This window comes from Leptosomus discolor, chromosome 5 (genome assembly GCF_034619465.1).
Source record: "Leptosomus discolor isolate bLepDis1 chromosome 5, bLepDis1.hap2, whole genome shotgun sequence".
In the NCBI taxonomy this organism is placed as follows: domain Eukaryota; kingdom Metazoa; phylum Chordata; class Aves; order Leptosomiformes; family Leptosomidae; genus Leptosomus; species Leptosomus discolor.
The window spans coordinates 41,061,391-41,133,479 of NC_141395.1; the positions used below are offsets into that span (position 1 = coordinate 41,061,391).

Consider the following 72,089-nt stretch of genomic DNA (forward strand, 5'->3'; position numbering starts at 1 on the left):
ACACAACCAATCGCCAACTGTTAAAAATTTCCTGTGAGGCCTAAATGACATGTCCATTCTCCAACCCTTTTCAACACTCGCTCTCAAAAATAATTCAGGAAAGTCTATTATATGGTCTTATACCTGTTTTTTGCTGGAAAGAGCACTTCAACACTGGATCACAGGTAACTTTGTACTTTATGTACACATTTGGATTTGTTTGGCTGCCTTTCATCCTTTAAATCTAATCAGAAGTTACTTGGCTAATTCCACAGTGCAGTGTGCACGCCACCTTTATGCTACATAAAAAAAAAAAAAAAGGACTCGTCACTTCAGAAACACAGCAAAATCTTGCAGACCCATTAGCCTAAGATGCAGAAGCTGATAAATGCATGAACTGCTCATGTTTTTTGTTTGTTTTCTCCTTTTCATAGATGATAGAGCTTTCTTTCCCCATCTCTAGCCAGTTTCTAATCACCGCTAAGAAGCAGCCTTGACACCTTGTGAAGGAATAATAAAATGTTGGGACAGGAAAGCATGCAACAGTAATATTTAATGATTAAAGTAATTTCTCTGAACTTCAGATTATTAGGAACCTGCCAAAATTCTTCCAAGGGAGTTAAGAATTGCATGGGATGACAACTGTGTCTAGATAATCATGACAAAAAAGGCCTCTAAAGATTTTCCAAATTAATAAGTTCCTCCACCACCAAGCCTTCTCCTGAGAGCCCCAGGGCCCAGTTTTCCTGGTTTTGATTGATTTGACTTAATCACAGAGCTTCTTAGTCCCTAGCAAGCACCCCAAATTAATGGGGCTGCTGCATTGTGCTCGACCTTCTTTGGATTCCATGCATGGGACTCAGTGATGGTGCCACCCAGCCAGATGTTTCCAATGCCTTATGAAAAGAAATTAATCTTTTCTTTTATTGGACACCCTAGCAAGAGAGCCCACATGAAATGTAAACTCTGTATGCAGAGATACATATTTTCTTTCACTGTTTATAAACACATAGACCCCAGTTCTTCCCCCACTGGGGTTATATGAGCCCAGAATTTATCAACATTGGAGAACATACCCCTGATTTACACTGAAGTGAGCAAGCAAATTGTTTGCATGAGAAAAAAAATAGACCAGGAAAGCAATATGCGCTTTGCATATAGATTTGAATACACATAGAACACAATATTTAGACTACTTGCAATAAACAAACTTGCCTCAATACCCATAAAAGCAAATCTCAGATCCAGAGGGAAAATAAGGGAAAAATACCATTGCCTTCCCCAGCAGGAAAGAAGGGTGCTCAGACACGAAAAACACCCTCAGCAAAACCTTGATTTGGCATCTGCTTTGACATCCCTGAGCCAGGCCCCAATTTTTCATTGCTAAAAGAACAGGGCCAGGGTGTCACAAACCATACGCCCACAGACCTACAGAGGTTTTGCTGGCTTCTCACCACTTGGTTTTCCTCATCTCTAGCTCAAGCTCCCTTCTCCTGGCTGCTTCTTTTGCCTTGCTCTGCTCCATGCCGTGTTTGTGGCCCCACAGGTCTGCAGGCTGGTCCCAAGAGTCACTGAAAGCAGCTTGCTAGGCTGGGTCAATCTTCTCCCACCCAACTGCTGGCCCAGCCTTCAGAACCTGCAAGATCACCCTGTGATTCTAATGGAAGCAGGCATGTGGTTTCTGTTCATGGCCTAAAAAGCACAAAATCAAAGTACATTAATTTGATAGTTGGCATGTATATGGATGAGGTAACAAGGATGGTTAGCATCAAGGGTCCTTACAAGACATTAGAGAAGCCACTAATGCTTGCCATCAAAAAATTTGTGATACTTGTAAGGCTGAGCTCTGAAAATGATGCATTTTCTGACCCCAGTACTGCATGTTGAAATAACACAAACGTACTGGTAATGCAATAAAGCATTCTATATATACATATGTTTACACACACTCGTATTTATAGATACACACACACATACATATGAGGGGATAGATAAATATCTGTAGTTCACAAATGAGCAGTTTTAGGAAACAGCAGGGCACGAGAGAGGATTTTGTTTAGAGTACAGTTTCCCCCTTCCTCCCTCCAAGAGGAGATCTCTAACATCTGTCACCCGTTGTCTTCCAGCCAAGCCAAAGGGGTCGCAAGTGCAAAACAGACATCGCACAGAAAAGTCACACTTTGGCAGAGTATTCACTTGATTTCAGATGGATGAGGAGCACTAGCTATGCTCATCCTCTGCAGCTTCTGCCTGCTGGTGTTGCAAAGGTCTGGCAGGCTTCTGCTCCTCTGCCACGTTAATTTAAAGAGTCAGGGATAGCTCTCACAGCCAAAACTGACCCAAGGTAAATTTGATCACCAACACTGGATCTCTCTCCCTCCATCCTCACCATTTCATGACTGTAACTGAATATGGGTGGAGATGCCTCACTCCTTTTACCCATACTCTCACAGAGGGAATCTGGGTTCATCAAGCTTAATAAAGTTCAACATGTTTAGATAAGCAGAGGAGGGCAGAAAAAGCGTAGATAAATATACGTACACAAATAAAAGCCCAGAATGGGGAGGAAGGAAAAGCTGTATTACAGTGAAGGAGCCCTGTTAGCGCAAGATAAGGGTTCACACGTTGCCAGGAGCAAGGGAAGACTGAAACATGCAGCTCCCAAGCATTAGTGCAACTGCATGCCAGGACGGCATCCCTCCAGGAGCAAGCACAAAAAAACCCAACTGCTTTAATAGCAGAACTAGACCAAATTGGTTTCTGAAAGGGCTCTTGGGGGAAGCCCCAGAGCCCAGGGACTCACCTCGAGCTTCAGCTCAGGCGCAAAGAAGTCCCAAAATCAAGCACCAAGTTGGAGCAGTCACCACAACTGTGCTCGAGGGACCTCTCCCAGTGCAACAAGAAGGCAAGGCTCCCCCACATCACTTGTGCCACGGTCCCTGGTTCATTCATTTATTATTTGCAAGACAGCATTTGAAAAGCACCCAATGAGCAGCACTCAGCAGAGCCTTTTGATGCTTGCAGGAACTTAATGCTGGAAGAGTTTGGGTGGCTCCTTATGAACTGACTGCTCCAGACTGCTCATAGCTGGCGGATGCAGGGCTGAAGCAGTTCAGCATGGAGGGTTATAGGCAATAGCACCACCAAACCCAGCTACACCTTTGCCCCTGCAAACAGTACTGCCACCACATCCCTCACTGGACACGTGCACAAGTACTGGTGATTCACCGAGGGGCAGTGACAGTCTGCAATATCTCAACATCTGGTGGCTTCTGGTGTTGCATGACAGGATAAGTGGATGGCCATCAGCCAGAGGGAGAGGGCCACCACCAGAAGCAGAGATTACGTTAGCAAAGGCAGGTACATGTTGCACCCCAAGAAGGGGAGAGCTATCACAACTTGACTTCAAGCCCAACCACTTCTTCGGGAGATTAGAACCTCATGGCAGCCAGGAAAAGGTTGATATCAAACATCTTCCCCTGCTCTGGAATATTCCTTTAGGAAGGTGGTGCCAAGCCACATGGAAGCACACCCTTCCTTCTCATCAAGCTGTGCAGGACAGCCTCCAGCATGGCTGCTCAGAAATCCCTGCTGGGGCTGAGTGGCAATCCAAGCTGTGAATCATACATGCTTAACGAATTCCTGTCATAAATGTCTAGCAGCTTAACTTATACTGGGCTTCTGCAGAATGAGAAATATACGCCATTTTCCTAGGAATAAAATAAAACAAGGCCTCTTTCTTCCTTCCATTATCCCTTTGAGGGGAGTTTGAACTTTCTCTTTCAGTTCCAGGCTGTCTGGAGACATATGATGGGACAAAGATGTGGGGATAAAAAACAAACAAAAAACCCTAAACACTATATTTATGATACTTCTTTGCAACTGACTCTTGATCCTAGCCCAAGACTCATCTTCATTGTAGCCCAAGAGAACCATCACAATGAAGTCACATTGCGTGGCCTATTAAGAGCGCAGACCAGAAGATGAGCTGAATAAACATGGTAGCTGCTATCACAACCATTTCGTCTATAAGGCTGGTTGTTCTCCAGTGTCTTTGGATAGCTTTTCACAAGAGCCCAGAAAGGACAGATAAATTATCCAACAATACATTGGGGTGTGCCATGAGTCGTTGGCACCAAATGTATGCACCAGGGACAAGGTGGATGCTGCAGTCAGAGTTATTTTGCAGCATGCTTGCTCCCATAAGCTACTCAGACTAAAGTGAAGGATCAGGACTGTAGCTTGCTGCAGTGAGCTGTGCTTGGGGGCACTGCCAAGCACCCCCAGAGAGGTGGCGAGAGCAAGCTTGCTGTGAAAGCAAGTTAGAAAGCTTCAGCGGGAGAAGTTTTCCAACTTAAAAAGCATAAAATCAAAATCCTTCCCTGGACAATATCCCTTTTGTTTAAGTGGGAAAGTAGTCCTGAAAAAGCAAAGTTTTTCTGTGGAAAACTTGAATAGCCAAGCCCTGGGAGACTGTTGAACTCACTTTCTATAGCCATCAGGAGGAAGGTGAAGCTGAAATACTCCATCCAGGAAAGGCCCTCGGGAATACAAAACCTATTTGTCTGTTGCCGATTTTCCTCCTCTTTCTTTACTGGGAGGAGGGAACCCTCTTGATGCAATTATCCGCATGGGGAGCGGCATCCTTCATCTACTCGGCTCCACCTGCCACCAGTTTCCATACCCACACTGAAAAGCCTTTCCTTGCTGACACATGAACTGCACCTATCCAGCCCCATCTGTGTGTCACACAAAGACCCCCTTCCTCCAGGTCCAGCCACCCAATGGAGACTGCAAGCCTGGCAAGGCAATCTTTCCCCATTTAATTAGCATAACCTTCCTCATTCAAACCTTCTGACCATGCTGCAGCAACAGCGGAGAGGGAAAGAGACACAGAACAACATGATTACCTCCCTTGTGCTCAAGAAAAGCCCTTGGGGACATCCACAGCTGCAGAGCATTGTGATATGCAGCCATCAGAGACATGCCCACGTATTGAGAACCAGATGCAAGATTTGGGGATATTTTTCCATGGGAGGAAACAAACAGCACCACCCAAATACGTGGTAGTTAAAATAAAGAAAATCTCTTTTCAGACCAGCTCAAGGTGGAGCCGGAGATGTTCCTCTCCCAGTTAAAACACAGGATGTGGGGGAAGAACCTGTTTTTTGTATGAAGCTGAGCACCACTCAGGATGATGTTGACACAAAATTATTTTCTGCACATCTCAAACACCTATAGGCTAAACATGCCTCCAGGGCAGATGGAACTCTGGAACTCTCTCCTCCTAATCCCCAAAAACCAGAGACAGAAGAGCAGGCACTGTGGGAGGGAGGGAGCAAAGCAACAGAAAGGACCAGGGACCACCATGAACCCAGAAGGATTTGCCCCACCAAAGCTCCTGCACAGCAAACTGACTAGGACTCAGCCCAAGCATCATTTGCTCAGTGACACCCACTGTAAATTTGAGGCAGCTGAAGGACACATGCCATGGGTCCTGCCCTGGGTCCACTCCCTTTTGAAGCCAGAAGGACTTCTGCCAGCGACACAAACAGCAGTAGGCTCCAAAGATGGGTTTCTCATCCAGACACTCAGAGCTGTTTTAACTCACAAACCCAGCAGAAAAGTCATTCAGTGTTTTTGTTGGATTGCTTTTTTGCCAGGTTAGTGAGTTAAATCAGGGTCTGACAAGCACTGAAGCCAGAACTAGATAAAAAGAGGGAGTGTAGGACTAAAGCACAGATGATAAAAAAGGGAAACACCCACTTTTTTTTTTTTTTAAGGCAGTGAATTTTTAGATTGCCTCCAGCTGCCTCCCAAACCCTGGGAGCCAGGATGGCAAGTAACAGCCAGCTGCTACCAAAACCACCAGCCAGTAAATACAAGGATTAAAAAATAAAAGAAGGAAAACAAAATACGACCTGCCCAAGGATCATGTTCTGAGTTGGGCAGTCTAAAAGCTTGATAAAGCCAGCTAAAAGAGATAGCCCATACAGATACATTCACAAAAAAAAAAAAATAAACAGGCTGTCTGGAACCATTGCATTTGGTCTCAAGATCCAAATTCCGGCCCAAACCTCTACCTGTGGGAGGAAGAAAGCAGCCAGCTGAAAGCAGAAGGTGTAAGGCTCTTTGCATTTTTCAGGTTGACCCTCAGAAACAGAACATAGGAAACCCTAAAATGCCCCTCTCAAAACATCCCCAGGCACCTACTCACATTGTAGGTGAGAGCTCGTATCTGATGATCATGACGGAGATGGTCTTGCGCAGGCTCCTGGACCGCTTGTATCTGATGATCATGATGGAGATGGTCTTGCGCAGGCTCCCGGACCAAGGAAGGAACAATGAATCCAACAGCTACTCCTCTTCCAGGCTCTGGCACTCACATGCATGACAGCTAAGCATAAAATAAGGCTTCCCAAGGCAGGTGTAGGCAAGACAGTTTCTCATAGTGCTTCCCATGAACAAAATTTGCTAAGATGTATTCAAAGCATTTGGGGTGGGTGGAAAAGGAGAGAGGTAAAATAAAAATGATTGAGAAACGGTAAAATAACCTCCAAAATAAAGTAGAAAAAGCAGAAGAAAAATGTTCTCAGAGCAGTTGAAGTAGGTTGTGTCTCCTCCCTGGCTCCCTCTGGTTTCACCAAGTGCACCCCCTTATCACACACAGGGGCTGGTGAAGGACAGGCCCACAGCTGCTTTTCCTGATGACTTCGTGATTTTGTAAATTCTCCTCTTCCCTTCTCCAGACCAAGCAAATCCAACATTTCTAGTCTCTGGCTACCTGCCCTCCATCATTTTACCTACCTCCAGCATGCTCCTTCTCAGATGCAGCAGCAAGAAATACCCTCTGTGCTCAAGACCCAGGAGCACCAAAGTTTTATTTATTGGCAAAAGGCACTTTGTCTTGTTCTCATCACTCTCCTCTGGGAGACTATAGGACTGAAAGCACCTGGTCGCAACACCTGGGGCCCCATTGCATTTGCTACTACTGAGCATCTCCTGGACCACCACCTCCTCACCTAGGTCTTAGACACCACCAGGACCCAATCCAGAAAGGCATCTTTTCTTGTGGCTTTTAGGACTGTACAGGTTCCTTTGATTTCTAAAAGATCCCCGGTTTGTAACACAGCAATATCCCTGCTCTCTATGGCAAGCTCAGGCTTACCTTACATAGATACACAGAGCCTTCCTATGAGCAGGGGATCAGGCAGATCAAGGGCTGGGCAATAAATAGGGTAACCTCCAGTGTGTCGGGGTTTTCTGCCTGCCTCCTGAGCCATGGATGTTTGCCTTCCATGGCTAATTAGCGCAGCATCCTCTCTAATGAAGGTTACTGCTGTGTTTCCCTTCTCTACACTAATTAACCTAAGCAGGAAAAAGCAAGGCGTAGCCTAGCTGAGACAGCATAAACAGACTGGAAAGGCAAGAAGCAAGCTCAGCTGATGTCCTCAGTAGCCCCACACTAACACAAACAGCCCTAAAAGCCCCCTTCCTGGACTTGCTGCTGGCTCACCTCCTGCCCTATATCCTCTCCTGAGCCAGCTCCACCCCATCGTTAGGACAAAGTCCCACCTTGCTCAGCCTCATCACTCCCCTTGAAGGGGCAGCCCCATAATGAGCACTTAGGGCTGCCTCAGCTTGCCTTCCCTGCTCCCCCAGCCCCATTCAGCTAGTCTGCAGTCCAGGCAAAAGCGCAGGCAAAGTCCCTTGCCTTGGGGCAGCTCTATCAGCCACATGTGTTTTGGGTTAGGGTTCAGGTATGTTTCCAGAAAGCAATGCTCAAACAGTCTCCTGAGCAGTACCACAATCTGAGATTAGTTGCAACAAGAAGTCCCCCATTTGTACTGCTGTTAGCAAGATTCACTGCTTAATTTAATTGCATGGCCCCTTGAAAGCTCAGAGGCAGAGAATGACTGTAACTCCCAGCCTTTCCTCAGGAGTCTTGAAGTGCCACATAAGCAAGAACATCATTGCTGCTGTTTCAGCAACTGGGGAAACTGAGGCATGGGAGGTGATGTGATGGTTCCTGCTCATCCTGCTGGCCCATGGCAGAGAATACATCCCTCCTAAGTTATGGTCCAATTTGAGATCCTCAAGACCAGACGGGAGGTCATTTTCTGCAGGTATCTGTAGTGAACAGCCCATGGGGGAGACCTGCTCCAAGCGGACCGCCCCTGATCAAGCTGCGAGTATTCCTCTGCACCAGACCTTCCTGCGGGGAGGACTGGTAGGATTTTACAATCCCTGGAAAGCTCAGAGAGGTTCAAAACTTCTCTTTCAGATTTAAGGAAAAGGAGATATACTTCAGTTAAGATTAAGGGGGCGGGGCGAGGGGGAAGTATTTAGCTCTTTTATCAACATTTGACACAGAATCAACATACAAACATTTGACAGCTAGGGGAACCGTGTGTTCAGCTAGCACTGGGACATACTTTCAGAAGGTGAAACCCTCTCCTTTAGACCCCCACTGGACCTTTATTCAATCCATCTTTGTCTTTGAGAGGAAGATGCTGAGCTTTACATGCATGGTTTGTCATATGGTCCAGGCTTGAAGATACCACTGCAGCCACCTCATACTTCTTCACCCTAGAAATAATCTCCCTGTTGCATCCTTAGGGATTAAAGTTTTAATTCCCTAGTAGGTGCCTCTTGCCTGGCTCCTGGTTGGTGCAGTTCAGTTTGCACCATATAGCACACTCACTTCCCTCCAGCGGGTCCCGAGGTCCATTTGCAGACATGAACCTCTGAATTGCATTCCCCAGGGTGCAAGCTGAGCCCAGGGAGTTAATAGATGGGATTTTCCATGGGGATCCTTGTGAAAGGGACTGGAGCGCTCCTGTGTGAGCCAGGCAGCAGCAGGCACGGCTGCTTTCTGGTGTGCCAGCATCACTCTATGCGGAGACGTTTAACGCAGGAGATCCACATTTCATCCGGGAGAATAAGGTGAAAAGCTAAACATCTCCCCCCTTGGTAGAGAGATACATAGCTCTCGAATTCTTGTTTATAAAACCACAATCAGTGCAAGTGCAAATTAGGTAAAATCAGTCGAGAGTAGGAAATTGCTGTCAGAATTTCCCTTCTTTTTTTTTTAATTAAAAAAAAAAAAAAAAAGCAATTTAAAACCACTCTGGCTGCTGAGCTTTCACAAAAGCTTTCCAAGACTGCATTTCTACTTTGCATGTCACCATGGAAGACACCCGAGATGTAGTGAATTCCCCTAAGTTAATTTGAATTATGCCACAAAGCAGATGTGTTCTTTGGTGCACAGTGAACCTTTTCCTTCAATTTCGGAACGACTGCTGCCATATCCGATCAGCTCTTATTATCCCACCGCATCATCTGACATGATATAACGAGTCATGACACCCTCGTATATCATCAGGAGAGACAGTAGCAACTCCACGCAAGCTGAGAAAAGCAGTTGTAGCACTGTTGAGTTGTAGAAGCAGGTTTAATGAGAAGCTGGGGCTACTGTTTTGAAGGTATTTGGGAAAGGAAAGATTCCCCTTTCTGCACCAATTAAGACCTTGCAATCAGGTGGCGTGCAGGAATGAAGGTGGAATTAATCCATGAATCGTATGGAATTTCACCCCCTGGGCTCTGTTCCCAACTTGTGGGAAAAGACACAGATTTAATCAGAAGCTTTGAAAGCAGGAAGAAATAATTAGAAACACCCAGTGTGGCCTCCTGCATTAGAGCGGGTTGTGCTTTTCTCCCAGAAATTCCTCCCTCAAGTCCAACAACCCAGGGCTAAGGAGGAATCTGCCACTGCACAACTAATACAAGCTTGAGACAAAGCTGAGAAAAAATGCACAAGATCCTTCGGACATCTATTCCAATGGTTAAAACTCTCTGATCTTTAGAAAACATTTATCTAATACCTGTCTTCTGACTTCAGCTTGCAGTCACTGTACCTGGCTGGGTCTTCTGCTCTGTTGAGGACACCTCTACAGCCAAAGCCCAGTGATGTGCAAGTGGCTGATCCAGGTGGCAGCTTTGCAAGGCCGTGAGTGCAGCGACATCCAGTGACATTTTCCAAGTGCCCACGAGGCTAGAAGCAGCACCGTTCCCTCCTACGGTGTTGTCCTCTGAGATCTTTCCACCTCCAAATGGTAGTTCAAGAACTGCCACCAATCATGTTTCTCTGCTCTCTTTCCCTAGATGCCCTTAGAGCCACATTTTGTGTTTGGTGCTTTTGCCTTGTCTGATCACTGCATTTCCAAACTTCCCCATGCCTCCAGATAACTTAATTAACTGTAACATCCATGCCAAGTATAGATAACCATGACCATGGGAAACACGTCCTATGGCATGACCTAACATTGATTTAACCAGTTTTCCCCCATTAGATCCAACAGATCCTCCACGTAAGCCCGTATCGCTCCTTTTCTGCTATTACTGTGACTCAAACTAACCGTAAGTATACAAAGGTACATTTGCACACCCACGCTTGCAGAGCAGCAAATGCATAGGGTCACGTCTGATTTTCCCTTTAGGTAAGTTGCTGTAAGAAATGCTCAGTGCTGAGCTGTAAGGTAAATTTTCCAGATGTGAGTCATTCTCTGCATCACATACAGGGAAAAAAGTCCAATTTTACAGCACTTCTGGTAAAGGAATGCAGAGAATGTGTCATAAACACTCCCCCCACCAAATAGATGGTAAATTGAGCCATGAATGTTTGAGACACTGTACTTTGGAGAACTGGTGGGAATGACTTGAAGTTTTGAGGCTCTTTCAAGTCAAACTGCTTGTTCTTTCCATTCCTCAGTCTCTTTTTATTGTATTTGAGATGACAAAGTTTTTTCTCTGCCTTACTCTCCTGGTATGCCATGGTATGCCATGCTGGTTACTCATAAGGTGGCTACCAGAATTGCTAAGCAAGAAAAAAAATGTGGCCATAGATATTTTGTCAATGGCTCCACAATGGCTTCCCTAAGAAACCACAGCCCAAACCATGCCCAGGGGCTGCACTGGAGAGCACCTTTCTGCCTGTCAGACAGAAGATGAGTGTTTTCCCACCTTAGGAAGATCTTTATCCAGAAACAGGCAAACAAACAAACCATCCAGCAACCTTTCTTCCCCTAGTGAAAATATTTTAACTACCTCAGATAAAAAGCCAAGCTTGACAAGGCATTACATGTGCTTTTCATGAATTTTTGCAGGAGGCAGTTTCTGGACTGACTTAAGGAATGCACTTAGCATGCTGTTTCCCCTATATAAAAACACTGAATTAGCATTTCTCCCTGTGATTCTCAGCGTGATATTGCTATGTGCAGAACAATAGAGGATAAGTAAAAACCCTTAAAAAAGTCTCTCATAAAATTGCACAGTGCTTGGTTTTCTTTTGTTAATCCCTTGACTTCAGTTGTTCCATCTACTGATAGGAACAAGGGTCTCTTCCACAGCGCTCTTACGAGTATCAAAAATCTCTGCTTTCCAAGATGTAAGTAGAATAGGTGGCCATCAGCCATCTGAAAACAACAATCCCGAAGACTATCTGGAGAAACTATCCCTGCCATTGTCGGGTATGAGGTTTGCAATAGGAAGGTGGGACACCCCCTTTGACCCTGCAGGCAAGAATGTCAGCTGGGAGCCAATTTTCAGGGTCCATCTGATTATTCTGTAAGAGCATTTTAATTCCTAGCCCGTTCTGTTCCTGTTTAGTACCTGGCATCTAATTTATGGGGCAATGTTTCTTTAAGACTGGCATTAAAGTGCAGAAGTAACAACCTAGGATTAAGAAGGTTAGGCATTACGTCCAGATTAGTATTATCAGATGACCTAAAGCAGGGGTTATATTAAAAAAATGTCTTAATTAAAAAACACAGGTCAGAAACAGTTTAAGCTCTAAACCTCCAGTTATACTCACTAATTAGAAGGCTTGGACACATGCCTCAGAGTGATGGATGAGCTACCTCATGGCATCACATGAAGAGACAGGACACAGCTCCCCAGGCACGGAGCTTAGGCAAGATTGCACCAGTTTTCTTCATTTCAGTTCACCCCTCTTCCTCCCCCCCACCCCCCCACCCCCCCACCCCCCCCCCGACAGAAATTAATAGACTGCATGCATTCAGGGAGCAGCAATCAGCAGGGCACTAACTCTTCTTGGTTGCCTCACTCTGAACTTCAAATTATGCCCTGAAGCCATGCCAGCTATTTTCTCAAGAAAAGCAGAGACAGCCTATAGCTTATAGTTTAACACATTATTAACTTACTGCCAAACCTCCAAAGCACCTAGCCAGGAGTCAGGAGATGTATTTTCCTTCCTTTGCCCAAGCAGAAGAGTCTCATACTGGAGGACACCCTACATGTCTGTGGGGTGTTTCCAAGGTCTTCAGCCTTGCTCTGATAGAGGTCTACATCTTGTGCACAGGAAAGGTTTGGTAGGAGACAGACCACTAGCAACCACATCTAAAGTGCATGAGTTGAGCAATCCTGAGCAAGAGGCAAGTGTTAAGTCTCTGATTTTCACCAGACAACAGGAGAAGACACAATGCTGACCATTTCCACCCCACTCGTAGACATGTATACAGATGCCCTGACTGGTTCAGATGCAGGTAGGAAGTCTGTGACTAGGACGTAGGTTTTATCCTAGTCTCCTTGGGATCACCGTGCAACACAAGACCCTCACCAGAACTGCCAAAGACAGTCTTGGGCCCTATATAACCCCACACTCCAAATCCAGCATATTTCATGGGGTGTTTTCAGATGAAACCAAACTCCTTCTCACCAACATGGTTGCAATTCCTTGTTGAAGGAGAGTGAACCCTCCCCATGAACCTCACCAGAGTGGTCCCTGCTTGAAAAGTCCACCTGGCATTTGGACAAAACTGCTTTTTCACTCAGAGAAAAATCTCATCGTTTGTACAAAACAATTGGAGAAGGCCATGGGGAAGCGTCAGAAGACAGGGTGAGGAACTAGCGAACCTGCCCTGGGAGGTGAACGACCTCCAACGTCGGAAAGGAGAGAAAGCAAGCCCTTCACCAGGCTCTGTGCTAACAGCTGCAGGTTTTCCCATTGACATTTAAAAGTTCAGATGCCAAAAACCAGATCATGCACTCCGTAAGAAGCTTGTAGAAAAGCCAAAAAAAAACCCTCTTTTTTTTTTTTTTTTTTAACTACAGTTTATTGTAACCCATTGAAAATTCAAATAACTTGCATGTTTCATTTGTTTATCTGCTGCCCTAAGTAAAGATTTTGCTATATAGCTTGTAATTCCTTTGGGAAAGCAGATTGGTAATCTGATAGAAAAAGCCACAAATAGGAGAAGGTCTTCCAATTTAGAGGGAAAAAAGCATTTTCTTGCAAAAAATGTTCATTACTCGCTTATTTCAGCATGCAAGCAAGTTTAGCGAGTGCTCAACAGGTATTTCAGGTAAAACAAGAAAGAGAATTGTCACAGCGACAATTGATTTGTTTGGTATTAGTTTTGCTGTGCTCCGTCAGTGTGCTTCTCCACTAAAGGACATTATTGCTGTCCTCCTGTTTCATTTACATCATGAAAACAGATGAGTTGTCAAGGCCCACATGTTGGGGCACCTCATCCCCTTTCATGTTGCAGGAGGAGAAAGTGAGGTGGTGTCCATCCCACTACCTTGTCAATCTACCTGGGGTGCACCTCAAGTGACAACAGCACACCTTTATTAGGTACAGCGTAAGGAGGCACCAGGCAATCAACCCTAAATTCATCCTGCCCACCATTTCCATCACTCCTACTCATGCAACACAAGGAATAACTCAGTAAACATCTGCTGCATTCAACAGCAGTAGCAGAAACAACCCAGAGCCCCCACAGTGAGATTAACAGCCAAGCACCATGAGATCTGTAGGGCAAAGAACATCTCCATTGGTAGCAATTTGTACGGCCCCTCGCACCGTGTGGCACTAATCACTGATCAGAGCCACACGGTCTCCAGTTTGACAGATACTACATTTCTTTGTAATCCCGGTTCCTTTTGTAATCTCCATGGGCTCCAGACCATGCCTGGGGAGCTCTACACGCAAGTGCTCATGCGTGACGGAGGGAGAATGGTGTTCGGTGAGAGCCACTGACAGCTGAATGCGTTTGGAGATCACTGAGTCAACGGCATCTTCCAGCCAATGCAGCCATAAGGCTCCAGCATCCCAAAAAGCTGCAGAGGAAAGAAACAAAGAGGCAACGTCTCCTTTTGGAGAGCATCATCTGGGTGTTTAGTCCTTTCCTGACACACCAGAGCACGCACAGAGAATCAAAGCAGGCTTCCCTCCATCCCAGATTTATTACTGGAGAAGATGTCTCCTAGAAAGCCTGTGGGGTTTCTGGTTCTCATCTCCTCCTCCCTGCAGCTGCTGCATCGCTCAGTGCCACAAATTATATAAGTCAGCACTAACGGCTAGGAGATGAAAGCATAAACAGGCTATTAGAGAAGTTGTCGACACTAAAAGGGAAATCCTGCCCTAACAGGCACGCTGCAACCTCCCATTCATTAGGAGGGAGATGGAAGGGGTGTACGTCAAGGCAAAAGTCAAACCTTGGGACTCAGGTTGCATTGATGGCAGGTCCAACTGATGCGTGTGCCTGCGGGCCAGAGGGGAAGATGCTTCAGCCCTATCTGCTTCCCACTGGCTGAGATTTGGTTTTAGCAGATAGGCACTATTTAATCACCTTAAATCCTATTCCCATCTCATAGATCCCAGTGATTTATGCACCAGCAGAGCTCAAGCAGAATGGTGGTGCTTTGCAGTGAGGCTGGCAACAATAAACCACCAGGAAGATGCTGAGAAATCCCAAGTGCCTTGTCTGAGATCCAGTGAGGATGGGGGAGAGGGGGAGAAAAACTAAGTGAAGAGCACAGAGTCCTTTAATTCAAAACTCTGATTTGGTACTTGTATCTTAAAACCTTCTGTTCTTGACTTGCAGGTGAGAAACACAGCTTTCTCTGTAAAAGGCGGGGGGTGGGGGGGAATTCTTTCTAAATTGCTTCCTTAAAAGCTGTGAACTGAAAAGGAAGAACCCAGATGCATTCATGTCTAAAACTCTGGGATTTTAAACACTACTCTTGAGCTAAGGGTGGCAAGACCTGGAGCTAACTCCCACGGCTTCACAGATCAGCTTCAGCACACTGGAAATTAAAAACAAAACAAAAAAAATAACCAAACAAACAAAAAACCCAACAAAAAACCAAACCAAGCAAAACTGATTTGAAATAAACCTGAACTCCAAAGGGAGTTTCCAAGAGCTTCACTAGGGCATTTGCACTCAACTTGCCACCCAAGGGAGCAGCAGGACTAACATCACCAGGTATTTACATCAGAGCACCAGCTTTTCCCCAAGCAGAAGACCTCCAATTTTTCCCCTCTCTCCTATCTTGCTTCTTTTCACATTACAATTTGCTTTCCTGGGACTGCTTCTCCATCGTAACAGCAGACAGGAGGAATGTGGCACACCAGGTTTGTTTGGATAAAGCAAGAAGAGGGGATTACTGTTAGCTGTCTAATGGAAAACTGGCATCGTCATTAGCTCTTAGATTGGTACAAGGTTCTGTAAATAAAAATCGGACACAGGAGAGGGAAGCCTTTGAATTCCCCAAATAGAGAGAATTACCGATACTCTGGGAGGAGTGATTAGGCAGGATGCCAAGCCATAGCTAACATGTTCCAAAAATAACCAAGTCAAAAGTCCATAAATGTCAGGAATTTCTAGCACAGAAACTACAGCCCATGTGTTCTCTGATAACCAGCTAGGAGCATGCCTAGCAAAGCCTTAAGTGATGGTGGGACTCGTGCCGCTAACTTTGGTGGTCCAAAAAGCTGTTTACTTGGCCTGCGTCAGAGCTAAAGCAAGACACCTTTTGCCCGATACTCTCTTGCAAATATTTTCTGGCTGGTGAAAAGCAAAACAGGAGAGAGAAGAGTTGAAAGGAGCTAAAGGCCAAGTTCAGCTTGCTGCTGTACCCCCTGACCCTAGAAGCCAGATCTTTAGCATACCAACAGGGAAACCAAACAGAGAGGGTTAAATCCTCACCCATCAAGCCCACCACAGAGGCGCATTATGCTGACAGCTGCTCTTCCCGCAGTTGAACTACTATTGATCTCGTAGTTTAAGGGTTGCTGAGATAGCCCCTCTACTACCTCACAGCAACTGCAGTGGGTGAATACTCTTTCATTCCAGAGATACCTCTCTCCCTCCAGCAGCACTGTCTGCTCTACATAGCAGCGGATTTTGTAGGGAACAAAGATAAAGAAATGCAACTGTGAAACTACTTTTAAAACCCGCCAGAAACAGACACAGAGCTACAAAGCGTTTCCTGTCCCTTAAACCCTTTCGGGGTCCTGGTGCTGCTGCCACACAGCAGGGCAGTCACCGCCAGGAGGGTGGGAGTGGTGGGAGACCACAGAGCTACAGAGGTGGAGAAACACAAGTGTATGCTACAGCTCTTCTTACAGACATGCATAAGATCAGCAAAGGTGACTACTGCAGAGGTTTTCCTCCTCCACTTGCAGACAGTCTGTTCCTGCCACCCCACATCTGGTGGTGCAATTAGGTGGCAGCATTTGGGGAAAATCCTAAGGAAAGCACATTTTCTGTCATGCAGCAGGCACAGCCTAGCCAGCCCAGTCAATACAAGGAGATCTGTGACATGCTGGCATTTGAAACACCAGGTTTGAAATTTGTACATTTGTTTCTCACCAAGCCTGACTTTCCTCAGGCCATTGCTTAGCTGCAATGAAACTCAGGATGTAAAGTGGCTCAAGGTTTTCTTGCTTGGAGATGCAGTCATCTATGTGGAAACATTCGCAAGGCTCAGTGCTGTCCTCTAAACAACCCCAGGAGAAGAGTCCAGTGGTCATCCTGAGGGTTTAGCACAATTCCTGTGTAGATTGTATTCTTCCAGCAGTACAGTTCTATTTTTCAAAGCAATAAATCATAATCTTATTAGCTTGGCCCCTTTAGCAATGCAGAATACCCCCTATCTGATTGGCAAAAGGAGGCAGGGTTTCAGAAAGCAAGCTCGTTAAAGCACGGGCAGTATTTTTTCAGCCTTCTCCTGTTTCAACAAGACATTAGTATGTACAATGTGTGCTCCGGAACTAGTTTGGTCTAATCCTCTTCTTTGTTTGCCTTTCAGCGTTGCAGTTCTTAAATTAGTATGGCATTAGTCTGCTGAGGAAAATGCAAAGCTGGCTCACTCCAAGTAAGTTATAAGAGCCACAAGCTTTGGTTACACGTGACAGCACTTCCAGAAGCAAGTCCTGTACTGAGCAGGGTCCAGGAGAAGAGCACACAGCAGCCTGGGATGGGTTTCCATCACCAGTGGCAATATACAGCCTTAGGGATAAATAAGCCCCTTCCCAGAATCATGATTATTTAACTAAGCATCTAAGAAAAGTTGAATGTTTCTCATATTTTTCACAGCTTTCAAAGTACCAACATTTCAAGTGAAGTTGTCAAAAAGCCCCATTATCAGTAATTTCAACTTTCTGTCACAAAAAAAAATAATTGTAGTTACAACTTAGTTTGACATAAGTACTTATATAAAACACTCTTAAAATTATACCTATTTCAAACCCTGGGGAAAAAAACCTCAAAACTCTAAGTTTTGAAGTCACATTTGAATTCAAAGTATTCCCCTTTTTGCATGTAGAAAATACTGTTGATTGACACAGGGTTTCAAACACTTCGCAACAAGTCTTTTATGAGGCAAAGGGCAGACAAAGAAGAAGAAAATGAAAAATCTGCTTTTAAAAATCTATTTTTAACAGATAAAAACATCACTATAAAATAGATGTACTGACACACAACCAGCCAAGTGAATTCCAAAGGATATAAGACATTGAGGCAGAGCTTCGAAGAAATAGAGGGAACTAGTGCTTATCTAGAAAATAAGGATATCTATTACCAAGCACCTGTTTATCTCTGTTTACTTCTTTCTCTTTTGGGGACAGTTACCCAACTGCAGCATTCCTCTAGATTTCCTCACTACAGGTCACTGCCATGCCGTGGGACTGCAGATCAGAGCCATCACTGAGTAATTCCCTAAGCTCAGCTTCAGAGAACTGGAACATATGAATTACCTCTCTATTTAATAAGACAATAGCTCTTCTAGGATATTCAGCCTGGAGTGAAGTTGTATTAGTCAAATCTGGAGTTAGAAGATAATATGGCATCTGGCAGATGCTGCAGAGTTTACTAGTCCATCCTCGCTTGTTCACACTGGGGAACACCAGGAGCATTCCAGAGCACCACAGAATATGCACTGTTTGAGAGTTTTATTAAACATTTTCCTCTTTAGTAAAGTTTGCAGATTTTCTGTCTCTTTGCAACCTCCAAAATCTGGCATCCTGGAAAAAAGTCAAATGTAAGGCAGGACTGCTCATTAAGGTGGACTGGTGTGACCAACAGAAATGCAAATTAGCCCTAGAAACTGCCAAAAATTGCTCACCAGGCCCTCTGGGTTCGCGTGCATGCTGTGGGAGCATGCCAATCCAGAGGGCCTGGTGGTGTCCAGTCCCTCTGTGTGGCCAACAATGAGCCGTAGGTTCGGGGAGGGTAATGCAAAGCAGGCAGAGACCCAAGCGCTGTCCTGCCTTCTAGTTGCAAAGACCTGTCGGGTGGCCCCACCGATGGAGTTAATATGCTGTCTCCTGGGGCTCCATCACTGCTTTTTCCTGCCAAAAGATGATGGCAGGGAAGAAGCAAACCTTCAGATGTCCTCGGACAAAAAGCTAGGACAGGCTCTCAGGGAATTTGCCAAGCAGTGAGATATTTTTCTCTCCAGCACCCGACTTGCTTGTTGCCAACAAAAGAAAGGCAAATTGTTGAAAGGAATTAAAAATACCTCAAACCCGACCGAGGCCATGAAACCTTCTGTCTTCAGAAAGATGTCCTGCTCCCACCTGCACCATCCCACTGTTGCTGTAAGCTGTGTGTGATCCCATTTAGCCAGGGTTCATACCAGCTGTCAGAAGCAGATATTTCAGTCTTCCTCTACCTAGTGACACCCTAGAGAAGAGCAGTCTCCATCTTTGTTTTTTCTACTTTCTTCCCCTCTTCCTTTAAGCCTTTCCCCCAGAACCATAGCAGCTTTACCAAAGGGACAGCAATACCAGAGCGGTGGAAAGGAGGCAAAGGCCCATGTGAAACTTTTCTCCTGCTTTCATCCAAGTCAGCCCAATTTCATTTGGGATGGCTCCCAAAAAGGTACACAAATTGATTTTTCAACTTCATTTGCAAGCTAAAGGACTTCCAGTTAAAGGATAGAGACAAGCACCACTGGCTCGTTGGAAAGCCAGAAGGTTGCTGCACATCTGCAATGCTCTTCACCCGCTATTGCCTTCCTAGCAGTTACTGGAGCTGACAGACAAACCCAGGCAAACAAATAAATTCTCAATTCAGGTGCAACTCAACACACAAATCGCAGTGATTCAGCTAAATGAGGGGGCACAACCAAAACCCCAGCAACCTCTGCACATCTTCAGCTACAGCAGCCCCAGAGGCACTTGCAGTCCTCTTTCAATACAGAGTATTTTCAGTAAGAACCATGACCTGCTGAAACAAAAAACTCTGGTGTAAGCACAACTGAAGGATTATCCCGGACTTTCACATCAGGCCCATTCACATCCCCTCCGCTGTGTAAACTGGTGCGAATGCTCCAGCTGCACAGAGCTGGTAGCAGTCATCCAAGCAGGAGAAGCCAGGGTTGATGTCGTTGACTGACACACTGGGCACCAGGTGGTTTTACATCCAGCTCAGATCAACTTCTGGACAAGTTTTTTGCTAGGGGAAAAAAAAATTAACAACAAAAAAAAAAAAGATTACTGAGGGTTGCAAGACCTTGTAAGACATCCAGATCTATAGTTCAGGTCACTTTCGTGTTTATTTCTTCGGCTTTGGGCTGCACAGCACATCCATCAGCTGGGATGGTGGCTCCTCCATCAGCCACCTTCTTCAGTCACAGGATGTGGCCCTCAAATTTTCCAGCTCATTATCTTGTGATCCTGACAGCACTCTGCTTCTTCCAAGGCAATCCAAGTCTTGGCAGGAATGCCCTTCTGTTCAAGTGAAAACATTCCAAATGTTGTGATTTTCCATCTATAATTACCAGGAGATTAAATTCCTTCATTGTGAACGAGCATGATTGCTTCCTTAAGACTCACTGATGTGCGTGCTTCCAGAGGGGGTGAGAGAGAATACCAGGCAAAAGGAGAGGAGGAAAGAGGCTGAAAAGGAAAATCTCAACAAAGCATTGATTTTCTTTTTGGAACTGGGTTGCAGTCACATAGCAGATTGTCCAAATTCAGCATATCCCTTGCCTCAAGAACAACTAGCCCAGTGGTGGAAGGTGAAATCAAAGCCATGTTCTCCAGCAAGCAAGACAGCTACTCTCCATTCAGCTTTCCGCAAGCCACAAGCTTTGTTTGGAGGCTATGGAGCCACATGCTCAGCTAGCACAAAGCAGCACCCTTGCACTCAAGGATCCAGCCTGCCCGGGGGTCAGACCCTTTAGAGGTGGACCAGATGCTTCTGTTCAAGTAGCATGGTAGGAAAGGTCACAAGCAAGCTGCTCCTTATCCTCCCGCTGTCCACTGTCAACAAATGTATTTGAAGGCACATGGCCTGAGCTTCCTTCCCATAGTCCTGCCCTGGATGATGCCTCCGAGGAAGAGTTTAAGCCTCCAGCCTGAGCTCCAAGGCTAATCAATGCCATTTACCAACGTGGGGGTTTTTAATCCTTTTTGCTAATAGCGCTGCGTATTGGAGTGTGAATTACAGCCAGCAGTAATAATGAACTCACAAGATAATGCCCCCGGGGAGAGAGTAAGAAAATTTGGGGCCAGGATACAGAAGCTCTTCGCTAACGAAGGGTTTTGCGGCAGGGGATGGTTTGAATTCAAGCAGACCGACGCATCGAGCCTTTTACATCTTGTACATTTTTTTCCCTGCTTTCTACAGGCAATTCTTGCCGGAATTTTTCAGACTCCACTTGGCGGAGAAGTGTTTAATCAGCATTCAGCCTCTTTACGGGGCTGTCTCTGAGGGAATAGATTCAGGCAAGCAATAGCAAGTGGTAATTTTGGCTGCTTAATCCAAGTCGATTAATTTCAACAGTCTGCTTAACAATAGATACCATGTGGCCACGACCAAAGAAGTTTCATGGTCTTTACTGAGATTTAAAGTAGGTGTGAAATGCTTTTAAAATGCATCATTACCACAGGAGCGGTAAAAGCTTCATTGCCCTAATGAGGAAAAGGATTGGCCCAAGTTCCAGAGTGATTATCGCTTTTTTTCTGTAAGGTCATTCAGTGTCGCCAGATTCCTGAATTTCTTTTATAAAGCTGCAGAAGAAAAGACAAGAGTCTGAAAGCTCCAGCTCCTGGAGTCAAGTGATCACATGCATCACACATACGCTTCTGAACTTCTGCATCACCTAGGAAGGAGGAGTTTAGATCTTTCTCTCAGCCTCAGAGCATGACCTCTGTGAGGAGGTTCAACTAAAGGAATTACCAATCTCTGTAAGACTAACATGTCTTAGTCCATCCCATCCAAAGCACATGCTGCCCCCAACCCTTTAGCCAGTACTTAGATGGGCAAAATGTTGTGCACTCAATTGTAGCTTTGATACTGTATATATTATTCTTGCATTGTTCCAGAATGTTTTAAATTTTTTTGAAACAACCAACCATAGAAGGTCTTACCTCACGTTATAAAGTATGACAGATGTGTTTTTGTAATATACTTTGCAATTCGGAATTTCAGACAGTCATGGAAAAGGTTTTGAGATGAGATAATAATAAAATAATTTTGCATTTCTAAATGTGTGTGCTGGTTTTAAATTACAGTTTTTAAAGTGATCTTTACTCCAGTAGTAAAGTGGGCTTTTACATGAGTAACTGAAGGTCCAAGACCAGAGCTGGCTCAGCTTCCAAACCACAGTGATGCCAACGTGTTTTAGAAAACAATGTCATCTTTAGTCTGGCTAAAAATCAAAGCACTCTAGAAGTGAAATCACACTGTAGGAGTTTGTTTATGAGACAATACTGCTTTTTTGTAAATGAGGTAGGATAGTCCTCCCTGACATCCTTCGCCATTGCTGACCTAAACCGGCCCGAGAAACGGGTACAAAACTGATGCCTCATGTTCTCGTGAATGACCACTGCAGACTTTGGCTTGTTCATGGAAGTTCAGAGTGGGCTGTCTTGTCCAAAGGGCAGCTGTTTCTACAAGCTAAAGAGCTGAGCCTGGTTGGGAAATACCTGACTCAGGACACCATGTCCTAGGGCATTGCCTGTGACATTCAGAATGAAAAAGCCCATCAATGCTCCGTCCCAGGGCAGCCATACAACAAAACTGACCGAGAGCTGAGGTGAATTAGTTCTCCTCCTGCTTCTCCTTCACAGAACTTACAGTCTAAAAAATTTGATCATTCTCTTCCTGACACCTAACAAGGACAAAGCCTGGAATATTCACCAGAGCATTTCCTGCTTTTTATTACAGGACCAATTAGGTCTGAACTCCCCACCCTGCTTTGCAGCTAGCAGCAAACATCATGCCTTAAAGACAGAGCTGAACTTGAAATCCCTAGTGCTCATCCACCTACAGTCACTCAAGTGTTTTAAGCATAAAATCAGTGTCATCCAAAGGCACAGACTGTAACCAGGTCAGTCCCTATCCACCGTGGGGTTTGTCTCAGTACAACCTAGCCATTGTGCTTAGGTGCACATATGTTCCTTCATTTCTTAGAAAACATAGGCAGAGTGCACGCACATGGGTCAAGAGACAAAAAGAGGACAAAGGAAAGGAGGAAGCTCATCTCCAAGAAATAACTGATTAAAATTGCTCCCAAGTTCCCGTTTCTTCCACAAACAAAACAGCTTGCGAAAGTCCAAGTTGGGGTGGATAAAATATCAGCCACGTGCCTGACTCAGAGCGCTGGGACTGAGGTTTGGGCACCACTTCAAGACTTTCCCCTAGGAGTCTATCCAAACCCTCTTTGCTTCTGATGTGGAATAATTTGGAAGTGTTTTTAGGCTGCTGGCTGGGATAACATAAGGGCTATTGTAAACACACATGCAGCCAATCAGCACCAAACCCACACAAATATGGTCTGTACACACATAAATAACTAGTACATATTTATTTAAATAAAAAAAAAGATTAATTGAAATGTTGAATTAAAGAAAAAGATGAAATCACTAAGCAGGTCTTAAGAAAAACAGCGATCATTTATGGAAAGAGTTATGTTTCACCTAATTTTAATAAATGAAACATACTTAAATGCAGGCCACTAGATTTCAAGAGCTATGGATAAGATGCAGCCATAACCAGCTATCATCCATGTGTATGCAGTGGAACAAGACCCTAATTCCCATGGATGCTGTTTCAAAAATACTGCTGCTAGCAAAGAAAGTTTGGAACTCTAAGAGAGTGTAACCGGGGCACGGAGATCCACGCAGGCTCAGAAGTAACCTGCTGGAGACACACAAACCAGCCCAGAGCTCTAACCCTGCCTAACTGCTGTTTGCCTGACCTCTGCTTTGGCTGGGAGAGAATTGTTCTTTCAGAGTCATAGCTCATAATTTTGGTTTTCTCCACTACAGTGGCCAAGAAGAAATTCACCTCACCTGTGAGATATGTCCCAACTGGCTTGAATGTGGAATGGTCTTTTGGACCTGTTCCAGCTTTCAAGGCAGGCTGATGGAGCCTAAAAATGGAAGTCTTCATAAGTGGCCTCAAGGGAAACCATATCCAGAACGTTGGCACCATTCAGGGATGGTCACACTATGAGATGGAGGGGCCCTTTCCTAGAATTCCCAGGTATCTCTTGCTGGCTCCGGCCTGTCTCATGGCATTACATCCATACATACCCTTTATTATTTCTTCAAAATTCCATAATTACTTCTGGTATTTTCCTTTATCAGCTGATCTAGGCAAGCAGATTAACTAACTCATGCCAGCAGGTGAACAAAGAAGCCAGAGGCAGGGACCTGCAGCAACTCAACTTGCTTACTTCTGAAATGCTGAGCATTTTTCCTTTTTCATTGCTTCTGAGAGGTGTGATGTGACAGAGGTCAACACACCTCACATCAAAGCCGCTATCCACCACGGCAACTGCTTTTCCTGCAAGGAACAGAGTCTCTCCATATCTGTCCCCAAAAGGACTAAAAATCTCCAGGTGTTTCTGGAGATGCACCAGGCATTTTCTGTCCACCATGGCAACCCTAGCCTGGGATTTAAAGAAAATAACAGCAAACTAGTCTGCCAAGTTTATACACACTGAGTATTTACATCTTGCAACTGAATGAATTTTGAGCAGAATCATTCCACATGTTGGTGGGGAGAGTGAACCTCAGGATAAGGAAGAAGGAAAATGAGATAACAGAAAGATTTCTCTGCAGTAACAAATCCACCTTGATGATAATGGAGCAGCGTTCAACCATGTTGTGACTGCACCAATTGCAAATATTTCCCCAAGTAGGAAACAGCTGGAAATTGAAGTAACATTTCATGTGGAGTGGCACAAGTTCTTTGCTCTTCCACCACCAGCACTACTTTGACCAACCTTGAAGTAATGCTTAAAAGAAATAAAAGAAGTTATTCAGCCCTTACATGGGTCTTTGGTATCTGCTGTAATCATAGAGCTTTTTGGTTCGATCCTACTCAACAGGCCAAAAGGAGAAGAGAAAAAGGACTGATTAGAGCCCTCTGAACGAAAAAGCTTGATTCCTGCCCCAAGTTAAGTTGGTTTTGCAGGAAATAGCAGTGTGTTGACACTGTCTTCTTAGAACAGCTTTGTTGAAGATTTGATCCAAAGCCTGAAGTCTGTGAGTAGACTTCCTCTGCTGCAGCAGCCTCTGGGCAAGGCAATGCAATCAACTTCTTCTTGACCATTCATGGGGCTGGTTTGATGCATTTCCCAAAGCAGAAGATTGATGCCAAGATCCCACCAGTCAAAACCCACCAACAACCACTGCACAAAGGGATACAAAGTCCCTGATGTAAAGCACGTTTAAGACAACATGCAGAAAAGCATGTAAAACCATTAAAACACCTAATAAAGCACTGAGGGAAGTTGAGAGCATGATTTTTACATGAGTTCATCATGCACGATGCTTAGTTTAATTAAATCAAGATAGCAACCAAAGTGTGATCCTCCACAGCAAAATCCTTCCAAGATCTTTGTCCTTGACCTTACCTGAAAGGTTTCACTTAAGCCCTCAAGACTACAGGCTGAGACAAAAAACCCAGTCTGAATCACCCTTTGTTTGGTGGCCACTCAAGGTCACAGATAGAGGAGAGGACTGAGAAGAATTTAAGATACAATCAAGTGGCAGAGTCCCAAAGCTTTTCTGGCAGCAGCAAAAAGACCCTAAGGAGAACAAACCCAGTTTGCAAGGCTTGACTTCTTAAGAATAATTCTTCCAGCTTGGAGGTACCTCAGCTTCAGATATCTGTAGGTTTGCCCACCACAGGGTGACAGGAGGCTTCTACCTGTACCAATATGGGTTACTCAGTTCATACCACACAGGTGCCTGTGAGAAATCGCATGAAATGATAAGAATTTACCCATCCAGCTCTTCCACAAAGAAGCCCTCCCCGTTTTGACCTGTCCTGACAACCTCATCGGATTATTTCAAGCACTTAAACTCATGTCCTCAGACAAGATGTGGGGTGCAGTCTGGGTACTGGCTTATCTCTGGCCAGGTTCCCAGTCAACAGTAGGTCTTCGGAACAGAGCTGTTTGGCTTGAGTTTTTTCACGCTGTGACCCATAGCACCACTGAGAAGACAACTCCTGCAAGAAAACCAGCTCAACTACCAAAAAGCAGAGACATCAGGGTGGCCACATGAGTCTTGCTTTAAGCAGCAATAAACTAAACTATTTGCAGTTCATGAACACTTTCCAAGGAGAACCTGTGGCGGGCAGAACATAGGATCCAAGGACCTTCAGGGCAGCATGACAACTGCTCTAGAAAGTGGAAGGAAAGCCAAAGACTCACAAGGAACACACAGGCTGGTGCTGGGAGAAGCAACAGGAGATGATGATCTCTGCAGGGCCCATATTCATTTGGGCTTATAAATAAAAACATTAAGGAGACTCTTTCCAGACTTCAGTGATTTTTTTTTCCACGTGAGAAACATTAGCAGTACATGGTCTGCAAAGTCATTATCACTATCCACAGAAAGATAAGGAACATTGATTCAGCTCAAGGCTCAGGACAGTTGAATATTGTACAAGCATCCCTCAAGCCAAGGTTTAGCGGTGGCAGGGGAAGAGGGTGCATGCACATACTTTGAAGGGCTGATTAGCAAAACAGTTTAAGAATATTCTCAAGGCTGGAATAAATGAAGACATGCATTTTCTTGAGATGCCTGGGATGCTCTGTAGTTTTATAACATCCAAAGTGCTAAGAAAAGCAAGGTGCTGCCAAGATCACATTGTTATTCATGTGTTAAAGATCAAAAAGTTGCAAAAAGGTCAGTTTTGCAGGTTACAGACATCTGTAGCAGTTATAACCAAAATACATGCAATGTCTAAAGATCTCCTTATGGTTAAAGTAACAAGCAAGAACTATGGCAATGATGTAATACACAACTTATAGCACCTATCAGTATGAACTTAGCATATGAATCAGTGTCTGGTGCTATAGATACGTTGCAGCATACAAATAAGGCCTCGTTATTTGCATAGCCCATCAAGCCTTGTCTAGGCTCGGATGAGAGGAGATGACACAGTATTTAGTAACATGAGCTAGAAACTTAGCTAGAAGTCTAAGAAGCCCGTCAGGTTTCTTAATGTTTTGTTTCTCTTAAGGTCATGAGAGATGTCACCTAAAGAGGCTACTTCCCACCTCCTCTTCTTCCTACCTATACAAAGCTGCACCATAATGAAATGCCAGAAGAGCAGCAAGATGGCAGCCACCTCACCAACAGTCAGAAGTCAGAGTGTAGAGAAAGAACTTAAATCAGCTCTTATGGCAATAAGATGAAAAAATACATTTCTAATTTCTTTCAGAGCTGCCTCATCTTGACAGAGAACAGCAGAGATGACAGTCAGGTTCCTGTTATTCACTGCAGTCATCCAGTTACTCACAGACAGCTGAGAAGTCACAGACAGGAGGCAGAAATGGATGTGGTTTCAGTCTCTTTTTCCTGTAATGATCACTTTACATGATCTCAGCTCCATTTTCCTCTCTCCTCCATTTCTGCTGGTGGAAGCACTGATGGTGAGGACACACTAACCGCATGTCAGCAAAGCCAAGCTCTGGCTGAGGTTGCTTCCAGCTGGAACAAGTGGTCCTGTAACGCCTGATGCAGGTCCAAGGAAAAGAAAAGCAGCACTCGTGCTCCTTGCTCTGCTACAGGCTTCTCGTGGGACCTTGGTATTGCCACTTAGGAGAGAACACGGCAAAGTCAGGTTAGGTTTGTGCTAAAAGGGTTTTAGGGTTTTTTTTTGTTTGGTTGTGTTTGGTTTGGGTTTTTTTTTGGAAGACATGCTTTGGCAAAACCGCTCCAGTCTTTCAATGAACTTTCAGCTGGAAATTTCAACCTCCAAAATTAACTGTATATCAAGGTTGGGAAATTCCTGGTCAGGTCTAATTAACATTGTAATTCCGATACAAAGGAGTTTGGCTGTATGGACTTCAGTTTAGACAAAAGCAGATGTGCTTCGATATCAGACACTGCTCCCTCTGAAATACTTAGGAATTCCCCCTGCCCATTTCCAACTTACTTCATGATGCTTAGGATCACAAGACCTCAGGCCATCTGTGGATTACCCCCCTGCCAGGTTGCACAACACGAAAGGGAGGAAACTCTACCAGTGGGAATTCAGTTAAAAATCTTAGCTTGGGGAGAAAAAAATAAAAAAAGAGAAAGATCTGCCTAGGGGAAAAGCATCCGGCTTGGTAGCAGGGTGGAAAGCACAATTCTTCAAACTGCCACCACATATATTTCACTGCAAGTCAGTGCAAAGTGAAACATGTATTCCAGGAAGCAAGAGGCCAAAACCCCAGTCAGAAACATTTTCATAAGACATCATTAGAAATCCATAGTCTCAGCATACCAGAGGCACATTCCTTCTCACTTCGGAGCAAGGCATTGCCTGCCATATAGGAAAGGGTAAGCTGAATAAAGCCAGCTTGGCTTGCATATGCGCCAGGATTTCAAGAGCCATATCAGAAATTAGTAGGAGCTACACGAGGGCCCTATAGCTAAACCGCCTATTTCGAGCACTTCAGCCTAGGCATTTCAGAAACATCTACATGAAGGCATTCAACTGTTCAGTCAGCCTTTATTGCCATGCTGTCATGACAGCATGAGCTGTTCCCAGCTCTGGCATACCTCCACGGTTATTAGCAGCTAATAACTCAAGCATTTCTGAGCTCATCGTCAGAGTATCTGAGGGTCTTTCAAGAGCTCAGAAGTATTTAAGAGTCTGATTTGGTTTGCTGTGGAGAGTCCAATCTGGAAATCTCTGTGGCTTGATCCTGGACACTCCTTGTAAGGACACATGGATGATGCTGGCCTCTCCAATGGAGTCATGACCCAGTGGACAGCCCCCTTGTAGTGTCCAGGGAGAGACAAGAGCTCCAGGTGGTGGGAAGAGGTGGTGCTGGTTGCTTTCCTTGCCTATCAGTCTTGCTACCTCTTTTTGCACAGTAGCCAAGTTTTAGAGGTGGACTTGTGGTGAGGATCTTACAGGTTGGGGAACAAAAGGCAAGTAGTCCAGGTTGCCTGTTCCCTTGGACAACTGTTTCAACACAAGTCCTTACAGTGGGAGAGTGAGGGCACATCATGTCCTGCAGCTCCATGGCCAATGGATGGAGCCACAGCTGGATTTACGAGGAGGTCTCATGCCATGAGCTTATACCAGAGAAGCTGAGCCTTCAAACTGAGACATGCAGGTATCTGATTTCTCTGTCCTGATCAGCCTCGATCAGTAGCTAGACTCCAGGTTGTTGAGACCAATGCAGAGGTAGAACCCTAAGCCACCCTAGAGACTCTAGAATCAACCAGGTTGAGTAGAGGTACTCACAGCATCAGCTGGGAGGTGAGTGGGGAGGCCTGGGCAGTTTTCAGTTTTGGACTTTAGACCCTTATTTTGTGAGGCTGTCTCCAGAGAAGATCTGTGCTGAATCACTGCGTCTTGCAGAGAGTGCACTGAAGCCACTACTTTGGTGGTGGTTTCACCTGAAACACTTGTTGGCACTGCTAGTGAACAAAACAGCTCAATGGTTACCTGCCACCTGGCCCAGCTCCAAAGGGTTACAGGCATCGACTGTGATTGGATGGAAAATGAGGGTCCTCCAAACTACATCAAAGCCTTGTCCCTTCTCACCTTCTGGGAGAACTAGAGCTGAGCACCAAAGCCACTTGTAACACCTACATCTATTCCCGGTTTTCTCCTAGAGCTCAAACACATCTGGAAAAGCAAAAAAAAACCAACAAAACACTAAGAAACATACTGCACTGAAAAAGATGCCTTTGACCTGAGTCACCGAGTGGGACACAGAGTATAAAACAATCATTGGAAGACAAGGTAAAAGTCATTATGCCAAGGAATTGTGCAATGAGCAAAACAAACCAAAAGCAAAAAAAAAAGAAAAAATTTTTAAAAAAAGTCATATGCACCGGGGAAGCTGCCTGCCTCAAGGAACACCACAAACCAGAACCGCCCACGATAGCTCAGCTACCTCTCAATGTCACTGTAACCTGCAGAGCCAAGACATACAAGCACACTGGGATCTCCTGGAAGAAATTTTAAGGCTCAGTGGTGAATATAAATCATGTCTTAAGGCACTTAATGTCTCCAGAGCACTTCACGGTATTACAACACGGCGCTCTCCTGTTCGCTTTCTAGTGGGATACGTGAGTATCGGAGGCTTGGAAAGGTAAGCACAATGCGTCCCTTAATCACCACGAGGGTCTTCAAATGGTAACCATCAGCCCAGATCAGAAGGTGAAAAGTCAGCTTGCCATTACTTGTAGAGATGGAGTTTCTATGAGCTGCTGTTAGTCTACCACCCCAGGCTGTGCTTAGCAATAGGTTACAGTCACATCAAATATAGATATGGGTGACTTTCTACCTATAAAAAAAAAAAACCCTGTTGGTTTGGGGTTTTTTTTACGTGTTATCTTAAAAAAACATAGCTCTTCAGGGCAAATGGCAGATACTGAATCAAGAGCATTTTTAACTTTTCTCCCAAGAGTCCCCCAAAAACCTTCATTAACTGAAATTGGTTTTGATTATTGGGGTATTTTTAGCTAGTCCAGTCAACCAACAAACACTTCAAATATATATTTCAACTTTTCTTTAATTTGCATTTCTTCTTTGGCAAAACTGTCTGGCCCTCAAGCAGGTATCCTTACGAACTAATATAGAGACATATTGCCACACTCTCCAGCTCAGCAAACTTTGAATCATCAATAGTAATAAACTTCGTTAGACACTATCTGCTTTTGTTAGATATTGCTCTCATCCGTAGGGAACTCCTCTTTCTTTTGAATCTGGCAGAACAAGTCCTACTGCCCATAGCTTTAAATGGAGGTACATCAAGTCCTCCTTCCATAAAGGGCTCTAGCACATAGGACTGTATAACCATTTCCACCTGATTGATGAAAAAAAAATACATTCTCTGACAGATCTCTCCATGGCAGCATTTTAAACTGCTTCCAACCTGCTATTAAAAAGAAAAAATAATTCATGGAAATAATGAAGTATTAACAGTTTTTGCAATATTTGGTTCTTTTCCCAAAGCCACAGATCACAGGGGTTAACACAAGAACCCAAGTGTGTGCTCCTGAGCCTTGCGTTTGCAAAAAAAAAAAAAAAGAACATTTCAACAGTCCCAGGAACTGGTTAAACAAATATGTATGAACAATCACACAGGTATCGCTGAGCTTGCCTTGGAATGAGAGGAATCTGCTGGATGGGGTCTCTGGTGCTTATTCCAGGACTATTTTCTCCATTTTTTTTTTTTAAGTCTGTGTTTTTGAGAGTTAAAACCATGCTGGTTTTAGCCAAACACTCATTTTATTTAAGCATGAAGGGAACAATATTTATCAAAGAAGCCAATTCTCCTTCCTCCCTGCTCCCATTTTTGTCTTCTGCCTCTAGACAACATCATCCCTTCCCTATGCTAATTAATAGATGGATAAAGGCTCACCTTGAGGTCGAGAGTTTTATAGAAAAACTAATTACAGATCCTGTCTTTACAACTACTGATTGAGATGCTCACATCATCTGCCACAAGATCCCTCAGGCTTTACGTGTCTAGAAAGAAGCTTGCAATGCACTGAAAGATGACTCTGAAGGCTGGAGTGAAAGCTAAGCTCTAGAGAAACCATAGGAGCATGGGAGGGGCCACCAAAGATCTCCATAATGATGGCCCACAGCTGGGGGTCGGGAGGAGTGAGAAACAGTATTAGGTCAGATACATCACGATGTACTTGCCAAAATTTAAGGGAATGGAGACTAAGAAGATAATAAACCTATTGCACTGACAACATGGCATTCAGTGTCTGCTGAAGGTGCTGGGTCGGTGTACATCTATTAAACAGGCTGAGACTGAGAGCGATTGGAAGAAGATGCAGGATCACAGCAGAGAGAAAGCTCTCCTTAGACAAGACATCTGAAAACATCAATATGCAAACCGTGTTCTCAGTTCAGCCTTTGGACCCAGAAATACAGAGTGCCTTAAGAAGATCAAGACCACTTGCATACTTACGTCTCCGACCCGCAAACACTTACGTACGTGCTTTGGTATTTGCTGAGTTGGTGCCTCACGCGCCCCATTCCATAAATCCTCTCCCCTTTCAGGCTCAAGTGATGAAAGTACTCTCTGAGCACACAAAATACTTGCTGAAGTCAAAGGGGAACTTCAGCTAAAGAAGTACAGCAGAAAGTCACAGTCTGGAGAACACGAAGGACTCCTCAGTTATAAAACCAAACTTTTAATAATCAGAAGACCTAGGCAGAAACATCATATTGGCACTGTGCAGCCAGGGTTGCATGGAAGGATCTGCGTGGGTGTTACCAGCACCCTGGGAGCTCGCACTGCCAGTTGCTGCAGGCTGGGACATCCTTGCACTACATGTTTGTAACAGCCCATGACACAACTGGGGTCCATTCCTGATAGGCAACTTTGGGCACACACATAACTTGGAAACAAGTTTAAGGTCAACGCCTTACCTACACAGGTTTGTACAGGAGGACACGCATCGCAATTTGTAACCTGGTACTGATTCTCCTCCATGCCCAAGGTGCCCAGAGCAGTTAGGAGCACACCTCCCAGCTTCAAGAGGAACCATTCATTAAGGATGAGCTAGTTCACTGTAGACAGAGCTACACTTCCCAATGTATGCAAGGCTTTGCCAGCCAATCCTATAAATCAACTTGTTGGAAAAATTACCAAAAAAAAAAAAAAGGCAATTAAGTGTCATGTCAGTAACATATCAACACAAATAGGGATTCCTCACACCATATACTCTCAAGCCATTGAGAAGCACTGTTTTGCTGTGGATAAATCCTTTAAAAATGCCTTTCAAAAACTCGATGAGATTTTAAAAGAAGAAAAAGTTCCCAAGTGACTGTCATGGGGAAACAAAGCAAGAAAAGAAGAGGAAACGGCAAATTGTGGACCACCGTTGGTGGGCACTTGAATAGGAGCCCTGTGCTTGACACCACCGCAACTTTGAACAAAACCAAAGTCAAACAGCTATTTGTCAAGGGGTACAAATGCACACAAGTGGTGAGAACCTGGCCCTGCTGTAAAAATGTGTCAGGGACTTTTCTGTAGGGCTGTGCTGAGCCCCCTGATGGATTGTTGTACTCAGAGGACAGCATTGTGAGCAGCAATAATAAGACATCTGGTCTGTTCTCTTTCTGAAAGAATATTTTGGCTCGACTAAAACCACGTGAGCAGCTCCTCGTACAATGCACAGACGCCAACGTCTCATCACCACCAATCCTCAGTGCCGGGTCCGTCCTCCCCCGCACCCTGGAGTGTCCCTCTGATCTCAGCCCCAGTAGCCCGGCTCTGTGATGTACAGTCAGCGTGTCCTTCACTTCTCTCTGTCTCAACATCTATGAAAGCACTGGCATTGCATCATCCACCACAGCCTTGATCACCCCACTGCACCCCTCCTTGTAGGTCTTGCCTGTTCTTCTTACCCATGGCTACACAACGATGAGCTGAGAGAGGACCTAGGCATTCACACCAGCTATTTCCATACACAGGCTTTCTCCAGCAAAGGGGACAACCTCTGAGCAAGAAGGGTTTCTCAGACATGATGCTCAGGACACCACATCCAAGCTGACAAGTTTAGGCAGCACAGCCTCTCTGCATTAATCCGCCTCATGGGCACAGGACCACAGCACGCAGCATCATCTTCTCAACCAGAGATGGAAGGATGCGCAGCAGTATGAGAGGGTTTTAGCAAGCTGCCAGTGCAAATAGGCTTCCCAGCCACAGGCAAACCAGCAGCTCCTGGGAAGCCATCCGCTTTCCTTCCCCTGCATGGGCAGGACTCACAGCAGCCAGCTCACAGGCACGGCCCCAGGGAAGCAGGCATAAATTATAAAGCCTCATTTATGTAAAATTACAAAGTTTCTGTAGAGAATTTGAGAAAAAAAATGTAAAAAATAGGGACTTAACATACTTCAGCAGACCTCTCGTGACACCATGTGAGTTACGAGGGGAGCTGAGAGCTGCCTGGGGATGGACTCGAGACGTAAAGAAAATGAGGGAAATAGAAGCAAAGAAAGGAACAGCAAAGCAGAGGAAGTAATAAGAAGGATGTCTCTGTGCTTCAGATATTTCAAAACAGAGGCCCCACTTTCCAAATAATGTTGCACTGGGGAAAGGAGGGGGAGAAGACAGTAGGCTGGTTTTCATTTAATTTTCACTTTGAAAACACCATTTTTCCACACATCCACTGAAGTGCAAATTTCCACCGAAACCATTTAAAAAGAAACCATGTCTCAGAGCTGGAGTTTTCCAAAAACACATCTGCTGGAATTTATAAAGCTGCTGTTGAGAAAGCCCCCAGCAGTGCCTCGCTGAAGGAGGCATGAGCATTTCCCATCCAAAACCACCCGGGCCCAGCGAGGGAGGCACCAGCACCCAGCACACCAGCATGCTGCAAGACAGGCAGAGCAGGACCCACTGGCAGAGAATATGGCTGCAGAGATGACACAGAGACCAATTTCTTCTGCTCCAGCCTTTGGCACAGACCACACCAGGGCTGGGAAGAGAGATAAGGAGCTGTGGCTGCTGGGGGGGGGGGGGGCAGCAAGTGATAAATGGGGTGCTTGGTTATGCAGCCCCCACGCTCCCGGCACTGACCACGAACATCTCTGCAGCTGCTGGCTTGTCTGGAGAGTGTGAGGCTGCCAGTCTTTTCATCCTTTTGTAAGTAGCTAAGCACGGGCAGGACGTGGGTTTAATATTAAGGGAAGAGGGATGTCACCCATTGCTGCATCTTTCCAGCTCTGCCACGGCCATGCAGGACCCCAGCTCAGTACCCAGGGCAGGAAGCTGGCTTTGTACAAACAGTTAATGAGGGAGAGGTATGGAAACCTCTCCAAATTCTCCACCAGCACAGCAGCAGCCTCCCCCTACCCAGCTGGCAGTTGGCAGTAATAGTGCTGCATGCCCCAAGACACTGCATGCACAGAGATCCTTCGCCTGCAGCTGCAAAGGGGCCGGGAAGGGAGGGACATGGCCCTGGGCATGGGAATGGTCCCCATGCTGGCAGCTGCAGCTGATGGCAGGGATGCCCAGGGGATACAGGTGCCACCTTCCCAGCGGCTGGGCAGGATCGCTGGCACCCAAGGCTGACTGTGCCTTTGCAGAGACATGACCCGCTGGCTGGGTGCCCGCTGCCAGCATCTGATGCCTTGACAAAGGAGCTGTGCATCCCCAGCGGCACTGGCCAAGGGTGCTCAGCTCTGGTGTGCCCCACGAGGCTCCTTTGCCCACTAAGAATAGCTAACAGGAGGGACATAAACCATCACCCACATGGTAAACAGCTTCACCGTTCTAAAAAGCCCTTCATACATTGCTCAAGTTGGCAGCTCCTACGGGATTTCTTCTTTGAGGGCTTCTCTCCCCCAGCCACACGCACCAGCCTCTGTCACAGCAGTGTGGCCAGCACACAAGGTCTGCGTTTTTTGGCATCCCTGGCTGCCGCTTCCCAGTGCACTCTGGCGATGGAGCCAGCCAGTTCACCAGCACCCCAAATCTGCTCCCAGAGAAGTATAACATGCCAGGCACCAAGCTTTCCCCTGCCACTGCATAGTCCTCCACTATGACCTGTGCCCTCCCTTCTTGAAGACTGTCCCAGTCTGTCTGCTATGGGACAAGGACATGCAGACCCTCCTAGTTCCCACCAACCCCACTTACCTTCCGGGTCTGCAGCATTCCCATCACCAGGGAGACCACTGTCCCAGAGTCCTCCCAGCCTGTGAAAGCATGCATTTCTGGTAACAAGACCACCAGACCCCAATTAGGTGGTTTTAGAGCACAGTAGTTGGTCAACATGCTGCTCCTTTCCGGGAAATGTTAAGGTCCATGGGTTTTGCAGTGTAAAGGAGTCCTTTGACTTTCAGTTGAATGTATCTAACTTAGCCTACAGAGCAAACACATCATGGTCCTTAAATGCATCCAGAATGGCTCATCACTTGCTATTGGGAAGACTCAAAGAGGACAGTAATGCATCCCAGTCAACTCTGCTGCAGGTCTCCAAAAGCCCTTAAGAGCAACATTGTGTTCCTTTTTCAGAGTTGAATAAAAGCAAGGGGTCTGAGACACTTCTGGTGAACAACTACCAAGGAGAGACAGGTCACTGTCTTTCTGCACAGAAGAGGTCACTGTGGAAACATCTCATCACCATCCTTTCAGCATCAGCCACCTCCAGCACCAAGCTGTGCATGGAGACAGTGGATGTCACAGACCCCCCTTCCCAAGGGAACAGAAGCAGAATACTAAGGGCAGGCTAGTGTAGGATGCTAACTTCTGGTTGGAGGCACCGCCAAGCTTTGGATGCTATTTAATTCATTACTGTTTCTCTAACAGAAGAATGAATGGAGGCCAGAGAATGTGCTCACATACTGATTGCCCACACCATTCAATTCCTAATGCTCCCCAGTTCAGACCACAAAACCATCTTTACAAGTATATGTGTAGCCTGTGAATACATTTTGCTGAATTATGCGGCTCCTGCACCGCACTTAGATTTCCCTGGGCACATTCCTGCTGCTTCAAGGAGGAGGTCATGTCCTCCCTTTGCTTCTCAGCATCACCCTGTGGCTCTGGTCTTCCACTTTGCTCTTTGCCAGGTGCCAAGAATAGCCCACAAAGCCCTTTTATGTCCCACACAAAGCTCACCGCAGCCACTGCGCAGCAAGCTCAACATGCTGGGCTGAGCAACCTACGATTTCCCTAACCCATGCCCTTGAAACCAAATGGCAAGCCAAAGTTTTCTCTGACAAGCAAAGGAATCAGAACTGACACGGTTGGAAAAAACAAGCTCAATTCCTCTTGGCAGGATATTAATTTAGAAATCTCTGGTGTCGTTGCCCCAATTCACAACGAATTTGGATCCAAGCCTTCCTAGTGCCAGACAACACAGGGATTTGACAGAGAAGGTAATTGGAGGAAATGGCTTTGTAATCTAGCTATTGTGCTGACAAGATCCAGCTCTCCTAAAGTACAAGGTTCGCTTCCTGGCATGGCTGATTCATCATCTTTTATTTGTCCCCAGTGCCTCTTGACTTTTCTCTGTCTAGCAGGGATAGCGCAGACCCTTCAAAGCAGCATCAGAGGTCTGCTGGACATTCAGGCTTTCTCCCAGCCCGGGGAGCAGCAGCCCTGGGGTGATGAGCCTTGCAGGGTCAGCAGCTCCGAGTGTCCAAGGAGCAGGGTGAAAAGCAGGCTTGAGCAAGTCTCGTGGTCTGCACACCTCTTGGGCAGCATGCACACGAGGTAGACGGGTCAAGCTCCACTGGCGGTGTGGGCTTGTGCCGTGCTGGTGGTAGGAACAAGGCTGGGGGACATTCAGGTGGGAGCAATCCCACCCAGAGCACCCTAGGGCCTCCTTCCACTCCACATAAATAACTAAGAAGGTGGGAAAACCTGAACTACAGCAGAGTTTGGACCAAAGCTCGTGGTTGCATCATTAGCAACATCCCAAAGTGGCAAACACTACAGGAAAAAATAAGAGAGTATCCTCTGTGGGGTTGCCTGCCAACAACAGGTCCCTAATCATTGGATCATCCATTCTTATCCTTCCTCTGAAAAAGATACCATAGACACAGGCTGCATTAGGGGGAAAAAAAAATAAGCACCAAAGGAGAAAAGAGTCTGCTCTGGTCCGACCAGGAAAGAGGGAAAAAGAAAAGGGGGAAAAACAGGGTTGTGAGTTTCCAAAACACATTCTGCGCTGAGCTGAGCAGCAGTCTCCTAGAAACAGTCATGTACACAGGTCCTGGATCATCATATGCAGCATTTTTCCACTGCTTTCATAACAACCACCATTTTATTGACCTGTGGGTTCATGCCATTCCTTTAATCACTTTGTTTTTCTAACTGCAGTTATCTAGACTGGATGGTGAGCTGCTCTGGATGGATGTCAGATCCACTCCCGAGCTGTACTTCCAAGATCTGATTGTTTGGCAGTTGGGGTAGCACGAAACCCTATACCTGCTAGCTCTGCAGATCCCACTGATGGCCTGAAGTCCCCTACGGGAGCCCTGTTAAAATGAGCTCTTGCCCTTCAGAAGGCTCCTCTCTATTCAAATAAACAACTTGGAGGATGGAGCATAGCAGCAGTCTAATATACCCTGGTATCTGAATATATCTTTTAGCTCCATGACCTGATTCCCTGACGAAGCTTGCACCAACACACTGAGTGCCAGTGATTTTATGGAGGAGAAGGACAGGAAGAGATGAATTATTTTTCTTCATCTGCTAGCAAAAAAATATTAGGCTAGTAAACATCTGGCAATCACATAGGAATGCCTGGTAAGAGCTCTCTACTGGCACACAGATCTCTCATGCAGAATTAATTTATTCATGTTCACTATTGATGCTATTAAACTACAGAGGTGGTTGGGGAAGGACATATTCAAGAGACCTGAAGTTATTGAAGAGGCCAGTCTCCACTGCCAATGTCACCTCTAGAAATAACGTAACCGAAGCAGATTAGCATTGCAGCAGAAGAAATGCCATTTTAAGCAGCACCAACTAAAAATCCAGCGTATCAAACAGATAACGCTCATATCATCCTGAAAGGCAAGATACTTCTGTCTCCTGCCTGCAAATTCATTAGTGTTATTGGAAATAGAAGGCACCTCTATTAAACTGCAAGGCACAAAGGTCCAAAATTCATCATTGGGATCATCCGAGATGAGCTAGCGATGCAGTATCTGGTTCTGCAGCTGGTAATTGCCTATTGCAGCTGGCATTACCACTGAACTGAGTAAGCGAGATGAATCCTGAGGGTCTCAATCTCCTGGAGGAAAGACTATCAGAAGAACAGCCTATTTGCCCCATGGGTTTTATTCTGCATTCGATTTTGCTGCTAATTCCCTCAGAAAACTTTCCCAAGTGCAAAGGATCGCCTGCATCTTGTTGAATTACAGTCAGTAACTTAAACTGCTGGAGAAAACCTGCTTTAGCTATAACAATTTTGAGCTCTGAAGAAATCCCATAGTCCAGTGCAAAATGTAGATTTAATTCATGTATTCCCTTTTAGTGCCATCTTATATGTCTTGCAACAATGCATACATAGGTATGTACCGAGATTGCCCTAGCTTACCCTGAACATGGTTCCTCCAGGGTCTGAAAAGCAAAAGACATGCTGCCTGCCTCTGTTTTGGGGGTTGTTAAGTGGAAGGTCCAGCAGGAAAGCAGATGCCTCCCAGGAGTCCCGCACCACTCTCCACCATGAGTTTCTACAGCCAGCTCCAGGGCTAGGCTTACACTTAGCACTGCTCTAGGAAGGGACCACACATACTCTGGTTGAAGGGAAAAAAAAAGGCACAAAAAGATCATGGAAGTCTCAGGGCAAGTAAATTACTGTTAATTGTGAGATATTTGATTGCAAGAAGCACCAGATGGCCAACCATCTGTTTTTTATTATAAAATTAAACAAGATTAACCCAAACAGGATTTCCTCAGCATTCTTCTCTGACTGGCTCACAAATACATCTTTTAACACCTATGCTACAGATACAGCACAATCAGAAGCTCTTCCTGCCTTTCCCTAATCTACTTGGGCTAAATACTCTGCTGAGTAATGCCCTTGCACGTCAAGATCTCCTGGGAATGATTAAGAGATGAGAGAACTGGGGATGATCAGCTCAAACAGAAGTAAAGTAACCCCAGCAGAATGCCTTCCTTTTACTCTGCTACACCACCAAACTTGGGTTTGAAGGGCACAAGCATACGGGCAGGCAAGGATGTTGCCAAGGACAACCGGTTGCCAGAAGCAACCATAGCTGGGGTACCAACCTCTCCTGCGAGCACCAGCACCTGGTTGGTGCTGTGACCGAAAGGGCAGAATAGCAAAAGCTGGGGAGAGTGGCCAGAGCCTCTGTGCATCTCTTCTCAAAGACAGCAAGACCCTCTGACCTCCCCTCACCCTCCTCCCCAGCTTGGTCCCCTCCATCACCATCCCTAAGGCCCGAAAGGCCAAACCTCTCTCCCTAAGACTAATTTAATCCTCCCACCCTGTGAGGCGCTGCGGGCAGCTCAGCACACAAACTCGTCCCACCAAAGCAAAGTGCACGACAAAGTGAGGTGGCAACACCCTCCTGGCTGGCAAGGGTGTGCGCACGTCCCAATTTGAGCACATGGCTCAGGTGCTACATACACAGCATCACATCACTGCTCAAAAAATGTCTCTCACTACAGTGCCTCCACAAGCTCAGGCATCTCCTTTGCCTTTCTATACACATGCCTGAAAATGTCAGGAATTTCCTCCTTGCCTTGGCATCCTCTGCATCACCAAAACACCACTCCTGCCTTTGTCCCAGGAAGGGCAGCATTGCAGAAGCTCTTTTTTGCTTTGTATGATTAGTGATAACGATGTGTTTCGCAAGCTTCGGCCATTCTTTGTGTCAAGATACATACATTTTGAGATCAAGCCCTGCAGAAATCAGCTCAGACAAATTTTGCCTAGCAAGTTGGGCTTGCAGGACCCACTAACCCAGTAAGTTTTCAGCCCTTGGCTATCAAACCTGCTCTGGGAGTCAGCTGCCTCTCCCACTCTCCCTGGAAGCTGGTCTGCCACCAAAAAGGCCTTCCCGAGCCCACCCAGTTGCCCTGTGCACATGTAGGGGATTGGATGGGATCTCACAGCTGAAGCCAGCCAAGCCCCTGTCCCTCTGCAAGCTTTTCTCATGCAGATTACACACGTCTTGGTTTGTTCAAAGCAAATTGGCTGAGAATTGAACACAAAGGGTGCTCCAGGCAAGATGTCCCCTTGCTTCATTCCCCAGAGTAAATCCCCAAGACAAAGTGCATCCAGAAACTATCAATAATAGCCCACTTGCACCCTCCTATCTTATCATATACAGGCAAATAACCTGTTGGGAGACTTTAATTGCCTGTCAGCTGACAGACAACGGGCCAGGGCTCTAGCTCCCGTAAACATGATTTTTTTGTTTGTTTGTTTAGCTTTGAATATCTTCACTTTCAGGGCTACCCTAGAGGGGAAAATGCCATAGTCTTGGGATAGCAGCCAGCCAGCTCACTGCACCCCAGGCTGTTTGCTCACTCATGGCTGCCACCAGAGGCTGGGAAACACAAGGGGTGATTCCATCTGGCACCCATTCGCAGGGTGACACAGATCCTCAAGGGATGTGTCCCACAGCCACCGCCCCTTTGGCATCTTCTCTGAGTGTGAAAGGAAGGAAATACAGTGGGTTTTGCCTGGCTGCTCAATCAAATCCAGAGACAAGCTTACTGTAGGGCAAGCTTGTGGTTTGCATCTGGACTCAGCTCTGGCCATATACAGCAGACCTGGAAAGAGAGTCTGAATTCCACCTTGTTCATCTCTGATCTTGCATTTGACAGATTCATGGTTATTTTGCATGCAAAGACACACAGATGCATGCTGTAGGATCACTGCAGTTTGGGGTGGAGTCTGTAATAACCAACAGTTTGACACACGCACACCCCCACTACAATACCAAGGCAAATGAACCCAAAAGGCAGACGCTGGCAGAGCTGATCTTCCCACCTGCAAACGCTGGATGGCCTGGCTCAGCAGCCATCAGCAAAGGGGGCACACATAGAGGAACCATCCTCTCCTTCCCAAACTGCAAGTCTGTGGCTGGAGGTAGCCCAGCAGTCCAAGCTGCCCACCATCTACTACACTTGGATGTTCCCTTCCCAACAGCCACACCAGTTCTTCATTGGTGTTGCTCCTTGCCAGAAATATAGGCTGCCTCCCAGACTGCTGCAGGTCATGCTGCCTGAAGAAAGGCAGCTTCGTCCTTCTAGTGGGCAACTTTGCATCCCCAGTGGTTTTAGGATGATGGACTGCTCAAGACACACCCCAGTGTGATTAGCTCATCCAGATTTTTACATATTCTGGAAACAATATAAATTCTTCCATTTTGTGACATGGTCTCTCTTTTGCAAAAAAAAAAAAAATAAAAAAAAAAATAAAAAATGTCTCAAACACGATAAAAGCAGGAACTGCAAACTGGTCATGTTTCCAGCCAGTTCACTGTTTCTTTTCATCCTACTAGAAGCCACCAAATGTAAATCAAGTTCCTCCCAAGACAAGCTATCCACCTCTTTCAGGCCAAAGCCTTCAGGCTTGCACAAACTTACAGACAGTTTTGCCCCGTATTCCTGGGTGCAGAGGAAGACATTGATAAGACAAAACATGGACCATGTCTAGGCATACTCAGGGAATTAACTGAAAAGGTCTAATACACCTTCTCTTCTTTTCCCCCTGCCTTTTGCACAAGAGAGCCAGGCTTGCTTCAACATGGACTAAATTATTTGGTTTTCCACAGTCTTATTCTCAGAAATGACTGTTTCACTCTGAGCTGGTATTTCTGCAGAGGATCTTGGTCCAAGGCAGACATCTCAGCTGGAAAACTCCAGTTCCAAGAGGCAAAGGTATGTGCAACTGAGCATCCTAGCATAAGGAGGAGCAAGGAATTACTATATAAGCACTGATATACTACACACTTACAAAGCATAGCTTAAAAATCCAGTTTTTAAATGAAAGGAACAGATGCTCTGACAAGAGCCCTGTGCAAAAAGTTTCCTTTGCCAAGAGAGTAAAAGGAAACCCATTCTAGCTGAAGAATCAGCTTTTAAAGGCAATCCCTATTAAATGAGGTATAAAACTGAATTCAGAGCATTTCCACTACTTTCTTGTCTTTCCAGCAGAGCATCCACCGGGCTGGCCTTTCACTGACAATCATACCTCCACAGCCAGCTGAGGAGGTGCCCCAGGAGGTGGAATCGCACAAAAAATAAAGGAAAAAAAAAAAAAAAAGGCAGTTTAGAAAAAGTTACAAGCTTTTTAAACATGATTTATCCATGATAACTACCTCTCTATCTAACCAGATGCTTCCAAATGCTCTGGCACTAGAGAAAAACCTGTAATTTTACCCCATGATGTATTACTAACCCATATTAAACTTGCACAGAAACAACTGGTTGCTATTGCAGCTGGGGGCAGGGGAAGTAAGTGAACTACACTATAAAGCAAAAGAGACTTCAAATAGCTATGGTATTATCTCGGAGGAGTTTCATAATAAGCTGGTTCAGTCTGTCAAACATGGATTGGAAGGGGCCTGCGTGCAACTCTGGATCTCACAAGCTGCCTGGGGAATGCGCTTCCAGGGATGCTTTCTACCAAGAGAAGAGACCCTCGCATCTTTGTAAGCAACTGAGTAACGGAGTATAGATGGGAAACCCCCATCCAAGCAGGGATCACCTACCAAGGGGCTTTCAGACAGAGGCACATAAGAACTGGACTCTACCAGATCACAGGTTGCTGCCAACAACAGGCACATAACTCCTGCAACGTCTCGCCGTGTTTGATAGCACGGGGACCATGTGCATGTCTTTTATCAGCCGGTGCACGTCTTTTATCAGCTGGCTATATGTGATGCACTTTGGAAAAACCAGCGCTGATACAACTGGGGAAAACCAGATATGCTTTTAGCCTGAAGAATGGCTTGTCTGGTTTTTCCCAAATCTATCGGCTAATCTTACAACAGATGTTTCTTCCTATGAACCTCGCCTCAGTTGCGGGAGTGCCGCAGGCAGCAAGATCATCAGTGCATCAGGGAGGCAGCTGGCCTGAAACTCACATCACTTGTTCCCGCAGCAGTACAGCTATGAAACAGATCTTTCAAAGCATCATCACTTGTGCACGTTCATGAAGGGGCCCAGAGAAACAATCCTTGACTGGGAGGGACCTGCAAGGGTAAGGGAATATATCAGTATAGAACTCAGTGCTCGCTGTCAGCCCTGCTGTTGGGACTTCAGGTTCCAACTCCTGTGGAGCTGTGCCTGCAGCACCAGAGATAGGACAGAGTCCTGCTCCCGCCTGCAAGGCAGAGATAAGGCCCCTGAGACCGATGGAAACACAGGCACAATGCAGACCCAGGCTTGCAGGAGGAGGTGAAGAAGACCACACAAGGTAGAGGAAGAATACAGTCAAGCTAATCCAGCAGAACACCTTGGATGAGTTTCTTTTATCTATCCCAACAAATACAGTGCTGGTTATTCAAGCAGATGCCACTGCTAAAAATGGTGCAAAGCCCTACCACTTCAATGTGGGCTCCTTGGATGTCCCAAACCCACACTCTCATCTTCACCTCTTGCAAATGAACAAGAGCAACCAGAGAGGCTGTGCACTACGAAAAAAGCTCAAACACCTCAGCTGACTCAAGATCAGAACTGAATGTGTTTCTGGTTAAGACAGCAGCTTAACTGACATCATACAGCAGCAAAGAGCAAAAAAAAACCCTCCTTACCTGTGAACAACAGGTCCTGGAAACAGTCAATGGCTTTGCTCTTCCCCCATCAGTTGTCTCCAGCCTTCTTCTCCTAAGAGGTATGTGATGATGGGTTACCTTGAAGTCTTGCTTTGAACTTCCCTTGCTGTCTTCCTCTAATGCATAACTTCAGCTGTCAATGGAAGGGGGAAGGTGATTAAATCCACTAACCACAACTCCCTGCAGTAAGGTACTATCTGTATAACACAAACCTAATGACTTGCAGTCCATTGAAAGTTCCCTTTTCCATCACCGTCCAAGTTGAAAAGTTTTAGCTCCTAAGCGACATGGATATAATTCAATACCCTGTAAAGCAGAAGTGGTTGGTCTCTCACCTGAGTAAAAAGGAGAAGGGATTTGTGAGATGCCAAGTAGTATTTCTGGTGCTGTATATTGCCATGTTCTCCACCCATGGGACTAACTTAATAGCAATATAAATATATAGTATAGCACATGTACATATAGAGAGAGTAAAAATAGTATAAAGAAGCCAATTTCAGAACATGCTAGCAGTCTTTTTTATTGATGATCATACAATACCTATTAATGATCGCTGCTACCCTAGTATGTCAAATCAAGACCTCATTATGCCAACCACACAACAAACCTCAAGAGAGCTCGCTGTACCTCTGCCAGACACCCCAGCTATCTGAACAGCTGAAGATCACAGGGAATCGCTTGAAGACCCCTGATCTTACAAGTCAGGATTAGCTCAATAGAGATCAGCTCCCATTTGTCAATGGCAACCCATTGCCTTCAGCCAGGCCAAGATTTCTTGCCCTCGATACCAGCCATGAGCATAGAAGCATCACCTGCAACTCAGGAGCGGGCATCCCTTGATGGAGACGATAAGCCGCCCTGTTATTCACAGGAGCCATCTCTGCCTTGGAACAATGCTCAACACATGGAAGTGGATCAGAAGATGGATGGCCAAAAAGAAGGACCTTTCAAGCCAGGGCCACTTTCCAGACAATGCTAAATCACCACCAAAACTTGACTCAATCCCGAGCATTTGCTTCCTTTTATATTCTGCGTGACAACAATTCATCTTTGGGGCTACACCATATCCAAAGGAGTCTTGGCCTGCGTAGACTTTCCTTACACGCAGCGCAGAATGCTCAAATGGGAAAAAGCCTCCCTTCTCCCAAACACCTCCCAGGTCCAACACACACCACATGCAATAAGCTGCTGGTCTTGCAGAGCAGAAGGGAATGAAGAAGCCTCATGTGAAGAAACCCAGGCCCAGAGGTGCCTGGGCCTTTCTCACTGAGTTAAGATAGAAGAGGTTGCCATCAAGAACAACGGCAAATTGCAGGAAGAAGGCTACAGGTACAGAAACACTTACCCACCCATGCAAGTAAATCCTATTTACTTCTACCAAACTACCTGGACCAGACTTTCCAGCCACATAAAACCCACCGATGCTGATGAACACTGGCCATTTATACCTGAAGATGTTCTTAATCCTTGTGCAAACAGCAAACAGGATTGAATCCAGTTTGAAGAATGGGTTTTCAGCTTTACAAGAGCAAATCTACCCAAGTAAAGCACAAGATTTCTGCAAGTCTACAGTTTCAGAGGAGTCAAGGAGCTGAACCTGTCTTGGGGTCTGGTTTTTGTTCTTTATTAATCATTTTCACAGGCCTCTGCACTTTTGGATTCCAGCCTGATTGGAAGCAGCAAATGCTAGAAGTCTCACAAAGCTTTCCAACTGTGAAACCCTGCTCCCTGGAGAAGGTTTAACGCACTTCAGGTTTGTATCCAGACTTTCAGGTGCTGAGCCAAGCAGTCACCCCTCTCAGACGCTCAGGATGTTCACTTGTCAGAGTTTCCAACCTGAAATACAGGCTTTCAGCCTGAAGCATCTTTTGCAGAAGCAGGACCAAGAGATCATCAGGTGCAAAGGGGTGATGGGGCTGATAGGCAGAGCTGAGATGGCGCACAAAGAATAGCTTGTGATAGCAAGCCATCGGCACTGCTGATGCTTTTCTTACTAAACACCCACTTTTCATCCTTTCCCGGGGATCTCCTAAGGCTCCATCACCCTCATTCCATAACCAGACTGAACAAACAATGCCTGGCGTTTTACTCCACAGAAAGACACAACTCTTAGGCGAGGTTTAGAGAGCCTCAAGTAATGCCAAAATCAAGTGGCAGAGACGTGCAGAGCAAAGCTGCCTCTCAGCCAAGAGAGCTGGAGTGTGCATGGGGAAGAGCCTCCCTCTCTCTCTCTTTGCTATTTTATTCTCCAGACTTACAATGAAGGCTATTCTCTCCTGGAAAGAGGAATCCAAAACACTCCAGCTTTTTTATTGATTCACTGCAAAGGGCAAGCATAGATTCTCCTCCGCCAGCCAACTTCCCATTAAAGCAGCCACCTCGGGCCCATGATGAACCGGTCGAGCTGAACCAAGAGGAAGCAGCAGCCAGTGGCTCTCAGGAGCTTGCAGAATCAGCATTTCTAACTGACTGCCTCCCTCGCTCCTTCAAACCCCTCAACCAAAACCACCGCATTCACCAGGCCAGACGGGATGGGAAATGAGAAGAAAAACTTTCTCTCCATCACTACTCTTCTTCATAAAACTGCCACCCTGTCCCCCACCAAAGCAACAGGGTGACCTTGAAATTCAAGCCAGCCATTGGAACAAGATGGCTGGCTTAGACAAGAGCTCCAGATCACATCTACAAGGGCTCAGCATCCTCCACACAGCACAGGATTCCTTTACCTTTCATCCTGCATTTGTTTTAGAGTGAGACCACGAGGAAAAAGAGCCAAGAAGGAGCATGGTCATGCCACAGAGGCCTCACGGGCTGCTTCGTGAAGCTACGTCCTGCATTCAGGTGGTGTGGTCTCAGGTATTTTACCAGTCCTTGATGAAAGGAGACAAAAATGGTTAAAATGCCCTCCAGAGGAGGTTCACGTGGCTGTCGTGGATAATCCCCAGCTGAGCAAATCCACTTTGCCCCACTCCTTACCCAGGCAGTGCGTGACAAGGTTGCAATGGGGCGCCTGGAGGAAAGGAGTTGCCAGCTCACTGGTCAGGAGACCAGAAATCTGACTTTCCTTCCCTCTCACACCTTCTGCTGTCTGGGAACAGCATCCCACAGACCTAAATCAAACCAGTCTGCAGCAAAGCCTATTTGGGGACACCCCAGGGGATGTCTTAGTCCCACTCTGGGATCCCCCATCAACTCGTGCACACCAGGCAAATGCTGGGACCAGCAGGGCCCCGGGACCAGCAGGGCTGTCCCATCTCAAAGCCCATCTTACCCACCTTCAACAGGGTTGGGACATGAGCTCCGTGGGTCAGGCACTGCTTCCAGCTCTGTTTACGCAGCCTGGCTCAATGGTTTCACTCTCTTGGGACTCTGCAACCCAAGTCCTAAATAATCAGGATATTCAAGTGTCGTGTACCAGTTGGACTAAGACCCATGGCAGCGTCCCGATCTATAACTGGGAACAGATCTTGTCAAGCTGGTGGCAATGGAAGCAGCAACCCTGAGGCGCAGATAGACCTACCCTGATGCACAACGACTGTGACTTTGGCTTATTGTGCATCCCAATTCCCCACTGTACAAGACATAAAAGTGCCTGTAGGTGGCCTAGAAACACTGACATTAAAAAGAAAAGGGGGGAGGGGGAGGGAAGTGAATGCAGTGTCTGTCACCCTTTTGCAGAATTGTTATTTTTTTTGTGTGTAGTTGGTGCTTGTTTTCCAAAGATTTACATTTCTCTGTGTGTGTGTCATTTGCTTTTCATGCATTTTGAGACCTTGGAGCTTAGAAATTCAAAACACTTGTCAGTCACGTCAATCCTTCTGGACAAAACAGAGCTGCCACTTGGATGGAATAAAAAAAAACAACAAACAAAACACACTTTTCTATCAAGCTGTGACTCGGACACCCTACTCAATGCAAGCAAGACAATGTTTAGAGAAAGGAAAAAGAAAGATCTGAGTTTTCATACTCATCGGTGGAACTAAATTGATTAAGTTCATTTCCTAGGTAGGTCTGAAATCTTCTGCAACAATTTTTTGAAAGAAAAAGAAAAGTGTCCCCCAAAAAAGGGAAAAGTCACTACTGCAAAAACATTAAATCTGCTTGGGTAACTCAGAATATATGTTGGCAAGGCAACACATATCAGCTTGAACAGTAAACCTGCTATGTCAAAGGCTCTGCAACATATGAAAGAGACTTGGGTTTCAATATATCATGCTGAATTTACTTCTTTTCAGCCTTTCATGGCAAAGCATTTGATGTTTATCCTTTCACTCTGCAATCGATAGGGTGACCTTACTTAAGTTTCCTGACCTTTGCTGTTGTCGGTATTGTTCTGTTAAAATGTAATCTAACTCTTTTTCTTTAGTCTGGAAATAGCACTGTAAAGACAGCAGACATGATAGGGGTTTGGGTCCCCCACCCCGCCCCAACCTAGAGGTGAGAGGCAAAAACATCCATCATCAGAGCTGGCTTAAAACCAGATGATGTCAAGAAGTGTATAATATACAGCGGCCCAGACCTTCTGTTGAAGGGGACCTGCTGAATTGCACTGATTTCATACTTCACATGGGAGCTAAGCCCACTGGCATCTGCAGAGGGTCCAGCTGGTTTCCGAGCACTTACTTGTGAAGATATATACCTGCTTGGTAAGGCAAATAACCAGAAAGGCCTTATTCTGGTGCTCTCACGCCAGTGCTGAAGAGCACCCTGCTCAATATTTTAGCCACAGGTCTGAGTCGACTCCCTGGATTCACAGTATCATTGGGATGTTGGTATCTCTTTGGTACTATGAAGTTACAACATTTCCAGGACAGAGACCTTTAGCTAAGGCCTTGCATGTTTTCCACATAATCCTAGAAAACCAAATAGATCCAAGACTTACATTAAAAAAGTGAATTGTTTTCAAACAGCGACTACCAAAATGGAAGACAACTGATTTTCCTTGTGACAGCGGGCATTAGTAGTCAGCCACATGCTTTAGAGTCATAGCTGGATTATCTGTCACTGGATCTTTGTGAGCCTGGTCTGAGTCATATTATGGCCCTGTAATGCAAGACCTTTTGCAAAAGCAAACTCACATCATTATTACCTGTTGTGTTGCTATTATTATATCTTTGTGTTACGACTGTACATGGGTATTACACTGCATTAGCGATGCAGATGCACACATCTGCACTCATATGCACACATCTGCACTCACACCCATACACTTGCAGAGGATTATGGCTAAAATTCCTGATCCTACTTATAAAAAGCCCTATAAATCCTGGATAACTCCCTTCAAACCAGCAGCAATATCCTACTGTAAATCTGGAGTGTAAAACAGAGCAGACTCTAGCTCAGATGCTCTTCAGCCACACACCGTAATGCAGCAGGGAGGCTAAAAGCAAATACTAGGCTACGTACACACCAGTTCCCCGCCAAAACCCATCCTTATTGCATCATGTCCTCCTCAGCCCCACAGCTCACCACTTCCCAAAGCACCAGCCCAACTCTTCTCGTTGACAAGCTCTCTGAAACAGATTAAGAGCCAGCTTTGGCAGCACTGCCACGTGCTCAAATATTGCTCACAGCCGAGTTATTTCTTGCTTCTTAGGAACTTTAAATGCCTTTTATGCTTAGTGAACTCATGAAAGGCTAGTATTTAAAGTCAGCAGCACTGAAATGATGAATTAGCCAAAGGAGAAACAGGCCAGTTAGGCATTTCTTACAATACATTATCTAGATGGTTGCCAGAAGAGCTGATTTAAAGTCACTGTGCTACACCTGAATGTCGTTTATGGCTCATAAAAGGAAATCGGTGTTTAAGTAACAATAAAGCAGGCCTGCACTTTCTACATTAAAAAAAAAAAAATTCCTTTCTCACAAAGCAGATGTATATTTATTTGCTCAGTGCCTGCCTCTGAGGCACGTGGAGTCTGACAGCACTGGGATGCTTTCAGCCATAAAGCCCAAGAGTTAGGCAGGAGGACTTGCTCCAGCACTGATTATGTTTGATTTTTGCTCATTTTTCCACTGAAGCCTTAACATACTGAATTTGACCCCCTTGCAAAGGCCAGACCCGAACCCCCATGTACACCTGTAGCTGTCAGAGAAACACAGGAGATCACTGGGCATAGGCAGCCAGCCCAAAGTCTGCTCCAAAGCCACAGCCCTGCAGTGGGAAGAAGTAGGGACCCTTCACAACACTCCCAGCTCCAGGGTCGGGACTTTTGGCCAAACAAGGTGACAGCAGCCATCACATCAATCACTTAAGTCACAGTCACATCCACCCAAGGATGCGTATTTTTATTCACCTGTTATCCACTGATAAATTCCCTCATGTCAGATTCCAGGGGGTCCAAACCCACTTTTTTGGTCTCAGTGAAAATACCAGCTGGGGTATTCTGTCACACACAGCCATGAGGAAAGCCACCAGAACATATACATATGTTTTTCCCTATTACACCTTTGCCAAAGTTTGATTTTTGATAATTTTCTGCACAAAACCAAGTCCTAATAAGAAACATGCAACAACAGACAAACTCTATCCTTCTGTCCCCCTACACCATTCTGCCCTCCACCGATTTCCCATCATCTACCCACTACCACCCTTCTCACAAAGCCACAGCCATCTCAGGGCCACCTACTTCCACACAAGTAGCGCCAGTCCCGAGAGAGGACCTTGTGCACCCTTCCCAAGCCCTAGTGCTGCTGGCAAGGGGGGTGTGCTGCCTCCCAGCTCCACTTGTCCTTTCAGGGGCCAAGGAGACAAGGTGGGTGCTCAGCCCCAGGTCTTCCTATCCAAGGGGCTGGAAAGGACCCACACATGCGATGCTACAGATGTTGACAGAGAAGGTCACAGTCCTGAACTTTACCTGCTCTCTCAGTCTGACCCTGCTTTTGGAAAAGTCATCATCCCACCATGACTCACCTCTCGAAGGAAGAGGCCTGGAGACTTTATTGGTCTGGTCTACACAATAGGTCTGCAGGACCTCCCCGACACTTGGCACCACCTGGGATATCTCCACGGCTCATGCCACACTGAGTACCAACTGCAGAGAGAGGAAAAAAATATTTGTGAGCTTCTGCCAACTCAAACCCCCAGACCAGCCACAGAATCTCATGAAAACAACTGCCCAAGGTGGAACTGGAACTGAAACAGTTATGTTGTGATAAACTGAGCAACACCCTGCAGGCACACAGGAGTGGGATGCCAGAGCCATACCCAGCACGTTTGGTGAGGACATAGCTGCACATATGGATGCTGGGGCATGGGAAGCAATGCCCAATTAAATCAGGAACATTAATTTCTCAGTATTAAACACACCACCTCCAATTTTGGCTATCAGCACAAGGGAACACTTTCCTTGCAGTTCAGCAGTACCTTAAGAAAGTCTTACGGGAAGCTCAAAATACCTCTCATAAGAGGCGTCAGCACAAAAGGCTACACTTGTGTAGGGACGTTGTGACAGTTATGCTGGCAGCCCCTCTCTGCAACCGGCTCCTCCACTTGGGGATGGACCAGGGCTTTTTAAGAAATGTGAAGTACAAGGAGTGGATGGTAGACTTTGCAGTGCTGACAAACACCTATTTTTACAGGCTCACCTTTGAGGAAGCAGTAATGTAACATGTAGAAAGAAACAAAACACAGTTATTACAAAATTGTTTGGCTGTTGGGATCTCAGAGGGATAAGGGCATGCTTTCATCTAATAGGAATTTAAGCGTGGCCTTCAAGCAAACCAGTTAGCACTGCACCAGAGCTGCAAAACACACAAACCAGCAAGTCAGCGATGGCTGTGCGTCGTCATTGATTTAACATTAGTTACCTTGCCCTGAGATGAAGACGACCATGACTCAAGCGCTTCACTGGCTTACAGATCTATTTCGCACATCCCGCAGCGGCTGAATCTTGCCTCACACTTTGGCAATACAGCATTGCAAATTCAATGCAAACCATAACAAAGAGAAAAGGAGATAAAAAGGGATTTAATGCTGTCAGGACTGCTGACCTCCAAATTCCATCACAAGCAAAAACCGCAGAGGACTGAACCTGGATTAGTCCAAATATCCGCTCCATCTGCATGCTTCCATTTTTTTCTTCCACGTGTACATCTCTAAGCTGCAAACACAGCCTTTCATCACTCCCAACAGCTTTCACCTTATAAATCCATCAGCTTTACCTTCCCAAACAGCACAGCCTTCTGCACACCCGCTCCTCCCACCGTTTCCCCTCTCTCCATGCACTAATGCCCTCTCACATTCCTCCATTCAATGGTTTCTGCCCACCGTCAACAAACATCAGGAAAACACAGACTGACCTGTTTGCTCCTGTACAAAACAAAGGAGAAAAGGTGGCTTTAGGATTTCTTCCTTTGGGCTTTTTTTTTTTTTTCTGAGGAGGAGGATGGCAAGTCAAACCACTGGTAGGCATAGATTTTTTTTTTTTTTTCCAGATCTTTATTTTACAAAAATAACTTACAAATAGAGACAACTCTCAGAAGTATGATCATTCATTCTATGCATAAGGATACAGCTTTGTGAAGTAGGGGCGTAGGAGATAACAACTCTTACAATACTGTTAACACGATGGTAACAATATTACACTACATACATTTCATGCTCCAGACGTGTGGGTATGACCACCACATAAAGCTACGGTCAATAAAGCATGTCAGCCAGGGAGGATGCACCTAAGCGATCATTTCCATTCTGCTATTTATTAGCATCCTCTTACCTACAACAGTTGAAACCAAACAGCAACCTAACACTCAGACTACAGCACTCTGGATACACTCATCAGCAATATACTTCAAATACATGATAAAAATATATTTAACTTTCAAATACAATTGTATAAGGTACACCAAGAGCCAGAAAATAAAGTCCGAGCTTTTAAATACAGCACACTATATATATATATATAACATATACAAGGAGACAAGAGGGAATCTACACGTGGAAGAAAAAGCTTATCCTGGAAATGCATGTTATCTATGGTACGCAATGGCTTTGTCTGCTAGAAAGTCATTTCCATTTGCATAGTGTTGTTGAGAACTCCAGACTGGGCTAGGTGGAAATCAAACAAAACACATCAACAAAAGGCTTAATTTTGGTACCACTTCCATTTTGCACCTGATTCTACTCTTAAATTACAGTTTGCTATTTCTCTTTTGTAGGCTGGAATTCATGCCCCATTCATAGCACGCACAAGGAAACAGGGGGTAAAAAGAAAACAACTACAAAACACCCCTCTCAAAAAAACCACCCAAACAACCAAAAAATACAACACACAAAAAAACCAAAGGTCAGAGAGTCAAGGAAGTTTCTGTACGGGGTGGCAGTCATTTGGCATTTTGCTCCAGAGCAGAGTATTCTGCTTCCGACACTCTGGAAGCATCGATAAGTTTAGTGAGACCTGTTTTGGCAGAGTACTTGAAAATAAAGGCTTTCATGAGCTCATATCTGTAGTTGCGGTTAATGAAGCTGTACAGGATGGGGTTGACGCAGCAATGGACTAGAGAGAAACACTGAGTAATGTGAAGAGTGGCATATAAGAAGTTCTCCATCTGACAACTGAAAGGTATGAAATGAAGGCTATAGAAGATGTCAAGCAGGACAGCTACATGGTAGGGTAGCCAGCAGACAAGAAAAACGACAACGTAGGAGAAAATGATCTTTCCGTTGCTCTTCCTTTCTTGGTCACTGGAGGCAGAGATGGTCTTCGCAAGGAGGAAATAAAAGAGAGCAATGATGGGAAAAGGAATAAGAAAGCCCAGCACGACGGAGATGAGCTCCATGCCAATCAACCACTCTTTGAAGCTCTCCTCTGGGTAGACAGGACGGCAATAGGTTTCGTTGTTGGAAGAGACCGTCTTGAGATAATAGGTGTCTGGGAGAGATGCGGAGAACGCAAGAAGCCACACTAAGATGCAGATACAGCGACGGATTATCTTCTTCTTGCGACTGCTGGAATTGGTGAAATAGACAACTGAGAGGTAGCGGTCCACACTCATGCAAGCCAGGAAGAAGATGCTGCTGTACAAGTTGATGGAAAATATAAGGTGAGTTACCTTGCATGTGATTTCTCCCATGTACCACTGGTTATGCTGGATGAGGGAGACGACCCACACCGGAAGGGTGATGACAACACACAGATCAGCAATAGCCAAATTAAAGATGTAGAGGTGGGTCTCATAGCCAGTCATTTTGGCTTGGAGGTTGACCCACACCACAACTGAGTTGGCCACCAGCCCTATGACAAAGATGAAAATGTAGAAGAAGGACAGGATGTATAGCAGGGCGCTTTTGTTGAGCGTGCCAGGGCATGTTGTCGCATCAACCGTGATGCAGTCACTGTTGTTGCACGTCCAGTTGATCTCTGTCAGGTTGGCTGTTTCCAGAAAATCAAGGATGGAAGTCAAATCAAGTGCACTCATGTTCGCTCAGTTTGGAGTTCAAGCTACCTACAGGCAAAACAGGATTAAAAGAAACGACCTACATTAACAGAGATATTTCTGTTGCCATCTTTGCACCACAAAGCATATACAGGACACACTGTTTTAGTATTGTCCAATTCCGGTAAGGCATTTTCCATTAAAGAGATCCGTGGAGTAAAACCACCAAAACAGACACACAGCAAAACTCACATGATCAACAAAAGTGACAGCATTAGCTTTTTGTGTGACTTTTTTTTTCACCTTGCAGCTCACATCTGACATCATCAGGTTGGCTACCATCCCTGGGTGTGAAATCCGCAAAGTATACCGTGGCCAAATAAATGTCAGGCAACTAAATCTGTCTTCTCCAGCATAAATGATGATACTATCGCTTTCAGCAGAGGAATCTTTAAGTCATTCTATCTGCACTCCCTCAAGCATAGTAGAATTGATCTGGCTGATACACGGTACCGTAAAACATTTACCACAAGCTCTGGTCAGCATCTTGTCAAGCCCAGCTCCAGCTGCATTAAGCAGAAATGAGGAACTAAGGGGCTTTGTACCCTCATCCAATTTTAAATCTAAATCCTGCTTCATCCTCCTCCTTTCTCTTGAATTCTATTTTACAAAGCATCCCCTGTATTTAACAATTATCATGTAGCTTTGAGAAAAGGAAAAAAAAAAAAAGTCAGAGCTTGACGACTGAGTAGATCTGCTGAGCCTAAGTTTTCTTTTTAGGAGGGCACTTCGATTTACAAAACACTCCCCCATCACAGCTGGCTCCACAACAACTGCTTCCTCCCCACCCTTTTGCTTTTCTACATTTACTTTTCTTGCCTCTTCAGCACCTTCTTCCATTGGCCAGCAGTGGACAAAGCAAGGGGCTCCTCATTAACTTCCTCACCAGCAGAAGGAAGGGCCCCAGCAGACCCACATGGCTTACACAAAATCCAAAGTTGGGCTGCTAACTACCGTTGTGCTTTTGGGGCGGCATAAAAATGCTGCCTCCCCTGCTGGGACCGTCCCACCCCACAGGGCCAACAGTACCACCCATGGCAGCAGCTGTCTGCCTTGGCCCATGACAGTCACACTTCAGCCAAGCAAGTTTTGGAGCCCTGTGTCCCATCCTACCTCCCACCCAGGACCTGCTACAGGCTGTGGCTTGGGGCACACCAAAATAAAGATGGAGAGGTGATTTTCCAAGGGATGGACCTCATCTCATTCCCCCACAGCTTTGCTTAAGCCAGAGCATCACGTCAGCCTACCCACCCATAGTACCCACCATGGACACTTCTAGCATCCAGAACAGTGAGCACCTTGTTCTCCCCCATGCTCCCAGCCCCAGCAGTGAGAGGTACATCCTGATGCCGCCCCAGCCCTGGAGACAGCGTCAGCATGAGCGAGTGGCCGGACAAAGCATAAGGGGAAACAACTCCTGCAATCACCTATATCTCTGAACATCCTTGACCCCACCACAGGACCCCTCAGTGGGGCTTATGGGAGCACAGAGGGGACAGTGAGCAGGGAATAGCTCAGACATGCTCCCACGCTGACCATCCTCTTCTCGCACCTGCTCCCCAAAAAGGGACATCAGTTGACACAGCACCTCTCACTTCTCCATCTGCATAATTGGCTCTTCCCAAACTTCCCACCCTCCGCACCTCCTAGGGATACAGGTTACGGAAGATAAGGGAGATAAGGGGGGAGATTACTTGGGAGGACTCAAGGCACTATTGTCCCAGTGGAGGGGAAGCTGGTGGCACTAACAATGAGGGGGGGCCGCACACACACCCATGGGAGATCAAATCTCTCCGCAAACAGGGCCCAAATTGGCCCCACAAGGAGATCTAACCTACCGCTTCAAACCTATGCAGCCTTCCAGGCTTTCATCCTGATAGCCCACTGAAAGACAGAGTTGAGATTCAAACCAAATTAAGCATGGATTTTGCTAAAATGCTGGCTAAAGAGGGAGCCAAGACAGTGACAGCTTTCTGTCCTGGGACAGATGATCCCCTGTCTCCAGATCAGGAAAGCAAAGGGCAATTTAACCCACGTCTACGGTGGGCAGAAGGGCTGATCCTGCCCCCCCCCCCCGAGACGCAGGCCACCCTCCAGCTGCCTGTACCACCCAGCTGGTGCAGGCAGCAGGGATGCGAGCTGCCCAGGTGCAGCTCCCCAGAGCTGCAAGTGGCAGAGAGGGATGGGTCTCTTGCTAGACCTCATCCAGGGTCCCACCATTACTGCTGCATCACCAGTGCAAACACTTTTCAAGTCTTCTCAAATGCAGGGAGAAGCAGCACCATTTTCCAGCCCCTGTATCTCAAAACCCCACAGCAACTAAAGCAAACTTCCCCAAACCCACAAAACTCCCAGCCCCATGGCAGAGGCCACTATCTCCTGCTGGTATTTGTGCATAGCAAGGAAAGCAGAATAGAAGGAACGCCAGCCTACACCCCTAACACCCCACAGAAGTAGCACAGGTGGGCCTGTGCACCTCCTGGGAAGGCATGTAGTCCAACAAGGGGAGTGGGCTCATTCCACATCTCAAGACACCAACTGAAGCCAACCTCCAGGACACGGCCGTGACGACCCATCGCCAAGTCTCCAGCACATCCCCTAATGTAGAAGAAACTCAGACATGACTGCAGGGTGTCAGATCACCAGTGGCGAAAGAGAAGCAGCAAGGGTGAGCAGGGAGGCAACAACAGCGCAGCAGAAAGGCCTTGAAGCTGGGGCTCACACCAATGCTAGGGATACCATGGCCACCAGCCTAGGACAGCAGGTAGAAGAGGGCATCACCATCCCAGCTGCTCACTCACAACCACCCTGGTGATCTTCTTGAACACAAACGATGCTCAATCCAAATCGCAGCCTGCCTCCAGTCCAAGAGCAGGTCTGCCGCATGCACATGCATCCATCTGTCTGGGGCTGCCCGTATGCCTCTGCGCTTTCGCATCCCCAGCACAGTAATAAAAATCCGAAACTGATACGGCCTCCCAGGCTCAAAGCCCTGTTGGGATATGTTTAGAGATTACAGTTTTACAAGGCCGGGCTCTCTATAGTCTGGGATTAGCTGCTGTAACCTGAGCTCCGGTTCCCACCCAGATTAGCTGGGAGGTGTGAGGGGAACCCACTGGACAAACTCAATAAAGCCACTCTGTGCTCCTTAAAAAACACATTTAGCGCTCTCTGCAGACAGCACAATATCCTAAAAACTTGTGAAGGCAGCTAGAACTGCATTTTGTGTCCACTGCACTGCAAAGCTGTTGCAGGCCATCACCCCTTCACCCAGCAGGCACGTGTGCTGTGGCCAGTTCCTGCTACCTCACAGGAGTTACGGCACGAAGGAAAGGAAACGCACCCGAAATCCTGCTCTAGACACCCAGAGATGTGCCTGGAGCCGATGCAGCCTGCAGGTCTGCACCCTCCTTCATCCCACCTCCTGCCCAGGAACTGCTACAGACTCTGAAAAAGAACCAGACACAAGCATCCCTGTCTAGGAGAGCAGCCTAGCACCACGTGGCAGTGTTCAAGCCCTAGACACTTTTGGGAACTTCTCAGCACCCCTTATTCCACCTAGAGCATCTTGCAGTTTATCCTGCCTGCATTCAGACCTGCCTCCGGGCAGCTCAACGGTGTGGGCAAACTGGGCTTTGTCCCTTCCCAAGTGGAGAAAGAAACGAGCTATGCCAGGAAAAGCCAGGAAAGCTGGTTGGGTTGTCACCTACACACCTTCACCCTTCCCATGTCAAGGGACCAGTATGGGGAGGTGGGCAGCACAGCATCGCAGAGAACACCCATGCCCTCAAGGGGCTTTGCAAGACTGAGCCTGGCACCTTTAAACTCTCTTCTGCAGTTCTGAGTTGGAAAATAAATAAATAAATAAATAAAATTGGGAAAAAAAATGTCCCAGGCAGCAATGGATCACACCTGGGCAGGGAGGGTAAAGGAGCACCCAGAAGCGAGCAGCACTGCGTGCCGGGATGCTGCAGTAGCCCGAAGCAGGTGGCCCCAAAGCCTCAGACCCTCCCAGCACACCACCGAACCTCTGCCACGGTACGAGGAGCCCCCCTCCTCCCCCTAAAACGCGACCCCGAGAGCGACTGGGACGCAGCCGAAGGAGCCTGCAGGGCGGCCGAGGGGAGCTGGGCTGCGGCGGCCACGCTGCTCCAGCCTCCCGCCGCCGTCCCTCTGCACAGGCCGGCGGCGGTTGGGACACAACATACGGCGACCCGCGGCGCGCACCTCCCCGCCCCCGCAGCCCCTCCAAACCCGGCCGGGGTGGAGCTCCGCTCCCCCCGCCCTTACCTCCCGCAGCCAGCAGACCGAACGCTGCCGAAGCGACTGAGCGCTGCTCGCCGCCGCCGTCGCCCCCTTATAGCCCCGGCGGGGGACCGCCTCTCGGGGGCGGCCCCGGCCCCGCCGCCCGCCCCGGCCCCGCCCCCGCGGGGGGTGGGGGTTCGGGGAGGGAGCGGGGAAGGGGTGTCTCGCTGCACCCCGGGAAGGGAACGGGGTTAACGTGTGAGCGTGGTGGGTCTTGTGGGGTCTGCGTTAACGGGAGAGCGGATCGAGGGTTGGGGGGTAGAGAGCAGCAGGCACCCGGTGGCAGGAGAGAGGGAAAGGGGCTGACAGGAGGAGCGGAAGAAGAGGAGGAAAAAAAGGGGTGAAAAAAGGGGCGGAGGAGGATTTAAAAAGAAAATCAGTTTTCTAGTTCGATTTGTTTTTCCCCCGCCACTATAAAATACTGCAAAGACAAGGCAAAGGGAGGCAGCAGAGTCTCACTTCTACTCCCCCACCCAGGGCAAGAAAAATTAACACCGAGGAAAAGCGATAGGAAGCCAGAAACTCACTAATTAAAACTGAAAATCCTCTCCTTCACACTCCTCCTCAGCACAGGAAAGGCAGATGATTAAAATGGCCCGTCAAGAGGAAGGGGGTAGGTCTGTATTCGGCTCCAGCAGGATCAGCCTGTCTGTCTGTCCCAGGGAAGATGCTAGGATTAGATGATAATCTACCTGCCAACACAGCAGCCACACGATACAACTCGCTGAAGCCTGACAACAGCGCTGACAGCTCTAGGGGATCCAACGCATGTACCACCTGGCTGCTCTGAAAACGACAAATAACCTGGAGTGGGGGCTTGCCTGCCCCCTGCCCAAAGCTTGCTGCTGGAGCACACCCTGACATGCACAGCTTCGAGAGTCTAAATCACCGCCTCATTACTGAGCCACTGTCCAGCCAGGAGAAATGGGTTAGCTGACACATTTTAACTGGCACTTTTTGGAAGACACAAGGCAGTTTGGCACTTACAACCCAAGGGCTTCGACACCCCCAGAAAGCACAAATTTTGTTTTCCAAAAGATGCTTAATCCTATTTCCACAGGTAATTAAAAGCTTGCATTAAAATCTGCTGGCAAACGTGTGCTTAAAAAGAGAACATGTTTTCCCACAAAAGCACCTAGCACAAGTTCTCAAGCTTAAAGCAAAGTCAGGGATGCAGCAAAACAAGACATTTTATTTTGTGGCAGAAGGGACCCATTTAAAAAAGGTGAGGGTGCAGGTTGAAAGAACTCCTATTTGCCAGCAGAGCAGTCTTAGTTCTGGGAAAAAGATTGTTATTTTAACTGTGCTCCATTTCTCATCCCGCAATGCCTTAATTCTGCCCCCATCAAGGAGCAGAGTCAAATGCATCAAACTGACACCTTGCAAGTGCAGGCACAATTAGCTTCAGCTTTTCTGCCAGCAAAGAGAAGGTTAAGCTCTAGGTACACTTCCTGCAGCTCCGAGCAGTGCTCACCCCATGCTGTGCTGCCTCCCAGCTCGGTCCCACACATCCCCAGAGACCTCCAACATCTCCCAGCTGACACTGCACTGGGGTGTCCTGGGGAGCATGTGGCAAAGAAACATGCTGCAGACAGGCCTGACCTGTTGGGTGTTTGGTGGTGCCTCTGTCCCCAGTGAGATCTGGGCTGCCAACAGCTATGAGTGCCACCCTGCAGCAAGACTGCAAGAGGCCACCAAGCAGGCCAGGTGGACCATCCCATCCACCACCATGCTCACAACACTGCTGGGAGTGGGAAGGGACAAGTGTTTCACCATCCCATGGATAGAGCAGGTAAGATGTAAGGTACCTTGTCTCCCTCCCTAACCCACACTCTCCCTGGATGAGGTCCTCCAAACTTCACAGCTGTCAGTGAGCAAAGCGTTTCGGCATCCGCTTAAATTCTGAGTGCTTGCCCAAGTCCGTGGACGTTGGCAGAATTGAAGCACGATGAGTTCAGATGACAGGATTAGGTTTAAAAAGAACCATGTACTGAACCACTTGGCTAAATCGGGCTCTGAAAATCCTAAGAAAAAAAAAAAAAAAAAGGCACTCTAGCAGAACTCCAGAGTCACTTAGTCAAAAAAGCAAGTGGAGTGATTTTTCCTTACTTGGTGTGCCAGAAAATAACATCAAGTAGTACAATCTCTTCTACAGCTCTCCAAAAATACCAGCCAGCATTTGCAACCGCAAAGCTGCTGGCTGTCCAGGAGTTGCAGGCAGCCTCCCCTCTCCTGCATTCGCTGAGAGCAAAAGAGCCCTTGCTGCCCTTTCCAGGTTCCTCCCTCCAGCTATCTTTTTATAGCGAGCACGTTCCTCACGCAGGAGAGAGAGAGCCCATTCCCTTTCTGTTATGAAAGCCAGATTTTGCTCAGTATTCAGGGGTGAAATGCTTGGGCGGTAAGCAAAACAACGTGGTCTTGAAAAAAGTCCTGCACAATATGAAACCACCTCCCTAAAGCACAGCAAGCAGAGCTGGGGAGAAGCTGGGCATCCCAGATAAGATCAGCAGAAGGTCGAGATGCTACCTGCTTGCCGTGATTAATTGGTATCTGCTGCCAGTCCAAGCAGGTGTCTCAAGAGATGTGATCTCAGACAGTCCAGTGACCAGACACTCCTTGTAGATGCAGCTATCCAGGCAAGGCAATCCATTGCTCTTCGAAAACAAGTTGTCTCAAGATATTTAGGAAAGCAGGAAAGCAAAGCTCCGCAGCTCTTCACCCTGCTATGGAAGAGTCTGTGGCAATGTGCTGGGGAGGGACCAGTCACCTTCACAGGGCACTGGATTTGCCTTGCTAGGTTTCTCCTTGGGGCCCTTCCACAACAAGCCTCTGCTTTCCCTGGACTGTGGGCAGGACCACAGGGGGCCCTGCATGAGGTCAAGGCTCCACTGTACTCAGCACTGCAGATAAACACACCTAAGAGGCAAGCTCTGACCCACAGAGATAGGTACAGCAGGAGGGGCAGGCACAGGGTGTTGGGCAAAATTGCATCACTGAAAGCCAGATTATTATTTTAACTGCTTATCCAATTGTTTTGCATTTATATTCTAACTGCCTAAACTACAGCAATACGTTATTTTTTTCTCCAAAAGCACAAATTTTTACTAACGTAGGGGGGGGAAAGAGAAAAAAATCAGGAATTTCTCACAGTCCCCACAGCCCCTCTGTACTGGCTTTGGAAATGTGGGATGAAAGCATCCTCATTTTCTCTTAAGGCTTCTCCTTCCAACTGGGAGGCAGATGGAAGTTAACACCCAGCCCTGCCTACTCTAGTCAACAGAGAAATTTAAAAAAAAAAAAAATGCAATTTGGCAGCCTTAATTGCTAGAAAGATTATTGGGGGAGGGGGAGAGAGAAAGCAAATAAAGCAAAAGTGCATATATGTGTTGGGTGGGGGAGCATTTCAATAACAGAGTAAATATCAAAAAGGGACAGAGGAAAACATTTCTCCATTGCACAAGAGAGGATTTGCGTGCAGCAAGAGCGAAGTGGGAGCAGCATCACCGAGAGGGTGTCCAAAAGCAGCAGCCTCGCACTCGGGCGGAGAACAATATGCTGGCCAGGAGTGCAAACACCCACATCGAGACGATAAAGCCAGGCAGAGCCCTGGAGGAAATCAGGCTGTGATCCGTGAAGTGTACGAAGGTAAAAAAGAGCTTCCTGCAGTCCTGGGAGCCAGTGCCAGCGGGCTGCTGGATGAAAATGTAGCACTCATTTCCTCCCTCTTCCAAGACAGCTATTTCTCTGTCCTCTCCCGGTCACGTTCCTCGCTGCATCAGTTGGATGATGGGTGGAGGAACAAGCTACCAGACTAACAAAAGGAATAAATAGATGACTACATCAGGAGTCACCTCTGAAATCACAAGCAGAAAGGAAACGAGTGGCAAATTTCCAGCAGGCAGCGACTCCGGTACTGCCCAGCTTCACTTCCCCTACCAACAGAAAACAATCAAGTCATTTAATGCCAAGCCATGCCTAAAGCAGCGTCAGCAGCCCTCAGCAGCCATCAGGAAAGCCACAGGGCTGGTCTCCCGACCAGCTCTGTCCTGTCCGGTTTGGAAGAGGCACAAGACAAGGAAACCAAGGGGAAGAGCGCAGGGAGAAGTACCCTCCACACTGCCACACGGCACTACTCATGCTTGCAGCAGCATGGGAAAGGTATTCGTAGGCAGCTCCAAGGAGAACAATGCCTTCCTCTGCACAAGGACAGAGTGAGCCAGAGGTGCCACAAACTGAAGGAGATGCCATAGCAGCCAATGCAAGGGGCACAGTGGCAATGCTGGGTGGGATGCCATGCAAACACACGGTGTTACCCTATTTTACAGCTAGGGAAACTGTGTCAGAGAGAAGTTGATCCTCTTAAAACTGGAGAGCAAAGGAAGAGATGCATAGGCAGAGGCTGCCGGGGGGACCACAACCCATCCTAGGGCAAGGCTCCCACTTCCCCTAGCTTAGCCTAAACCACTAAACCAAACAATAAAAGAGAAATCACAGTGCAGGATTTCCCTTTCTCCTCCATACCACCCACCCATTACTTTAAAGGTTCATGAGGGGGATGGTTTCCATTATGCTGTAGCTCCAAACCAACTTCACCACCACAACAATAAGGACCAAATTTAAAAGGAAGATTTTAAAGCACAAAAGCTGAGCTCCTTGGGATGTCACAGGCCTCCAGCTTCTGCAGTTTGAAGCACCACACGCTGAAAGCCTCATGAAAACCTGCCAGTAGAGATCTGTGTTTTCCAGGCAGACTGTCCAGCACGGGGACGCTGCTGTCAGCATTCACCTCTTGACAAGTGATGGTGAACAGCACTGATTTGTAGGGACAATGGAAAGCACACAGCACTTCATGTGGGTCTTGATCAACTGGGCCACCCAGAAGTTTAATCGTTCTTTCTCTTTTTCCCCAAAAAAAGCCACAGGAGATAAGTTAACGTACCCAGCCAGCCACCCAGCAGCGTGCTTTCCATCAGCCCCAGGAGAAATTGCAGCCATCGTTCCCAGTGAGCTTCCCAAAAGCCAAGCACCGATACAGCACACATCCCAGAGGGATCCACCAAGGAAAGGGCTGGCAGAGCAATCAATTCACCATTTTCAAGGCAATGAGAGCTTTTAGGAGAAATCAGTTGGTAGTATAATTAGGAATATTACCCGTGTAGCTAATAATTATTGAAGATGTTTCTCTCCTTCACAGTTAATTTCCATCTTACCCTTCCACTAAATAAAGGTGTTACCTATGGATGTTATTTGCAGCTTCATAACCTACTGTCATAGGCATTATTGCCATTTATTTGAGAGCTTGCTGGAGCGTGACCATGAGGAAGATAAAATAGGACCCTGCACCAGAAATCCAGCCTGAAGCAGCTAAGCAGCCAGCAGTGAAGATTTTTCAGAGGCATTGATTTTTACATAAACACTATCCATAAACTTCTGCCCGCACAGCACTGTCTCAGCAAGGTGACATTAATGTGTCAGGAGTAGGTTTTGATAGAAGCCATCCTATGGAAAGCTGGACTCTAACTTTGCATCGGCAGCAAGGGTTACAAGTGGCACACTGGGGACAGAGAGAGAAGAAAGGAGTTTGAATGAGCATGATGAGATGCCCCCCTGCCTTCGCTTGCTTCCATGGGAAAAGTGTCCTGCTAGGTGTAAAATGACTAAACACTACATGCCGGTAAGAAATAAAAAATTCATTAAATCATAAATCTTTTGGAAAGGGGATCTACTGGGGAGATTATATTCGCTTTTCATGGACATATTAATTCAACAGTGGCATATCATATTGTTCTCTGTGGGGGAAAAAGACATATTGTTTTAAAGTATGATATTTAGAGCAGTCCTTTAGGAAGGAAAGCAAATATAATCTTGGCAAGGAAAACTGACTGCACGAGCACGGAGTAAAGGACATTAAAAGCAGGGCCCAAGTTGCAGCTGCCGAAAGTCAGCATAGCTTGACTGGAGTTGTTGGAGCTAAGCTCACACATAGGAGCTGAGAATGAAGGTCACCTCCATTTAGCCGCAACTCCTTGAAAATGTTAACTAAATGAACACAAAGGGTAACTCTTCACTGGGCCCATTGTGAAGAGTCACTGTTTGCCAACTAGCAAACACCAACAGCAGGTGAGAAGACAAAGACATTACAGCTGCATTCAGTTTGATGGTTGTTGGTTGGGAACTATCTGGCCATCTCCTGACTCGGCAGTGGAAATTGCTGAGCTCTCCTGGCTCTCAGTCCAGCCAGACACTCAGGATTTAGGTAGAACTGGATGGCCAGCTGCAAAACATGGGCTCACCAAAGCCCTCCTTCGGCTGCTGCCCAGTCTAGACTCCCTATGTGCCTGGTCTCCATTCTCCAGGAGGCTCCAGCCCTACTGTGGCGCATGCCCAGAAGTGTCTGCAGCAGGCTGCAGTGTCTCCTGCCTTAATGGCAATCAGGTCGAGGGCAATAAACACCTCCCTCCCCTGAGGGACCATATCTGACAGACATTTGACAAGCACCCCACACACAGCCAGCCACAGCTTAAGGACAAAGTCTCCTCACAACAGGCAGCTTCCACACAATGCTGGGGCAGGACTGGTCTCACAGCTTCTTTTCACAGCTATGGTCACACTTTGCACCTTTGGCTTCCCATCTCTCTCCTGACCCCGCAAATCTTATATTCCTTTGAAATGAGAGCATCCCTCCCTCCTTTCTCCAGCCACACCTTTAGACAGGTGGTCAATGCAGCCCCACAGGTGATGTATGTTCAAATCTCCTCCAGCTTGGCTCCAGGCATGGAGGACTCTGGGACAGGACTCCTGCCCACTATGCACATTCTCCAGGCACTCATCACATGCACAAGTCCCCAACGAGCCCCACTGTCTCCTGGAGCGCATCTCTCCTCATGAGAAGGCTGTGGGTCACAGACAAAAATACACACAGACCTGAGCTGAGATCAGCCTCACACAGCAGCATAAGCACAATCCCAGTCATCCCAAGCGGTGTTGTTCTGCCACATGGCTGCTCTCACAATAGCTACAGAAAGATCTTCAGCAAACATAGAAGTTACTGTACAGTAACTGTTCATGACCATGTCCTTCCTCTGTGATAACTCGCCATCCAAAGTAGCTTATTCCAGAGGAATAACAGGAGAAGATAGCTCAGCAGTGCTGAATAGCCCTTGCACTGTAATACAATTCATGCCAGTTTGACCACGTCACATTCTTAACCAGCTCAGGCACAGATAACTGAACTTGGCCCATCAGAAAAGATGGGATTTGCTTAGCACCTGAATTGCATAGGACACTGGACACACATGCAAACTCCCGCTGGGCTTCTAAACTTTTCTCCTTCCTTTTGCCAACCCAGCTATCTTGATAAAAACTTTCCCATCCATCCAAACAAGGTGTGAAATTTGAAGCATCATTGCTCCTACTGACAAAACTGCACACGGGACTGTTCCGACGTAATTAAATAACTAGATAAAAATAAAAAAGGGCTGATGAAACATTAGCCATGAACAGTCAAAACAACAAAGTCAGCGCACACAAACCACAAAGACTTTTAATGCAACACTAAGTCCGTTGTATGTTATTTATGTATTTGCCATAAATGTATTCAACTACCTGCTCGAGATACAAAACACTAACAAGGCTGTATTTTTCTCCATAACTGGGCCAGGTTCCCAGTTGAGACAAGCAGTATATACTAGCCAAACACTCAGACAATTTTAGTTTATAAGTATAAACCCTTATTGCTGGGGCCCTTAGTACTGCCTTTAGGTGCAAAGCACATTGGCGGCAGCTCACGGCCCAATGCTGCAGGAAGCCAGAGAGGTCTTAGACTACTCGAATTATCCAATGCAAGCACAAGAAGGAGGCAGCCTGTGCTTTAGCCTCTGTCCAGGGCCCCTGGAAAGTTAATCCTATCCAATTACACTACTTCTTTTTTTTTCCCATAGAAGAAATAAACAGTCTTTTGTACTAAACATAAGGCTGCCTTCTTTTGAAGGAAGATTTATCATTCAGGATAAATTCATGAGTTCATTCCATTTTTGTCCCAAGTCTTCAAAGTGATGTTTTTACTTCATAATGCAATATCAGTTGGGGTCTGCCTCTGTGCCCACTTTTCCTTAAAAGATACCAAAAAATAAAAAAAAGCATGAATGCAGATCATCTCATCGGTTGCTTAAAGCCTGCACGCCAAATTCCACGCATGCACATTAGAGCCACGCAAACACATAGGTAAGGAGCTAGGACTGGCTTCCCTTCAGACCACAAACACCAGGAATGCAATGGAGCTCTGAGCAACCTGATCTAGTGCAAGATGACTCTGCCCACAGCGGGGGGGTTGATGATCTTTAAGATACCTTCCAATCCAAACCATTCCATTATTCTATCGTATAACATTGTTCAATGGAGAGAAGGACTAGTGGATGACAAAATCTGCTGTGAGCAGCCCCAAGAGAGGACCCAGCTCTGAAATAAGAAGGATGGCTCGGTTGCTTTCTTTATGCCAACAGGGACTCAGTTGTACTGAGCTGAAACCTTGAACTCCTTACAATGTCACTCTGTCTTTGGATCTGATATTCTGTGGGGGAATCTTCTGTGAATGTATTTTGGTTCAGACTTGGGTCAAGGAGAGATGACTTGACCCGAAAATAAATCCAGGCGTTTTCAAGCTGAAGAGCTATTGACTACTGTTTGCAATACAATAAAGTGAGGAGATGAAACTCAGATAAAGCCCAGGGTTAACATAAATCTAAGGAGAAAGGGGAACAAGAAAATTCATTCACCCCCATGACAAAGGGGACATTTTTTTGCATCGGCAGAATTCAGAGCAGGGACTGAAAGCACTTCGCAGGCAGCATTTTTAGTGTCCTATATGGTAAGTGCATGCTGTTTGGCTGTGCTGATATCTTCAACAGACTGGCAGTAAGATAAGAGGTATGCAACTGTATGTGTGTGAAAAAGGGTTTGTGGGCTTTTTCTTTTTTTTCCTCTTTTTTAACGTCACTAGATGGGGTTCCTCTGCTCGCACACAGGGAAGCTTTTGTGAGAGGTATTTTATATGGATCCCCAAGGAAAGATCTCAGCGGATGGGCTCTGAGCACTATTGTGTGCACGTGTGTAATAACTCTTAGCAGCTTTCAGTTTACAGTCCGGGAGAAATGCTGGTTGTACTTGCCACAGCTCCGAGATTAGATCCTGCTCCTGGCTCATGCTAAAGGAAGTTGTACCATTAACTTCACTGAAGCTAGCCTTTCTCATCTTCCAGGAGCTTTTTTTTATTTTAATGTTTGCTGGATAAAGCAATTTTTCAACTAGCTGATACTTCCCAGGTCTGTACTGCAGGGAGCCTGAGAGACGCTCCCCTACCCACACTGTAATATATATTCTCAGAAAAAAAGTAGAAAATCTCCCCCCTCAACTCTCCTTCTTCCCAGACCTCAGATCCAGAAGCAGCAGTTTGACTCATCAGCCCATTGCCCAGACCCATAACACATACCCCACTCAATAAGTTTTCCAGATTCTCAACATGGTTGGAGCTGCTGGTTGTCCAGCAAATGCTCAGGAGGATCCTCTGACCACCCAGCAAACAACAGTAATTTGGCAATTCTATGAAAGTTAAAACTTTAAGAGTGCAAAGCTGTCCTACAAGGTTCTAACACACGCACCCCCAGAGCAAGCTGTGGATAATAAGACGATCTAGTGATCCTTGGACATCACCTTTTAGTGTGCCTGGTAAGTGTCCTCAGACCTATCCTCAGCTCAAGCTTGCATGTCTTTCCAACCTAGAACAGATGGTTCATCTCAGGATTAATATTAAATGTAGTTTAGTCCTCCTGCTGGCATTCATTACCCAGTCCATATTGCAATTAGGATCTGGTCAAATCCCTCTAGTCTTTCCACCATCCCCTTCTCCCAAGCATGCAAAGGGACAGACACCTTCTGCACTTCACCAGGGAAGAAGCAGAGCAGCTCAGCTCATTGCAGCACAGAGATGCACAGGGCTGTGCCCAGGAGCTCTGGCAACATGGACAGGGCAGGAGCTTCACTGAGGACACATAGGCCCAAACAAGACTGACCATGGTAGCTGCTTTCAGGAGATGAAGGCAGTCTCTGTGGTGAGAAATGAGTGCCACATTCCCCATTTGAGTGCAAGTATTTCTAAACATAGCCCAGGGAAAGCTGCATATTTATTTTTCTATTTTACTAAACCCCATTTTATTAACCAACTTGTGCTCTTGTAGATGATCCCTTTGTTTATAGAATAAATTATGCTCCTTTGTCCCATCTCCCACTGTGATCGCATGATTCCTGGTCAGACTGTATAATGTTTGATCTAAGAACATATATACTCCACTAAACAAATCTGCAATAGAAAGTTGAGTAATAAGTCGAGACTCCAACCTCTCTAGGGAAAAAAAAAAAAAAAAGGTGAGTTTGACAAAGTAGCATACAGAGCAAGCCTGGGAATCTTTTAAATGAGATGAAGTATTTTAAGAGGCACTCAAGATTCAAACTCAGCATTTCACATTTGCACCCTTTAAAACTGCCAGGAACTTCACTCCTGACTCAGGTGAAATCTTCACAAATCAGGATTTCTTTTACCACCGTGAAAAAATTAACACTTTCAATTGCAATTAGCGGTACTACAGCCCTGCACATGCTTCTGCTCCAAAACCAAGTTGCACATGAATATTCACAGCCAACCAATGCCAACTAACAGTAACTTTCTAGTAAAGACCTTCCCAGCACGTCTTCACTCCGTATCAGCCACAAGAGAAGAAAAGCACAGATCAGTTTCCCTACAGTGGCTTTACAGGGAGGTGCCCAGCCACTGGCCATCTCAGGGAGCCCTGGGACAATCAGTTCTCACCTAATCTGCAGTGCAGCAGGGATTGCTCTGCTGAGGACAGGTCTAGGGGTTATACACATGGAAGCGTAAGTATTTTCTAATGGACACATCTTTCCTTCACAAAAAATATCCATCATCACAGAAGCTGTACTTCTCAACCCTGTCTTCCCTGAGACACACCTTTGCAGGACCAACTTAACCCTCCTTTTTAAAAGGCAGTTCCACTTAGAACAGCAAAAACATGAGGAAAACCAAACCTGTAGATTTTCTACCCATCAGCAGAGGTCACAGTAAGGAGACTACCTGCACAGACTTTTATCTATTACCTGCCCCTTCTCTGATCAAGTGCTTTGCAGTCGAAGTATCTGAGCCCTTTCTGCACAGCGTGGCTGCTAGCACCAATAAAACTAATTGGAAGTGGGGGAGAATTACTGATTTTAATACCATAAGCTTGATGGAGAGGGAGTTGAGTGGTTCTTTTAATGCAGCAAACAGTCTTCATCTTAAAGCTGTGGCCATTTCAACTCCGTCCCTCCTGATCAGTGTAATCAAGCCTGAAGCAGGACAGGAAACGCAAGGAAGGGAAGTCACTAAGGAGAAGGGGGTGGAAAAAACCCTGGTACTACCTCATAGATAGTCACATTTCAAAGCACACGAAGAAACCCCTAGTGAAGCAGCGAAAGCCAAGCATTCCCTCTTAAAAACAGAAAAAGTTATGAGCTCAGTTACAAGTGCATGCTGACATGCTACCAGACCTGGACCAGAGACTCTGCCTGGAACTTTAAAAATGCAAGTAAAGTATCATTCCTTGGTGTCGTTCCATCCCCAAGCCAGTCTGAAGTCATCCACAGAATCTGATGGGTGGTGTTGCATATGACGTACCGGAGAGCCAAAGAGGCCACCCCACTCCACCCTTTGCAGGCAGGATGGCCCATCCTCTCCTCCTTCTGCAGGACCTCTCATTTCCAGGGTCTGCTCCATCACCTTTCAGCTGCACCGAGTTCACGAGGCAGAAAATAAAAATAACAGTAATTGTTTTTCAAGTGAGGTATTACTGGCACTTGTTAAAGAGAAAAAGCAGGTTCCCTGAGGCTCCTTTCCACTCTCCAAATAGCCAAAAAAGTTGTTCTCCACCAGAACAGCTTTCAAAAGAAAGACCAGAAACAAATTTGGAGCTGATCCCAAGTCTATCAGCATAAATCAGCGGGAGCCCTTGCTGTCCTCAAGGAAACCAGGACAGCAGAAAGCAGAGAACCACACTCCTCTAAGTTTAAAATATTTACTTAAAACTGGACGCAAGGAAGGTGAACAAATAATAATGTTTGAAAGGAGAGGGTGGCTATTTAAGGGATGGAAAGAAAAATTGTATTTACAGGGTCATGGGATAAACTTAACATATCTCATCTGAAACAAATTGAGAACCAATTAGGCACCCAAAATAAAACAGACACCTAAGCTGCTTATTAACTCCTGCTTGCGGTATTAGAGGAAATTCAGTTTTAAAAGCAAATTGCAGATAGCTCTGGAAAATGCCTTCTCACTTTGCAGGGAATTTTATCAGGACAAATTCAGGTAAAGTTCTTTCCAACAGTTGTTTTGCTTGGCTGTCTTAAAAAGCAAACAAATAAACAAACAAAAATCCCAACAATGCCTTGTCTTGCCTAATGGAAACTTCATGCTAGTCCTGGAAAATTCCCTGGCCCACCAGTAGAGCTGGTGGGGAGCTTTCCAACAGGCAGGCTTTGGACAGAAAAAAAAAATGTTGGGTTTCATGAAAATATTTCAGTTTTCCAGAAGGACAAAAATTGAAAGAAGAACGTCTTAATTTTCAGGCAAGGTTAAGTCATCATTTGGCCTAGATCAACTGCTACTCCCCACCCTTTGTGGGTGAAGCTTTCTGCTAGAGCTCCGTTAACATGATTCATCCAACTCTCTCCCAGGAGAGACATTGCTCTATTGGCATCCCTCCTGTATCTTGAGAAACACAGTCTGGCCAGAGGAGAATGGAGGCAGCTGCTCCAAGTGGATTACTTTTTTTCTTACACAGGCCCATCACGTTTCTTGCACAGAAACAGGAGGAGTTAATCACTTTCTTGACACAAAAAAGAAAAGATACATTTGGTTTTTAAGCCAGGCTGCAATGATGAGAGTCAAGATGCTGATGTCAACCACAGCAGTGTAATCAGCACACACCCACAACTGGCTCCAGAAGCAAGGGAAGGTTATTTATGAATTATTACACGAAGCCAGGAGACAGAGCTGTAAGCTGCAGGATTGCCACCAGCCCAGCTGCAATTTCTGCTGCTTGGTCTAAATCCTCTGGATCCCCGAACAAGCTATTAATGGCCAGATGGATGAAAGCAGGGTCAAAAGGCACTTACAATAGGTCTGCAAGATCTTCACTGAGCAGTTAATTGTTCAAGGCAAGAAGCCCACACATCAAGGATGACTGGTCTTGAGAAACGGATGTTACACATGCTTTTGGGGCTTCTGGTTTTTCAAGG

The 72,089-nt window shown here is 46.2% G+C and overlaps 1 protein-coding gene and 1 long non-coding RNA gene across 2 annotated transcripts; both read right to left on the reverse strand.

The window, feature by feature from the left end:
* Positions 1-43,276: 43,276 nt before the first annotated feature.
* Positions 43,277-51,902, reverse strand: LOC147415485 (uncharacterized). The gene is made up of 4 exons (XR_015183492.1): positions 51,813-51,902; positions 50,917-51,037; positions 43,983-44,136; positions 43,277-43,421 (listed from the first exon to the last, which is right to left on the reverse strand). It is a non-coding gene; the product is annotated as an uncharacterized LOC147415485 (long non-coding RNA).
* Positions 51,903-52,480: 578 nt separating this feature from the next.
* Positions 52,481-58,781, reverse strand: ACKR3 (atypical chemokine receptor 3). The gene is made up of 2 exons (XM_086465091.1): positions 58,731-58,781; positions 52,481-54,449 (listed from the first exon to the last, which is right to left on the reverse strand). Exon 2 carries the CDS (start codon positions 54,420-54,422, stop codon positions 53,328-53,330), a length of 1,095 nt encoding a protein of 364 aa, XP_086321217.1. The 5' UTR covers positions 54,423-54,449; positions 58,731-58,781; the 3' UTR covers positions 52,481-53,327.
* Between the last annotated feature and the right edge of the window lie 13,308 nt (positions 58,782-72,089).

What these genes read in the sequence shown, in the direction of transcription:
- ACKR3 (XM_086465091.1), bottom strand. Translation starts at nt 54,422, where the DNA reads ATGAGTGCACTTGATTTGACTTCCATCCTTGATTTTCTGGAAACAGCC.